This window comes from Ricinus communis, chromosome 6, assembly GCF_019578655.1.
Source record: "Ricinus communis isolate WT05 ecotype wild-type chromosome 6, ASM1957865v1, whole genome shotgun sequence".
NCBI lineage: Eukaryota > Viridiplantae > Streptophyta > Magnoliopsida > Malpighiales > Euphorbiaceae > Ricinus > Ricinus communis.
The window spans coordinates 24743887-24815975 of record NC_063261.1 but is presented as its reverse complement, the minus strand read 5'-3'; the positions used below and the strand labels follow the sequence as shown (position 1 = coordinate 24815975).

Genomic DNA, 72089 nt, shown 5'->3' with positions numbered 1-72089 from the left:
TTGCAAAGGGATGCTATACTTATATTCAATAATCTAGTTGATAATCTCCTGACCATTCTACAACATGTGCAGGCGGTGTGATGAAGCAATGAAGCAACTGATTCAGCATTTCTCCTCCTTCAAAAAGCATAAATACATAATTAAAACATAAATAAAAATCAAACGAGAAACAAACTGAGTATATACTGCCACATCATCAATATAATAATGAAACTTGATTTAGAATTTGAGTTTTAATCTCATTATTGAAATAAAGATAATTGGTACATGAAAGCACATTATACACATTGGGTTCACAAATGAGTATATAAATTACCACATCAATAGCATAAGTCGCATCCTCATTGAATTAAGTCACATTGAAATTAAATATTCTCTGAAAGAGATTTAGTTTTTGACTAGAAACAAACTTGAAGTAGAAAAAAATTTGAATAGCAGAAGCAACAATAATGGAAAGAAAAGAGAGCCTACCGGCTGTACAGAACATGCGATGCCGCGGGTGGTGTACATGGCGAGGAGAGGTGGGCGGCGGCAGTGGTGGTGGTTCACCGGAGTGAATAACCTAACCAGAGATGAAGTCTCTGTCTCTCTTGTTTAGTGTTTGCTGGGCAAGAGTGAAGCATCTCTAGAAATGTCTTATCTAATGGTTAATATTGAAAGCCTAATAAGAATAGACGATGGTGATGAATTCATTTCATTAATAAAAAGGTTAAAATACAGTAACCCCTGAGATTCAGTGAAATATAAGAATCACGCCTTACAATGAAAGATACATGGAAATCTATATATATATATGAAAAGCGGTTTTGCATTTGCTTTTCTCCCTCTTCTTTTTTGAGAATTTTTCTATAAATTTCTGTATATTTTAGTAAATTAATTTATTACTAAAAATATCTAAATAAAAAATTATATATTTTTATAATTATTATCTTAATAACTTATTATAATTTATTTTATTATTAAAAATTTCAATAATAATAAAAGAATATGTAAACTCTCTATTTGTAATATTTTCTCTTCTTGAAAAAGAATAATTAACAGCACTTTGACCGAAACAGAAAAAACACTATACGACTTGCACATTTACTAATTATATCTAAAAAAATAAAATTCAAAGACATTTACTTAACTCTTTAAATTAGCACAAACTATTCAAATCGAGCCTAAGCTCGATTTGCCTTGACCCTTTTACATGCCCATTACCAGACCCAACCCATTTTCAGTACCAACCAGTTGCAAACTCAATCTATTGCTTCAATTTATAGCTCTAACCCTTAACCATAATCCAATAACCAAAGTACTTAACTCTAACTCATTGTATAACAAAATCATATAGCTTTACTTCGAAGTCAATAATAGAGTAAAGAAAGTATGAAATTACACATATCTTAAGTAATTGAAGCTTGAATTTTCACAGAATCCTTCAAGTTTGTAAGAACCTTAATTTCTTTCAATTTTCAATTCAAATTGAAGTTGAACCCTAATTTGCATCAACTTTCAATTTTGGAAGAATAGGTACAATTGCTTTTAGATTTATTACCATTCTATTTAATTAAGGAATCATAATATTTTTATCTAAAAATGCAATTATTAGTTTTAATTAATTAAAATTATATGTGTCAATGACTAATATAACACATGGTATTAGTTCAAGGATAATATGGCACGTAATCAACATGTTAGAATTTTTGAACAGTCTTATGGATTTAATTACATAATATTACTAATGTTTTAAAACACAAGTCTTTAAATGTCTGAAAAAATACATACTTGAGTATCTCATCGAGTCAAACCACATGAATGTTTTATGTACTTTTCCTTAGATTTTTATTAGACGTAACCAAAAAAAAAATTAAAATATGATATATATATATATATAGGGGAATCAAAAGTGCTTTTCGTAATGGATTAACTAATTGCAATGACATAGAAAAATCAATTATCATTTTGCCACCTAGCTGCATAGGAAGCTGTAGATATATGATTGAATATTATCACGATGCTATGGCAATTTATGAATTTTATGGGCACTTAGATTTATTTATAACTCTTACATGTAACCCAATATGGTATGAAATTCAAAGAATGTTAAATAGACTTGATATTATTTGTCATATTCTTAAAGTAAAAATTAATCAATTAATTAAAGATATTAAAAAGCATGAATGCTTTGGTAAAGTCCTTGATTTCTTTTAGTTGAGTTCCAAAAAAGAGGCTTGCCCTATATCTACTACTTAGAATGGTTACATAAAGATAATAAACTGATTACAACTTCTAATATTGATTTATTAATTTCCATGAGTTACCATTAAAAGAATTAGATTATGATGCATGTCAAATAGTTTCAAAAATATATGATACATGATCAATGTGGTTCTATTAATCTTTATCGCTTTGCATGAAAATAATAAATGCAAAAAAAATTCATAAAAGCTATCAAGATGAAACTATAATGTATGTTAATTGTTTATTGTCTATAAACAAAGAAATAATGGAAACTTTACTATATAAAATAATAAAATTTTTGATAATTTCTTTATCGTTCCTCATAATAAATATTTAATTTTTAAATATGAAGCTCATATAAACGTTGAATATTGTTGTAGATCTACAATGATTAAATATTTATTTAAGTATTTTAATAAAAGAACAGATAGAAATCATGCAATTATTCAAAATGTAGATGTAAATAATTGATAGTATTTATGACCAATCGCAAAAAAAGGATTAAAATGTCTCTTAATTTTTTGGACAATAATCGAAGTCGGTCAATTGAATCCCTAAGTTCACATGTGACTGAGGTTGTCTCTACATTAATCTCAAATCAACAACTTGAAACAAAATCATTGAAGAAACGCCAGTGAAAGAGATATGTGCTAGGTAAGGAAAAACAAAATTATGTCATATCTTTAATGATTTTAAAATATTTTCATATTTATTAAATATTTTTCTATTTACTTTTACTGCAAATCTGAGTCAACATCGTCTTGCTTTACAAATGATTAACAACTGCAAATACATACTACAGTAAACATATCAACTTAAAAGACAAAAAGTATTAGGCATTCAACTCCTCATTTTACAATTATAACAAATTAATTTTACTCTTTCTAGAATTATAACAAATACCATTAATTTCAGGTGCTAATAACAAAAAGCGTGAGCACATGCTACATCTATTTTTAGTTTCATATTTATTATTTTATAATATTTTTTAGACAATTTATTTTGCAATAACTATGAACTTGTTGTTTGATTTTTCTTTATGTCATATTTTTAATTTACTTATAATTTATTTAAATATTATGTTAGTATATTATATTTGGTACAAAATTAATAATAAAAAGATCTCACAGCATCGCGCGCGGGTGATTTTGCTAGAACATATATATATATATAGACACACACACACATCCACCTTAGAAACGAAATAAAAGTAGCTTAGTATACAAAGGAACATGTATTTCAGCCTAAAAAATAACATAACTTCAGTGTTCTCATTTTATAATAACCTCCAATGGCACGAAGAGGTAAGTCAAGCATTAAAATTATTTTATTTAAAAAAATATTGTAAATAAAAATAATAAAACTTAAAGAGAAAGGAGTTAATAAATTAATCATTTATTTCCCATATCTTCATTTACAATATACTTCTTAGAAGAAAAATATATATATATATATATAAATTCTTAACGAACTTTTAAATTAGAAAGGGGCGGTTGATATTTGAATAAAATTAAAAATTAAATACTAAAAAGGTTACTAATGTGAAAATGTAAATGTAAATGTGATTGTATTGTATTATTTGTATTTATAAGAGGATTGTCATCTATATATGATAGGCTTTAAAATTATGTGTAACAATGAATTAAGAGAATACTACTCGTTTCTATCTTCTTTTACCAATTTCTTCACCAATTATAGAATCAATTGTTGCAGAACATTCATCTTTATTCCTATATAGCTATAACCAACTAAAATGGGCATCAATACCATGATGAAATTAAGCTAGCTTTCATGGTTTGAGATATTATGAAGAAATAATAACTTCACAACATTTGTAAGTCAATTTGATGCTCTTGTCCAAGAATCAACCCTTAAATTGAAAGATATATTATGATTCCTGTTATGTTTAATATAATACATATTTTGATCCTACTATTGGAAATTGTTGTTAATAACTAATAAAATTATCATTATACCATGATATAAGTATATGTTATAAAAGAATAAAATTTTTCAAACTAAAAAATCATAACAATCATCAAAGAACTCGCAAGTAAAAGCAATCAATAAAATTCTAAAAAATACTTTTAAGCAATACAATACTAAACGATTTCATTTTCATAAGCTTGTATTGCTGTACATATAAATTAAGTTCACAACTCACATGGAAAAACAATGACAATATTCTTACTCCTATAAGACAACATTCCAAACTAAATTTCAATTGCATTCACTCATATATCATCAAGAAAATGTAATCTATCATTGAACCAATAACCAAATCGGTTATTCAAATATCGAAATCTCAGAAATTTCAAATTAATGTAACTTTTGAAAGCCTCATCAACATTTTTGTTGTTTAACAAATTGATTGTAGGTTTCAAACCTTGAGCGACTAGCATAGAGAAGTGAAAGAACTGAAAGAAACAACTTAAAAAATAAAGAAACTCTTTGCAACATTAATTACAACATCACAACTAGAGCGATTTTTGAGGTTGCATTGGCGTGATATTGTTAAAGAAAGACTCACAAAATAACAAAGGTAAAAAAATAGTTAACATTTAAAAGATCGTCAAGAGTGATGACTTGGACATTAATGGTGGTGGTTTAGGCAAAGGTGAATAAGAAAGTAGAAGTTAGGAGATCTGATAAAGAAAAGAATCAAGAATTAAAGAATTGAAAATAAAATACAAGAGAGAAAAATTAGAGGAAGAAGAAAAATTGAAGGTTCTTGAAAAAAAAAAAATTCTAATCAAGGTGGGAGTACAATAGGAAGAAGGTTAGTTTAGGTACTTATGATTTTATCTCTTTAATCAGTACAAGGTTAATTTAGATATTTTAAAAAAAAATTAATTATAGTAATTTTTTTACCAATATAATATACTCTTAGTTTTTTACGAATGGATTAAATTATTAATAGAAGTAAATATAAAGAATGTCATAATGTATTCTCAATCTAAGAGTGTCAAATGTATTTCATTAAACCTCAAGAGGGATACAACAATCCTTTCAAAACAGGATCAACAAGCATACGGATCAAGGTGTCATTTACTGATTCAACCAGTTAGACCGCCGGTCAAACCGGTCTAATCAAAATTCATTATATTTTATTATTACATTTTAAAATAGTAATTATAATAGATTGATAATAAATTATTAAATTTTAACAGTATCTAACAAAAATCAAAACACTAAAATTTAAATAACAAATTTAAGTAAATTCATATCAATAGAGTCATAATATTTATTTTAGTCATCAAGCCTATAATTAAAATAATAAAAATTATATATATATATATAAGTTATAAGGAAATAAACTATAAACACTAAATTTAAAAAAAAAAAAAAACTATTATCTTTCTTTTAAATGCAAGTTGTAATGGACAAACATAATACCATTCAATACTTGATATTATAAGAAAAAACACTACACAACTTGCACATTCACCAATTGCATCTAAAAATTGAAACCCAAAAGACATTGACTTAACTCTTGAAATTAGCACAAACTACTCAGTCTCTCTTTCCCTCTCTATCATACTGAGGTAGACAGACAACTACACTTACTTAAGAACAGCTAATACTCCTTTAAAAAACAAACAAAGAAAAGAAGTTGGCATTATATACAAGGGTGAGGGGTTTGGTGCAAAGCTCAGTATTCATTAGTCCTATAATTCTTAATCTGGATATCATCGCCAACTTTATGTTTACACATGATATTTGCCACAGACATTTTACATCATCCTTTTTGCTAAGTCTTAAAATATATAATTAATTCCTTAGCCAGCAAACTATATCAGCTGAATACCCTTCCATTTTGCTAACACTTAAATGTATTGATATTAACGTCTATATGAAATCAATATGTCTTTAATTATGAAGCACAAAAGTTTTGTATGGATCACACGTCCATAAGTTACTAAAAAAAATAATTTATTTTTCTTTTTTAAAAAAAAAAATTCATAGAAATGTAATGTAATTGTTTATATTCAATAAAAAAGAATTATAATATAGTATATATATAAAATAATGTAAAACTTTTGATCTTTGGTTCCCTTAATTTTAAAGGGTTGTGGGTGATGATATCAGTAGATGCATGATTGCAGATAGTGATTGGGTTGGATTGAGTAGGGTAGTAACTAACAAGGAGGTGGACCGAGCCAAGAAAAGAACAAATAAATAAATAATAGGAACCTTTTATTTTAAAAAAAGCAAACAAATTAGTTATTTTAATTTAAGAGCCTAAGATTCATATGGGAACTGCAGTTACTTACCGGCTTTCCTTTCCTTGTGTTTTTTATTCTATTCTATTCTTGTCATCAACACATATGAAAGTGACAGAGAGAGAGAGAGAGAGAGAGATAAAGGCATTCTTGTAAATGAAACAATGAAACCTAAGCCACAGGCTTTTGTTGGTTGTGTGTTAGTGGTGGTGACGAACACAACCCAAACCCTTTCCTTTTCTTTCAAACACATTCTCTCCAACTAGAGCAAGAACCAAATTATGTTTTAAAAAGGATGCCCATCATGAACTTTTCATGAATTAAGAGCCCTTTTTGGAGAACGCAGAAATAAAAGAAATTGATCAAGTCCCATATATAATAATACTTGATTATCAAGGTAATTGACAAGAAAGAATATAAAGAATGTTATAATTCTTTGAATTGTACAAAAAAAGAATATGTTAAAAATCAAGAAAAACAATTAGATATCAGTGTTTGAGAGATCATCAATATATATATGTGAATGGAAAATTAATCTTGGAAAACTATTTCAGGAAAAAGAAGCTTTATACCCTTTAGTAATGACAATCCACCAAAGCCGGGCTAGAGAAGACTAGAGGTGGCTTAGGTTTCTGTTCTTGTTGGTGTTGGTGTTGGTGTTGCTTGGAAGCAAAGGGCAGCTTTTCATCGTCTGGTGCAGGAAGATTAAGATCCAAATCCAAAGAAAGTAGGTTTCTTGCGGTCTTGGGCTCCTCAGATTCTATTCTAGCCATTGGTGTTAATGACAAGGTTGTGCTACTAGCATTAGTCATCGCAGTAGTAGTCCCCATAGGCCCCCGGTGCCGCCTCATATGCCCACCTAAAGCTTGCCCCGAATTGAACTCAGCTCCACAAATTGAACATTCATGAATCTTGGCCTTGTTTTGGTTGCTGTTATAAATACCTCTATTAGTATTACTGTTATTAGTAATGATATTGTTGTTGTTGTTGTTACTCAATTGAAGAGAAAGAGAAGAGATATCTCTATAATGTCCGTCTTCTTCATCAGATGATATAGCAAGCTGCTTCTTACTGTAATTCTCATCATTAATATGGTTCATTCCTTTAGGCTTCTTGTGACTAGCTCTGTGACCCCCAAGTGCTTGAAATGATGGGAATGTCCGATTACAAGTCTTGCACTCATAAACATAGTATCCAGCCTTGCAACCTGGGGAGCCTGTTTCCAAGTATCTTCTGCTATTGAATTTGCTGTTGTTGTTATTGTTGTTATGGGTGGTTGCTGTGACGATGGGACTGTAAAATCCAGCTGCATGATTGTCATCTTGTTTCTGTGAATCTTTAAAATGACCCTGAGCAAGAAGGATAAGGCAATTGGCCATGTCTTCTTCTTCTTCGGTTGTACTTTCTTGATCTTCCAGGGAAGTAGTTGGTGACCTGTTTGCCGGGTTCTTTCCAGCGATATTGTTGTTATTATTATTATTAGCACAATCATCTCCTTCTCCAATATCTCCATCTCCATCTCCGCTTGATGAATTAGCAGTTAAAGCAAAAGGGATTGGCGACTGTACCCTTTGGCGCTTGGTTCTCTTGCCTTTCAGAACTGGGTTAGTATTGGCGGCGACGGCGGTGGCGGTGTTGGTATTGTTATCGATGGTGTGAGTGTTGCTGACTTCCTCTGGAGGAGCTTCCATTATCCCTAGACACCACCTGAAAATGTAATAAAAGAAAGAAAGAGAAAGAGAAGAGATCGGTAGGGTGTAGGAGGAAGCAAGAAAAGGGAGAGAGTAGGAATGTATATATATTATAAATAGTGATGATAAAGAAGAGAAGGGTATTTTATTTAATTAAAAAGGATGGGTGACAGTTATTGGAGTCAAAAAGGGAGATAATCAAATGGGAAGAGTAAAATTAATTAGTGTGTGAATCAGTCTATCTAACACAAGTATAATTATAGATACAATAGTTGGAAATGGAATTGAGAGACACAGAAGAGAATTAGGAGAGGTTATATATAAAAGATACCAAATGGGAAAACAAAACACACCAAAAACAAACAGAATGTAACTGAAAATATGATAAATTTAGAGAGAAAACAAGTGTGATTACAATTGGAGTTTGTTAATTTCAAGTCCGTTTCACACTCTCTTTCTCACACTCTGCCAACGCATACACTTAACCATATTAAAAAAATAAAACAAAATAATAATAACAATATTAATAATACTTAACAACCACCCAACACCCACAACCACCACCCAATGCTCCACCACCACCACCACCACCACTTACTGCTATTATCACCACCCTTCATTCTCTACCATTGCTTACCAAATAGCATATACTCATCTCTCCTTACCCCCCAGTAATTCGCTTCTCCACTCATGTTGGACACTGCATGTTTTTCATTTTGTATAATTAATGCTTCCTTACCACCTGATATATGTTTTTTCTTTAGTTTTAATTATATGTCAATTTTCTTTTTATAATCTCTAATTCATATCAATTTGGTCCCATTACTTTACTATTTTTTGCTGTTCATTGCTTCCAGTTATATATCAGTTTATGATCAATCAATGTTGTTTACCTTATTCTGAAATTTGATTATTAATATGATGATCGAATTCCAAACCTCTTAACATAAAAATTCTAATGTAATATTAAATAATTATTTTATTCAAGAATCAAAATTGTTAAATATATAAATTTTAAAAATAGTTCTATTTTTCTAATATGGTATAATAATTTAGAAAACAATGTCTTCATATAAATTATGTTAAAGAAAAGGCATCACTTCTTTTCTTTTATTTTTTGGTGCAGAAAGCAACTTATAAGTGATAATATCTCATGGCATTGAACTATCTAAAACAGTAAGAGCAAAAAATTAAATCTTACTTGGATGTGGGCTTAAGTAAGTAGAGAATAACCAAAAGGGTTAACCGGATTGACCAAAAAAAAAAAAACTCTTTCTATGTCATTGCTTAAAAATAGTTAATGGTAGCATTGTTAAATAATTTATAGGCTAGACACGTATTTATTTTTTTTAAGTTATACCGATTAGTCAATTTAATATTTTAATTCAACAGACACTTTAATTATATTTAGTTTTTGATAATATTTATACAATTTCGTACAATGCTCGTGGACGTATTGAATGATGACACATATCAAAAAGTATTAAAACATCATGAAAAAATAAGATTATATTAAAAATTAAATTATAATGTACATGCGTTTAATCTAATTTATATGATTGATTGAGTTTATACAGCGCTCCCTGTAAACATAATAAATTAATTTAAAACAAATTTAAAATATGATGGAATGGAAGTAGAAAAGAGAGAGGAGAGGGGAGTGTGGTATTAGAAAGAGGGATGAATGAGAAAAAAGCAAAGCAAAGAAAAGGCATAACTTAGGCTCAACTCAAGGATACTAAAATTATATATTAGCAAAATGATTGGAGTGCAAGCCTGGAAGCCCACGGAATCTGCGCATCTCCTCTTCCTTTCTTACTTTCTTTCTTTCTTGTGCTTCTCTATAATTGCCACGCTTGCCTCACCTCCCATTTCATGCCTTTCTTGTGCCCTTCTCTCTCTCCCCCTTACTAAAACTAATTGCCTAAGTTAACACTTGCTCTCACTCTTTTTCTCTTTTTTAGTGGGAAGGGTGTCTCTTTTACATTCTTGCTCAAATATAGACTAACTAGCAATTAAATGATTCTAGCATTCTATATGCTTTTTATCTTAAGTGACTAATTAGATTCCGTGATTTTCTTATCACTAATTTTTCATCGTCAGTCGTCTTGTTTCATTCATTTTTTATTTTGGGTTTAATTTTAGAAAAAATTTTACCTAGTCTAGTGTGTGTTTTCATTTATACTAAAATAATTAAATATATGTATCGGTCATTTAATGCCAAAATATAAAATATTCATTCATACATATTAAATTTTTATATTTATTGTGATGTATATACTCTGTAGATAAAAATTAGTCTTAACTTTATCGAGTGTAAATAATATTAAACTTATTTATATAAGAGATAAAAGGTATATTTAAAATATCAACGAAAATAGTTTATTCATAAAAACATTAAAATGTGGTCTCAAACATATATATATATATATATATATATATATATATATATATATATATATATATATATATATATATATACTCTTATAAATATGTCCAAATAAATCGAAATTTTACTACTATTTTTCATGAAATTTGATACCTTGAAGGGATTATGTGTTTTTGCCACAAATACTTGTACCTGGGTCATGTGCATAAATGAGTTGTTTTCTTTTCCCACCATTTCTTAAAATACTCTTACAGAGGTATCACTGCTACGTACAGATGGCAGAACTTGAATTAGTTACTTGTAATACTCAAGAATTAAAAGGTCAATGCTTGAGATAAAATGTAGCTTCCACACACTAATATATATTTTAATTCACAGCAATATTTTATAAATATTAAAAAGTGGATAAGTATCTCTGTGAAAGGTATAATCTGCATTAATTATGTGCATATAATTTGTTTCTAATCATTAATTTCATGTGCCATTGACCCATATTACCATTTCTCTAATCCCATTAATTAGTTTTGTCTCATGTATATATTCTCTTTATAAATCTATGCCACTTCCTTTCTTTTTGGCAACAATGAAGAGCCAACCCCTTTTCGGATATATTATTCTTCTGCATCATATTTTTTTTATTAAATTGATTAGTTTTAAGGTACATAATTACTTGTTTTATTAATCCAATTGAGAGATTAATTTCAGTACAATGTAAGCAATTATAGCTTTACTTATAATACTAATTATCAATGCAATACTGGGATTTAGATTATACTTTATGGGTTGGTTTGACATTTTGTACTTTTTTTATCTGTTTTTTTCTTTTAATTTTTAATTTTTTTATCCCTTTTTTATAATTCAATTTTTTAAAGAAACAAAGTAAACCATATTGCGAAAGGAGTAGCAAAATCAGAATATCCTACAGTAATGCCAAACTGATCTTAAACAAACAAAAAAGTTACAATTTGATTAGAAGATCTAAATATTTCTATCATATTATTACCAATTGCTCTTAATTTTATTTTATTTTTTAAATAAATCGAGCTATAACTATACTATATAGTGTTAATTTCCAAATCATAAATTTATGTACTACGAAGATATTGAGGATTTTCTTTTATTTATTTTTTCATATACAATTGATGATTGGCCATGATATGAAGCATGCATATTGATATATTCATAGAGTTTTAATTAATTAATTAATTAATGATTAAGTCAATGGATACATAATGGGTAGATTAAGGAGAACAAGTTCTTGGCGTGAACAACTGCATCATCTCATCATGGGTTGTGTGGAGCACGTAAATATAATAGAAGTGTCCAAAACTCAAAAAAAAAAAAAAAAAAAAAATATATATATATATATATATATATATATATATATATATATATATATATATATATATATATATATATATAAAGGAAAAAGAATAGAAAGAAACATATGTTTTCTAATAAATTAACCATAAATTGAATTTTAATTTTATATATACACACCAGTCTGTTATTATTTTGATAATTTTATACTGTGGAAGATTAAAAGATAAAATGGTAAATTAGATTTATGAAAAGTTTGAGAAAAATAATATATTAACAAGTGGTATGTCTTTTTTTTTTTCAACAATAATAAAGAGTGATATAAATTAATTATTATTAACATGTTAGAAAATTTAAATTTAGAAATATATATCAATAATTCTTACTTGTTCCAATCTCTTTCTCTTTCTATGTTGGGTGTCTTAAATTAAATTATTCACTTAAGAGATAACTTGGAGGAGATTGCTAGCAAGTATCTTAGTGAATACGACACTATAATAAGTTCTTTGCACTCGTATTATACTATAGTATTTCTACTTCACAAGGCATCCATGAGATATATAGTAGCTTCTGACCCACTTAAATGGAACATGTATGTTGCAACTAAGCAAACTAACTAAAATAAAATAAACCCAAATCATAAAAAAATAAATTCAAATAATAAAAGTCTATTTATATAATAGTAAAACCTCTCTATGGTGATACTCTATATAAAAATAATTTTTATATAATGATAAAAATTATTATCATAATTTGAATTAGTTATAAATAATAATAAGTTATCTATTCTAAAAAGTTATAAAAAATTTTAATCCCATCTTAAAAAAAATGGTCCTCTATATAATAATATTCATATATATAACTTAAAAAGTATATATTATACTTAATTTATTTTACTGTAGTATTATTTTATTTTATTAATTTTATTTATATAATATGACAAGATATATGTATGTTATCTTTGATTTATATCATTTATTTATAAAATTAAATTATAAGCCCAAAGAAAATTTTAGTACTCAAACTTCCATTAAATTCTTCCTTATCAATTTAATTCTTCTCATCAAATCATTTAAAACAATAAAACTTTGTATCACTTAAGTAGCTATTAAAATTTCTTTCAAAAGGAAAAAGTAAAGTAGTTATTAAAAAAATAACACTCTTTGTTCTCTATTCAAACAAAGTTATAATGTGTCTATTATTAGTAGATTGCGAAATGAAGAAAAATAATTACTCAAATATGACCATTATATATATATATATATATATATATATATATTACAGTTTGATCCATGATCTCTTATTTTATATAGTAAATTGATCTCTACTTATTCCTAATAAAAATGACATCTTAATATGTTGATTTTGGCTTATTGAATGACTAATGGGAGTGATATTTTTATAAAACAATATATTTTAAGAAAATACTAACTATTAAAATGCAATGACAAAATCACATAATAAATAACCTTTAAGATTATTTATAATTATTTCTATAATTTATGCTGAAAGAAAAAAAAAACTCTAAGCATCTTAATATTTATTATTTATAAGTTTTTATTTATTTATGGAAGACACAATAGTCGTGAGCTATTCATCATAGAAATAAAAATTCATTTAATATAGAGATGATGACTTGAACTCAAGACATCCATCTTCCAAAAGCAAAAGTAAAAGCTCTTAATATTTGAACTAAATTTTAAATATTTATTATTTATAAGTTAGTGAAAACCGTACAAATTTAGTTTTGAAATAAATGCGTATCTTTTTAATTTTAGTCTTCTCTTTTTCTCATTTGTCATTAAAAAGACCGAGACACAACATCATATATAAGAAATGAAATTTGGCTTTGGCGTTTTCCGGCATGTGCTCTTCCACATCTTTTGTTTCTAATTTGCCCAACATTACTTTTGTATTGCACCAAGAAAATGGCAAATTACTTTTGGACTCTAATGACTAAGAAAATGGAGAAATATATTAAGAATTTGATGATTTAATTTAGCCCAAATCCAAAGGTTTCTCCTCAAATTGATGTTTAGTGTTGTCTTGAAATTAAACATGATATATTCAAACTCTTTTAATTTATTTATATTTTCATGGATACCTGATGCATAAGAATAAACATAATATGAAATTAGTTAACTAAATTAAAATAAGATTTTAAAAATGGAAGAGTAAAATTACATTTGGCCCATGCAGGTCTCGAACCTGCGACCTTCGCGTTATTAGCACGACGCTCTAACCAACTGAGCTAATAGGCCGATTGGTTTTTGCATACTCTTATAACATAATCAATTATAGATAAAGCAATTGGTCCATCTTAATTTGAACAAGAATATATATTTGTTTATTTTGTTTTATTAAAATAATATTAATGCATTTGATTTTTAAAGTATATGAAGTTAAATTGGGATTCTAACATATAACTATACATATAATTTACATGACGTGCATATACAAAATTTCAAAATATCTTAGATTCAGAATATATTTTTTATTTTATTATTTATTATTCAAGGTAAATGAAGTAACATAGAAGAAAATAATAATAATAATAATAAACAAGAAATTAAAAATAATTTTTATAAATAGTGTAAACTTTATCAAAGGTCCAAAATATAACTTTTAAAAAAGAAAAGATGTATATCATTATAATCAAAGCAATTAATAAAAACTTTCATAATATGCATAAAAACAATACTATATTTCCCCTTTAATATTATTATCACTGAGCATAGTACATGTAAATTATCTCTATTAATTTTAGAGTATTTAATGATATGAAAGATTTCACCAATTTTATAACAACATTTCACATCCAACACACACATATATAAACCAGAAAAGTAATGCCCAAAAATGATCTTGATGGTTAACCATTACAAGATGTCATTCTATAAATAATTACCAATCAACATTTGAAAATTATTGTAAGAAAAGAAAATAAATGGTTAAAAATATAGCTTAACTGTAAAACCATCTAAAAAAACTCTCCTACATAAATCAATTACATTAGCAACTTGAGTTAATTATCAAATCCATTGATGAATCTTGACCCTTCTATAGTAGGCCAACACATAGCATTGCGACAATGAAGATACTGCTTTGAACCCTACAAAACATCAAACAACACAGATAAAGAGATCATTGAAATGCTTCTAATACAGAGAATTTCTTTCAGAAACATGCAAACTATAGAAAATTAGAGAGAAAAAATAATCTAAATAGATACAATCGATCCTCTTATAACTAATATACTTAATAGATCAAAAAATTATTAATATTAAAATTATTAATTTATTAAGTTCAATTATTCAAAGAAAAATGAAATCGGTTCCTAAAAAATTTATTAATTAATAGAAACTATTAATTTATTAAATATTAAATTACGAGATACATGCATGATTAAGTAGTGCTTAAGAAATTTAAAGGGTATTTGGAATGTTAAGATTCAATTGATTGCTTTGCAAAAAAGGAATTGTCACCATGCTATTTGTCCAGATGATGCATGAGAAGTGGATGGAGGCCGTGGGGCAGCAGGGGAAGCTGGGGCACCAGGGGAAGCAGGGCCACCAGGTGAAGGGGGAGGAGCTAAAATGTTGAATTTTCCTGTAATAAAATATTTAAAAATAATATTAGATTCCCAACTGTAAATTAATGTTAAATTCTCATTTAGAACTTGGAGAAAGTAAAAAGAAAAAAAAAAAAAAGGCTACAACAATGAACAAATAAAGGCACCATAGTTCAAAGTTTCTTTTATTTCAGGTTTTCCAAACAAACTTTAATACACAACTTAACTAATTCATCTTGTAAAGTAAGACCAAAATTATTATCCATATTAAGCTTTACATATTTAAGAATTACATCCTGAATGGCTAATGATAAGATTCAAGAGAAAGAATCCAGTATGATAAATTAGTCTTCAACTGGGTTGATCATAAGTGGAATCTTTTCAGCAGTAATTCATCAAACCTTAAATTTAAACCAAGAAAAAGAAGAAGAAACCAAATAAATAGATATTAAAAGGGGTAAAGGGTTTCATTAGTGAAGGCATTTACCACACACAAGAAGGTTATCTGGTGGTGGTCTCTCTTTGGCAGGATTGGGGTCAGCATCATAAACCCTCAAATAAAGCTCTTGTCCTAAATACCAATTGTCCAAATTCTGAGATCTCAAGTTCCACATTCCAGGGTTGTCAAGATATGCATAAACAGCAGTCCATCCTTTAGGATACACCTGAAAATGATAATCATATGTATAGGTACTCAATTGGAAGAGGGAAAACAAAATCCCAACTCAATTAGTGCGAGCTAACCAGAACTTTCATATTGTTTCATGCATGCAATAAATGAGAGAAAATAAAAGGAAATGCAATGAATGATTCTCAAGAAATTCATATAGAAAATACCTGAACTGTAGATCGAACTACAGGATCATAAAGATTATAAGTAGCGCGAGATTTAGGAGTCCAATCTCTATCTCCAAATCTACCACCATACATCAAAATTTCGCAATGGTTAGAATCAATGTATTAAACACGATCATTCACTTTAATATTCATTTATATATATTTTATCAGTCGAATATTTATCATACATATAAATGAATAAATATTATAAAATAATTTTATTTTTTCTTCACCGGCCATGACTAGGAGCTATCCAATATAAATACAACACATCATACTACAAATCGACAACATGCAAATAATTTGTATCTCAATCGAATATTTATCATACATATAAATGAATAAATATTATAAAATAAATTTATCTTTTCTGAAGAAACCGGTCATAACTAGGAGCTATCTAATACAAATACAATACATCATAAAATATATTATAAATCGACAACATACAAATATTTTGTACATGTGGAACAAACTAGTGCAAATGCAATGACAATTTATGTAAAGATCTTAACATCCTCATAAAAGATAAAAGATTAGTACACTTACCCAACAACGTAGAAACCAAACCCATCCAAGTGCCAAGCATCCATAACATCCAAGTTATTCTTGAACACAAGTTCTATCCACCCTTTATGGTTCCCACTCGCAACAAAGACACCATGTTTAGGGCCACCATTAGTGGAATTTGTAGAAAATTGGTCAAGTTGAAAAACGTCAGACCAATTTCCTTCGTAATCAGCTAGCTTTAATGGAGTATCCTGTGTGATGTAAGAGATATCATTGACTGTGTGAAATGATTCACTGCCAATCTCAGCTTTTGTTCCTTGTAGGATAAAAGTTTGTGATAATGTCACATTGGTTACATTAAAAGTTCCTTGTGGGTTAGGTCTAGCAGCTCCTGTAGTCAAGTTCCACCTTCACATACAAATAATACCAATCAGATAATAAATTCAATTGGAAAATTTTTAATTTAGAAAATTATGTATCATATGAATATTTTCATATGATATTAGTTCTCTATATATAAATATGGTCCTAAATTAATCATGCTAAGATCATTTTAGCAAAATTCTTTACAGTTATAGGTATTTAAAAATAAAGTGTCCATTTCGCAGAGGTTAAAACTCGATATACTTTTTCTTTTACAGATTTGTGAGATATCAAAAATAAAAAAGCTGAACAAATATGAAGTATGAAACTTGACCCATTTCACCCAACCGGAGTTGTTGCAGAAGAATTACCTGATGGACTTGGATTGATCAATGGAGAATTGGACATTAAATGGATCAGGTCCACTTGGGAGAGGTCCAGTAGCGTTTACAGTAGAATTATCATAGTGCAGTACTCCCACAGCTGCAAAATTGTTGATTTCGTTCTCATTAACCATCTTAGGAGTTGCCACAATATAATAGTCTGCTGCATTTTGGTCTGCTGTGACAAGAACTGAGTATGATTGCCCAACATGTACGTCCAGAGAATCCAATGTTATTTGGGTAGTGTATGATCCTTCAGTTTCAACTAGCAACATTTTATGATTTTGTATCCTGAAATTGAAACTCCATACATTCCCTACATTGGATATCCTAAACCTGTACGTCTTTCCTACACACAGAAATGAAAGAAAAAATCAATGGTCTGAGTATCTGTCTTGTAACCTACAAAAAAAGAGGAAGAAAGGACTTGGTTTTCAGTACCCTGTGTGACTGTGAATGATTCATAGGATTTGACTGATGGGTCTTTATATGAGCCTTTGCCATTCATTAGCATCTTATAAGGGGGATCATTATAGGTAGAGTTGTTCTTAATCATAGACCTGACATCCTGTCACCATTGTGCAACAGTTAGTAAATAAATTAAAGAAGTGCTATTGGGTTATCAGTTTCATGGTTAATGATTTCTGAGGTACTAGAACAAGGAAAAAAAATGGATGAAAAATCCTAGCTTTACCTTGTAACTTTTCTGATACCAATCGCCAATGAGGAGATCATACTCAGCCTCAGGTTTGGCAAAGGGAACATTAATGACTATGCGATTATTAACTCGAATTGGACCGAACCCTCCTCCAGCTTTTTGGAAATTAAGAGAAGGGAAGTAGAAGAAGCTGCCGATTTGGTCCTTGAGCTGGAACTGATAAGTCCAGTTTTTACCTGGCAAGATTGGACAATTTGTACCTGAAACTCCATCCTGCCATGAGTTTAGCCTTTGCTGTATCCCATTCCTGCACCATTACCAATTCAGTTATGTCATCTCATGGAAAATATGAGAAGATTGAATGCAAGAATGCACTAGACTATAAAAAGTTAAAAAACCCATTAGACCAACCAGGTAAACAAAAGAGGCTCATCCATATCATTAAACACATTGATATTAATATTGTCATTTGTGGTGCCATTGATAAGGGGTCCTGGGAACATCCCATTGATGGTAATAACCTGTCAAGAAAAGTTACCATAATTTCAATTTCTCAATTTATCCAAGAAAAACCCTCAATGCTGCTAACTAATAGGAGAAGCTAAGTTTCTTAAACTAGCTAAACAAAAGGCGTTACCGGTTGATCTGCTGACACTGGTTTAATAGTTGTGTCAAGTGCAACTCTCCACTCATAGAAAATATCAGCACCATTAACAGCAGTGGCAAAGAGTAAAAGGGTCACCGCCGCGAGCACCACCAATTGCTGTGGTGGGTACTTACCAGAAAATGACATTTCAACGAGGAGGCGTTGGTTAATGACCTAGTAGAAACAAGGAACTGTTCAAGAGTTAAATACAAGATATAGCAAGTCTCTAGAATGGTCAAGATGATGATGATAAGAACAATGATTGGTGACAATAACAAAAGGAAAATATGTTGTAATCAGCAATGAAGAAAAAGCCAACTAGAGAGAAACAAGATCAAGGCATTATAAATTGCCTTGTTCTAATCAGCACAAAATTATATAAAAGCTGGATCTTGCCATGTACAAATCAGGGAAAGTTACTAATAGAATATGATTTTCCAAAAGGAATTGGTACGCTCAGAGCCAAATAGGCTGCACCAAATACTTCCCTTTAGGCTGAAATTCCCAAACAATGCATTTGTAATTTTTTAAATCTTTGCTAGACAACCAATTGGCATCTCTCTCAAAACAAGTGAAAGCCTCTTTGTCAGGATATATATCAGAATACTCAAAACAAGTTTAAGGTATCATACCCTGCTTGAGAGACAGAGAGACAGCAGAAGGAGGAAGCTGATGGGACATATTGCTCTAGCTATGCACTTGCCTATGCCTATGAACATCACTAATTGACCTTATGTACTTCAATTTCTCTTGTCTATGACAAAACAAGTTGCAATCACACTAAACTTACAAACTGAAACAAGAAAATGGTTCTGATTTTGGTTCGAAATAGACATGTAAGAACACTTGTAATTGCACGCAAAGTCTTCTTATAAAGTTTGTTAATTTATGGCAAAGTAGCTATCCCTATCAATTCTGCATCATTTTTGCAACCTTTTCAATAACATTTCTCTTTAACCTTAATTGAAACGTGACCTACGTACAGTAATCTGAAACGGAAACCCTTTTGTGCTTTTCTAGAATTAATAATTTCTCTACAAATTCTGCTTCTTTTGGCTTCAAAATCATGAGCAATTTCAAGAAAACATTTTAACAAAATCTCATCCTTCTATTTCTTGTTGTCTTCTTGTAACTTGTCATCTAAGAAACTATTCTTTTCCACAACTGTAATTTTTCTTAAAAAAGAAAATAAAAAAAGGAAAAACCCAGGCAAATAGAATCAATAGTATGAATTAAAACAAGTAAACAAACAAGAAAACAAAGGAAAGACATACCTGAAGAGAAAAAAAAAAAGAAAAAAAAAAAAAGAAAAAAAGAAAGGACCCTTCTAACTTTGCCGACTCATTCACAGAATTGCTCTCTTCATATTAATTTCAAGAGACATATAACTCTTAACCTATTAAGTCTCCTATTAATAAATATGCTAACGTTGTTAATGAATTATTAGACCCTAAATTTATAAAGGGGTCACTCACATTTGGTTAAGTTACCTGTTATATAGTTACTGAAATTTCTAATTATTAAAAAAAAAACACGTAAAAAAGTTCTTAAGAATTTGAGAAGAAAAAAAATGTAATTTTAAGTAAATTAAAGTCAAATAGAATTCTTCCATAATATGTGTTTCATTTACTTGCATATACAGTGATTCCTTCCACTATAACTTCTTCTTTTAAATGCATATATATACACTGATTCCTTCCACATTTGGCCAGCCGATATAGAGGTGCCGCTTTCATGATAAAGAACAATTTAATATTTAAAAGATACAATTTAATAATTTTTTTAATATTTAATATTAATTTATAATATTTTAAGAAATAATAGTAAGTTAACTATTTTTAAATATTTTTAATCTTTTTGAAATTTTATTAGTGTAATAATATAAAAATTATTTTTAAAATATTTATTTATTAATTCTAGTATTATATAAATTTATCCTATCAATATAATTGACATTACTATTTTTTAAAATTAAAAACTATTATAATAATTAAATATTAATTTATTAATAAACATAATATTTAAAAATATTATTTTTATAGTTAAAATCATTATCTAATTAGAAAACTAGTTTATTAATTAATATAATATTATAACATAATTATTATGCTATTTTTTAGAATAATCATTATCGAATAAAAAAACTAATCATTATTTAATTAGAAAACTAATTTATTATTATTATATTATTTTTTAGTATTAGAATGAGTATTTAATTATGAATATAACTTATAAATCAATAAATTAATAGAAAAAATCATAAAATTACACGTAAGCTTGAGTCTCTTGTGTCAAAAATAAGTATATATGTCAAGACAAAAAATCCTATATGTCAAGTATTACACGTAAGCTTAAGTCTCATGATATATTTAGTTTTTTAAAAATTTTATGCACCGATGGTCTATTATTAATGTTGTTTTAGTGATAATTTTTTTCATTTTTTGTTACATTTTTAGAAGTTGATTTTAATTATTTTTATTGTAAATTTAAATTTTTTAAATTTTTTCTAAATTTTTTTATTTTTTATTATATTTTTAGATATTGTTATTGATTAATTTAATTAAAAAATATTTAATAAGTATGAATTCAAACTTTTTTTATTATATAATTATTTAATAAATTAAATTTAAACAGAGCTCAAATTACTTACAAATTTAATTATTTTCAAATAAATCGAGCTTGAGCTGGGTTACAAAAGCTGGATTCGAGCTGAAGCCTCTGTCAGCATTAAGCAAACTAAGTAGACTTATTGATATTTGATTTACACCCCTAGATGTAAGGACCCTTCCAAACTGATGCAATATCCCCTTGAGGAATGTGTGACAGCCTCAACAAACCAGTAATAGCGGCGGCAGTACGATCGAAGACACTGATGACGTCAACCTAGATCGCAACAAAATCAACAATGATGACAAAGGGGTCAACTGTTGCAACTATTGCATCACCATCGATATCTCTGCAACCTTTGCATCAAATCCTGAGTGAAAACAACAATATCACCAGCGGCAGGGTTGGTACCAAAATTTTTACCCTTATTTTAATTGATATTAATATTTCAATTTTTTTTATGGTAAAATTTTAATTTTTATTAATATGCAATGATATCTATTAAAAATTCGATTAAATTTTTATACCGTAGAGGCAAGAGCTTCATATCACCATTCTATTTAATGTCCATATTACCCTTGATTTTAGACGAATTGCCCACCTAATATCAAAACTTATTAAAATGGTATCAATTTTTTAATTTTTTTAATACCAAGCTTATTATTTTTATTTTTATTAATGTTATCGGATGAAAATTCATCTAAAGGAAAATTCTCATACAAATTAAGAACTTATCAACATTCGATAGCCCATAGACCATTAACATATTTGATATACGGGCGAACCTACGTTTGTATTGATCTTTAGAACCACGTCAAATATGGAAATAATTAGTAATTCTCGTATAAATATCCACCTTAACTAATATTAATACAACCCTCAAACATTGTCCCTTAAGCCTTAAGCCTTAAGCCTTAAGCCTTATACTTTTGGTGATTGAAAATATTTATTGAAATTTCAGTGATTTCTTTCTAATATGGCAACCAAAAGTTTGTCTAAACATAACACTAATTAATACATTTGTAAAAAAATCACTGGAATTCCAATAGGTAAATAGCTCTATTTGTACCAAAATTTTAACCTATATTTTCAATTAGTATATGAATATTTTAATTTTTTTTTGGTAAAACTTTAATTTTCGTTACAGGTGACGATATCCATTGAAAATCCATTTAAGTTTTTTTGATACGGAAAACGAATTTTCACGTCAGCATTGCACTCACCGTCCACATCACATTCCAAAGTCAAATGTGACGTGGACGGTGAGTGGAATGCTGATTTGAAGCTACCTTCCAAATTATTAAAAATTGAACAGATTTTTAATAGATACCGTCCTCTGTAACATAAATTAAAGCTGTGGTACGAAAAAATATATAAATATTAAAGTATTAGTACTAATAGACCAAAATTTTGATAGCAACCCGAAAGATTTCCTGCAGTCCGAACAAAAGCGTACAGTCCCTCTATGCAAATACATACCAAAATGAATTTGAATCAATTATGATTTTATTATGACAAAAAGGATAAGTTTAGAAAATTTATTGAGTTTTACAGATTGTAGTTTAATTAATTAACTTATGTCAAGAATTCAGTGAAACAGAATTCCAAATGAATTATTATTTATGTCAAGACATAAAATATGTATTTTACAAAGTAAATTTAAAATGCTCCAGAAACTTATGAAATTTATTCATACCATTCACCGAACAAAATCTACTAAGACTTATATTCATGAAATCTTCCTCTCTTTTCCTCATTATACGGATATTTACTTTGGAAGAGCAGAGCCATTAGAATGCAGATATTAATTTAGTGTTATTTTTAAATCTTAATAATAACAACTAATTAAACTATTAATATGCAATTAATTGCTAAAAAAATCATGTAATTTGCACTTATTATCTAGCACATAGTCTTTAACAATTTTAGTATTGTACTGATTTTAATTTTTCCTTTTAATGAGATTTTTAATTAAATTTACTGACGTGGTATGAACTACGGTGATAAAGAAGAGACTAAATCAACTCTCATTGAAACAGAAGATTAATTAAACTCTACTGGTAGAAAATAAAAATAAAAAATAATTTTACGTGGTTAAATAATAATATTTATAAATAGAATGAAACAATAAATTGACTCAACTTGTTTTTGCTATAGTCTGATTTTATATCACGTCGATAACAAATGTAAAGTATTAATTTTTTTTAGAAATTAAGCCTATATAAAATAGCTAGTATTTAATGTGTATTAGGATTCCTAGAGTAATTACAACTTACAAGCCTCCAGTCATAGTGCCCTCCATTTACCTCACGTCATCCAGCTATTAAGAACATCCAATAGGGTTAACAGATGGCAAAACCCTTCTCCCTGCAATCTCTCCATTTTCCAAATTTCTCAGTCTGGGTTTAGTTTTTACAAGATGGTCAGTGCTAGCGCTGAATTTGCTCATGCTGTTGTTGGCAGCATTGGTAACGTAATCTCTCTCATCCTTTACCTCTCGCCAATGCCAACATTCTGTCACATATACAACCAGAAGGATGTTGAAGAATTTCAGTGTTATCCTTACGTAGCAGCCGTCATGAATTGTCTGCTGCTGATCTTTCAGGGCCTGCCTATGGTTGCACCAAGCGCGAATAGCCCTTTTATCTTCATCATCAATGGCCTTGGCCTGGCGGTAGAGTTACTCTATTTACACATATTCCGCTACTACGAGAAAAAGCACAAGGGGTTTTCACGAGTGGTCTTGTTTCTTGCCGCTGAAGTAATTCTCCTGGCGATCATTGTCACCGCCGCCTTGCTAGGTTTCCATACACACTCTAACAGGAATCTCTTTGTGGGTATTTTCTGTGCGGTTTCCAACGTTGTGATGTACGGTTCGCCGCTTGCTATCATGAAGAAAGTTGTTCTTACGAGGAGTGTGGAATACATGCCACACGATCTTTCACTTGCTAGCTTCTTTAATGGCGTCTTCTGGACTGTTTATGCTGTCATCATATTTGATCCTCTTACGTTGGCTAGCAATGGCCTTGGCGCACTCTTGAGCCTAGCGCAGCTCCTGCTCTACGCTTACTACTCCAATCCTAAACGTACTGCTGCAGTGATGCCGGTCCAACTCGAACCTGTAATCTGAAAAGGAGAAGAGTTTTCCATGTCTCAGAGTAGTACAGTTTGGATTTTCTTTATCCCTTTATTTGGCAATTTTAGCCTATTCTTTTAATTTTTACAAAGATACCTGATTGTAAAATTAGTTGAAATTGGCTTTGCCAATAATTTACCAGAATTGAAATAATTGGAAAATTTGCCAAAATTGCACGTTAAGTTTGAACTTTTTTTCAATTTATTTTTAGAATTTCCAGTTTCTATAATAGTAGAAAAGTAAAATTTTAATTGTTTATTATTATTTCAATCCAGTACTTTTTTAGGGGTATAGGGTCTGACTTTCTGGATTTTATTATTGTCTTGAATTGATACATTATAGTGAGTTTGGATGATATCCTCCAGCAGCTTTCCAAAAGTTTATGCAAGGAAACTGGAGAAAACTGCCCCTGAAGCTTAATGTTGCCCTGATTTTAGCCTTTGTTTTACTACATTTCTCCACCAACATCACCTTTTCCATGTTAAAGGCTTTATTTTACCAGAAAGTGATTAGTTTAGTTTGCATAAACTAATTAATTAGCAGTGCAAAAACCTTGTAATGGAAATAGCAGGTTCTTCCCATTGGGATATCCCCTTGGCAGAAAATAACACCAGAAAAATATTCAAATTCTTGGGTCATCCAAATTGTTGGAAACATTCACAAGGGACCAGGGAACAATCAGTTGATGGTGAATACCTGTTACACATCAACCATTTATTTTTTTAAAAAAAAATTCACGATAACTAACCAATTCACTGAAAGAAAGAAAGAGCGCCATTGAAATTACAAGAATTAGGCAGGTTGCAAAAAATTCCATTCCAAGGAAGAAAAGGCATCCGAAATATGAAGCATTTTTGCTCGAGAAATCCCAACAGGAAGAGAGAAAAAGGAAACGTTGGTCAATCAAGCTAGAAGCTATCTTGTGGTACCATACCATACTATTTTTGCTTGAGAGACTAGATTCCAATTAGTTTCGGCTTTTGAGTTTCAAGTCCGAAAGTTCATGAAACCGAAAGAGCTACCTGCTAAGTGATACGTATTGCAAGAAATGAGAGATAAGTTTGGCCTCAAGAGGCAGCTCAAATTAAGTTTGATCCAAAAAAAGGCAAGAGAAAGGAAAAGAGAGTTGAATTCACAAGGTTTCTTCTTCAGAAGAACAGATCCAGGAGTGTCTGCATCTAGAACACCTTTTTTTAAATCATCATTTGATGGAAGGCTGCAATACGTTCATATGTGATGCTTCTTTCAAATCAGGCGTAAAGTTCAACCGAATGGAAAACTCCTGGTACTACAAGAAAAGACTCCATCTCCTAAATTTAGCACTTTCATTCTAATATACATCTGTTTTGTATACACAAGTATAAACCATTTGATCCAAAATGCTATATTACTTTTACAAGGAACTAGCATCCTGAACACTATTTAACTGTAAAAAGCAGGGAAACCAAAAAAAAAAGAAAGGGAACCATTCAACTCTCAAGTCTATAAAGTCTAGACCCAACACTACCTCAATATCAAAATGGAGGAGTGACACGAACTAAAGATTTTACAACCGCCTCCTACCATTACTCAAACTAGTACGACCAAGCTTTAGGAAGAGCACGTTATCATCTACAGTGTTGGAATCTGAACAGTGTACAAGAGGCAGGCCGTTTGATGGCGCACAATATATACCTTAGTGTTTTGACATTTTTATTAGGAGCAGCAACCACCTCCATGCAATGCCTTGTATTCTTGTTTCTGTTTTAAAACATGTTGCTTGACTGCCGCAGATCCATTTTCCAATAGACTAGGTACCTCTAATATCTGTTCAAGTATCAAGGCTGGTCAGAATAAGAATAAGAGATATCAAGTTAAGGTCAGCATATAGCATTTCGCATCGAGTTCAATGGATGATCAACGATGGAATTGCTGCAAAACATGCAAAGCATGTTTAATTTAATCTCAAGTTGTATTGTCACCAGCCTCGGGAAGTTCAAAATTTTCCTTGAAGTTTCCCCTTTGGTAATATGGTAAAATGGCATGCAGCGTATGGTTCACATAACGACAATAGACATATTCATAAAATGGAACAATATTGCTTATCTGAGATCAAAGAACATAGATGCAACCTCAAAGCAATTATAAAACAGTTATGATGTCAAGTGATTATACTTTACCATCTTACAACTGAATGTTATCTAAAAAGCTGGCCAATTTAGTTAGAAATGGAAACAGGATAAGGTATTCTAGAATTGAGTATTACTAGTATAAGAAATAGCAACATACCCATATTTCCTCTCATATGAGAAGGACTAATATAGTATCACTAATCTCAATTTCAACATATGATGAACAAATGAGGTTGTTTAGAACTATAGAAACAATGCCAGACCTAATCTGAATTTCCTATTTAGCTCATATCAATGCAAGGGAAACTCTTGAAAAGTTGTTAAATATCAAGCAGTCGCACAAAAAGGCTTCCTATTTAAGTGGCTCCGAAGCAGAGAACACATATTCTTTCTGAAACCTGCCACCTCTAAAAAATTACAAGCACCAAAAGAAAACTCCAAATAGTCCAAAATTAGAAGTCATGGTGGACAACCACTAACCCTCAATTCCCTTTTCCAGGAGATAGTAACTACAGCATTACACATGGCTTGTGCACTACTTTAACATATTGCAGAATCAAGATGCTAGAAGAAACTGCTTCTTTGTTGAGAATATACCTTTAACGAAAGCTCCTTAAAACATTGCAGCACATTTTCTCTGGTTTTAGCACTGCATTCAAGAAATGAACATTTGTGTTCCTCTGCAAGAGCCATCCCCTCCTCTTTACTTACAGCTCTTTCACTATCCTGAAAATATTACATCATAAAAAAAATAAAAAAAATAAAAAGAAACCGTTAAAGAATACAATTTGATGAAAAGACGACAGATATGGACCTTAGAAGTTTCCCAACCCTGTACCACATAAACTCTGATGTTTCATTTTCAAATACAAGTTACAGGTTCAGTATTTTATGTGCATGCATGGATGGGTACCAAGAGGAGAAAGTAAGTAGGGACAATAACTTGCCCTATCAACTTTATTTCCAACGAGGACTTTGATACATTCTTTATTAGTAGAGTAGAGCTCAACTTCCTTTGCCCATGTATCTGACAAGTTTGTGAAGGTTTCTCGGCGAGTCACATCATAAACTGAAAACAAAACAGAGCACAAACTGAACAAGGTTACCTGCCATGCATATTCCAGGGAAAAGATATAACTCCATAGTTGAAGAATTTTTACTACAAACCATAGTTACTAAAAAAGCTTTAAAAGTTTAAATAAAAAAAGAATTAAAAAATAACTAACATGTGTTAAACATATTTTCTTTCTAGTCCTTCCTTTCCTTACATATTATGCATCAGAAGAAAGCAAAGGAAACGCATATTGCATTTGCTAGTATCACTTTTTTGGATTTGGCAACAATTGCAATCTTATTGGGAAACTAACAGTCTAATTCTCTTGATGAAACTGCAAATCAAAACCCTGCTTTCTCAGTCAGTTCACCAGTGACAGGATCTGAACTGATACAAGTTGCTGGTTCACCATTCCTTATGTTCCTTCCACTAGTAATATGACTCCTCAAAATTCAAAAACCATGCATTAGACAACTATAGTGATTAGGTCAACCCTTTGGACAAAGCTTCCCTAAAACTCCACAACTATTCATCTGATAATCTTTCCATCAATTCCTTCACACTATTCCCTTCTTGCTATATACAACAACTAAACCAAGTATTCATCACCTGTTAATTTTGACATCTTACAATTATGTTATAATTACAATTCTAGCACCGCTCTGAATGAATTAACTTATTACACAACATTACAAGTCTAGCAGAACCATTTACTCGAGGAACATGTTTGGTCTTTGGAATTCTTATAACACAATGAAATTTCTTTGCATGAATTAGAAGTTGGACTTGGCAAACCCATGGAGATCATTTCAGTTTCATTAAGAGCAAAATAGACACACTCAGCAATATCATCTAGAATAAAGATATCATTTTGGAACTATTAGATTGTTGAAGCCCTACAACTCTTGTATAATGAGTGCTGATGATAGTAAGTAGCTGCAAAATGGGAGATAAAAATGAGAAGAATGAGCACTTAGAATGCCCTGACGAAAATTTCGTCAAATATAGGGTGATTATTGTGTTTTACTTCAGAACAGTTCAATTGCTGAAGTTTTTATTCAGATGGAAATGTTATCTGTGTTTTGACATAATTTTCCAAATTAAAATCATAGTAGAGGGACTTATATAAACTTTTTCTGTACCTATATTGCATAAGAAGTTCTATTTTACCCTGCTTTTCACTGATTGGTTGTTCTAAAGCTCAAGCACGTGAAGAAAGACTGCAATTCAACAAAATATTACAATTCGAATCCATAAAATATAATACACAAATTATCATAGTCCAGTGACATACCAAGGATAATTCCATGTGCCCCCCTGTAGTAAGAGCTTATTAGTGTTCCAAATCTTTCCTGCCCAGCTGCAATAGAACATATACCAATTATATTAGACTGGCTACAAAGGAAAAAAAAATGCCTAGACACTCGAATCTTTATTCATTTGATTTATAATATTAGTATTCTGCATCATCCACCTATTGCACAACAATTTTACATTATGCATTTTTATGTTAATGTAAGAGGATTAACATAGAAGTAAAATAAAATAAATGCAAACATGAAAATTAAAAGAGAGAATTGTCTAAATTATGTTCATGAAACAGTGTATTAAGATTTTCAGGTATTCCTCCTATTTTCTTAGAATAATCAGGAATGCATTATCAGTCTTGACCAACAGGTTATTCCATATTCAAAATCCCAAATGCAGAGCAGCAATTAATGAAGAAATAGAAATGTAACATACAACATTCAATCTATGATACAGTTTAGTAGAGCTACCATTCACTTGACGGTCTTTTGGTATTTAGAGTACCATATGTAGGGACTGCAATTGCAACATTAAGTAGTATTTGTGCAACTCAGCACTTCACCTGTTAGCAGAAGTTTTGGTCTGTTGCCATTCAGTGACAAAAATTTTAAAAGGACTAGGATTCTGCAAATGCAAAATAATCCCTCTTTTGGTTGGAAGTTTGAAGCGCAGATCACAAGAATGAAACGTGCCAACATGTTTATGCGGAATTTGATAACCACTGTAAGAAGTGGCTGAAGAATTGCTAGACTCCTGAGACAAATCAACAAGTAATTCCTTCTAATATGATACTTCATAAGCTACCTTACTCAGTGATAAAGTTCTTCCAAAATTTTTAATACTCAATAAGTCATCACTCATAGATGCTACTGATGGTGCATTCATTGCTCTCATATGTATAGTTAATCTTATACATCAGCAGCATTCAATGGAATGATAGTCAAGAATAAAGTCATCACACAATAAGAGAATCTTGAATTTTCTTATCAGTTGCTAGTTTTGCTAAAGCTCTCACATAAAATGAATATTATATTCTCAACTAAAGGCAAATCTAAAATAAGAATGCCAGAAGCTCAAGCAATAAACATAATTTCTACCATCCTAATAACAGTGCATCAATAAAAACAGTCATGGCTCATGATACCATCCTTTATTTGGTTGGTTATCAATTAAGAGTTAAACTAGTGTGTGATTTTCACTGGCCTGAACACCTGTATTGCAGTGTTGGTTTCAAGTGCTGGAGTATAAAACTAGTTCCGTGTGCACTCTAGGCCTCCTAAAACCTAACAATGAGATGATTTGAAAAGGGCTTTCTAATAATGCACCTATAAAACTCCAAATCCTTCAATTAACTATGTTATTTATTAGAAGAAAACCGAAAAAAGAACAGAGAAATAAACTAAAAGGGGATGTTCCCTAATTGAAGTATGCAACAAAACCTCTAGGATCAAATAGGAAGGATACTGCAAAGCCATTTGGTGAGGAGCACTGTCTTCCTATTTTAAACCTTTTAAATAGAAAGGTTAGAAGATATCTTATATATTTATTTTATTTTCCTATTCATAAGATTATGTTTCCTAGTTAGCCTAAGGCCTTAAGCCTATAAATAGGGCTACAAGCACCTTATGTAAATTATTTTTTTGAGTACTAATAAACTTTGAGAATTTTCTCTATATTTCTATTATTTTTTCTTTAGATGGATTTTTAGGATTTTGAGTGCAGGTCTTTTTGTATCCTTGTCATGGCCTCCAAGGTGCTACTTCTGTTGTTCTTCTACATCAAGCAAGATTCTGCATCTTTCACTTTTCTGTGATCCTGCTAAAGCTTCATACTTTTAGTTCTTCTACATCTACATATTTCATAGTTTTTCATGTCTACATGCAAGGCTCTGCAACTGCTACACATCATTCTATAATTGCGTGATCTACAACTTCTACAAATTTTACAAATGTTTTCACGTACCAAGATCTTCATTAGCAAGATATCTATTTTATGCTACAAGAACTGGTGTGGTGCAATGGCAAAATCTCTAACAAATAGTTGAAAGTAGAGTAGTTATTAGAGAAAAAGGATTATCCTTCAGTTACCTGTGTCCCAAATTGTGAGCTTCAACCTTTTCCCACCAGCACTGAGCATCTTGATCTTGAAATCCACACCTACACATTGTTAAAACAACACTGAAGCTTAATATGCAATGGATAAATGATTGCAATGATGGAGCCCATTAAACCAAATAGACTGATCTTGAATGCTATGAATAATTTTAATCATATTCTATTGCTTCAAAACGTCTATGATTTTCACAGAGTAACAAATGTATTTCTCAGGCCTAAAACTTGTCCAAATTACAACATGAAGACAAGAAAAACATTTCTTAGTGAATGCACAATCAAGCACTAGATCACTTGCTTGATTGGTTTTTCACATTTAATCACAAATTTAATGAACAAATGAACCAAAATCTATCACAACAAAAGAAAATCCACAATCTTTCTGAACTTAAAGATCAGATTCAACAAACAGAATAGATTATAGCTATTGCAAGCATTTTGTTTAGGAAAAGCCCAAGTTTCCTTCAAGGCATACAAGTTTTCACGGCCCAATTTACTTTTCTTACAAGATATATGGACATGTATGGCTAGAGATGAATTGCAACCGAGAATTAGTAGCCAGTATTAGTTAGGAAAAAAATAGCAAAACTTAACATGGCTTTTCACCATTATTTTCATCATCAATTGCAACCAAGAACAATTCCAATCACCATTGCTGGCATAAACGAAGCACTAATCCATAAGAAGATTCGTTGTAAATTCATCTATCAAACAGAACTAATCAACTTAATAAACGAATCAGAATATAACAATACTCAATGGAAAATACATTTTTCTAAAGTTTCACATAAATCCTTAAAAACACTGATCAATGATCTCATAGCTTAATAAAAAGTGCAATTTGATATAGAAAGAGCTTGTTTCTTTCACCCTGCAATCATAATTCAGCCTTAACCAATAAAGGGCAACTAGTAATATGCACTTAACTGTTCTCACTACTCATTACAGCTCATGATGTGATCCAATTTCGTCAGATAATCAGAATATCAACATCATCATAGATAAAATTGAATCAAACAATTGAGAATGTAATTGGGGCTTAAAAGAAAAAGAATACGGTGGCTTCTTTTTTCTTTTACCCATCTTTTGTCTTTTACAGAGGAACAAATAGTTATCAACTCTATTAAAAAAAAAGTAAAAAGAAAATCTCCTAGAAACAAAACCAACTTTCCTCCTTTTTCATATATCAAAAGCTTTCTGAAAGCTGCAAGGGCTTATTCTACCATCCAAAGAAACAAAGCCATAATCACACTATCATTACTGCTCCTGTACACATATACTCATAAATACACTTCCTCTTCCTCTCACGTAAATTTATTTATATCTATGCACAGGTACACTATTGCTATAGATGTAAATTACAGAATCATGTTACAGCTTATTCCTAATCCAATTCTAGCCACAAAATAAACCAAAAGAAACAAAAGAATCCCAATTAATGAACCAAAACAAAGAAAATTATATAAGAAAATCAGAATCCCACACATGCAAGAACTATATTAGCTAAAAAGTGCACATACAAATTTGCCAATGAAAGAGAAAGAAAAGAAAAAATATAAGTTTCCAATAAACTAATTAAAGAAAGAGCAAAATGAGAGAAATGAGAAGTTACCAATAGTAGGGGAGAGGTCATGAACAGAGTTAGAAATGAAACTTAGAAGGATACTACTCTTACCAACACCAGAATCCCCAATCAATAAAATTTTGAAAGAGTAATCGTAACTATTGTTCCCTACTTTAGAAGAAGAAGAACCCTTCATCATTCTTGTTTTATAACATAAACAAGAAAAGAAAGAAACTATGATCAACCTAACAAGAAAGAGTGTGTTTCTGTCAGCAGATGGTTCTTTTAGCAAGAAACAAGAAAGCAAACACTAACTACATAAAATGAAATGGAGAAGGCAAATGGGAAATTTCCTTCAGGTAGGAGACAGCAGTGTGGGGTTGGCGGGTAGTATTTTCTAGGTGATGGCAATGGTTTTTGTATAAAAAGGATTATGAATTTATATAAGAAAATGAAACCTGATAAAATCTTTTATTACAATATTTATTTAGAGAGAGAGAGAGAGAGTCAAAGGTTGGGACAAATGTTTTGTTTGTTTGAACGGCTTTTTTGGTTAGATTTCTTGAAAGCTCCACGCGCCAGATGCTGGCCTCTTATTACTTCAGCTTACACTTGCAACACATCGCAGTCACCGAATCACATGAAATATACGTTGGCTAATTAAGTAATTCGTCTTTTTGTAAATTGCACCAATGGACCGTCCTCATTTTTTTCCATACCCTAAAATGCATAATTTGATTTATTATCTGTATTTTCATGTTTGCCGTGCGAATTATTGCATTTTAAGTACTCCATGAATTACTCAATAGAAAAAGTACTCCGCGAATTTTTATTTTTATACGAATTAGATCTTTAATTAAATAGATATATGTAGTTACTATTAAAAATATTTTTGCATCTGTAGGTATAGATGCTAACTAGGAAATGTATTTAAGACGACATTAATATTAATATTTGGTTGAAATTCATAAAAGAATTTATTTCATGAAAGAGAAAATAAAATGAAAATAATAAAGTTGAAAGGGATATTTTTGTGTTATAGAATGTATTGACTTATTAATGTGAAATTCTTTTGAAAATTCTACTTATTTTGTTAGAATTTAGTTTAGTTATAATCAATTCTATATAAATTTAATTATATAGAATACTAAATTAATTTCTACTCCATTTAAAGTATATAAATTTTTAATTTCATTAAATGAGAATTACAACATTTTAATGGTAATATCATTAAAAATATAAACCTTTAGGTGCTAAACCTAAATTGAATAGTCAAATTCCTCAAAAAATTTAAACCATAAAAGCTCTTTTGCTTTTCACATACCATTATTCGATTTTGTATTGATTTGTTGTTTGAAGCTCAAAATTTGAAACTAACTTTTCACCTTCAAGTGCATGTTGGTTATTTCTAATTTTGATTTCACATGAGCAGCTTGTTGCTATTAATTTTAAAAGGCCACAGTTATTAGTGGGATCAAATTTAATGATTGAAGAAAAAAGAATCAACATACGGCAAATTATAGATGTGTTATTGAAACTCTCGTCGTGCCACTTGAATGACTTGTAGCTTCCACTTGCACACTTCAAATATCTTTTACTATAATTTCTTTCAGACCATGAAATCCACATCCTTGCTGCCACTACACTAACTCAACTTGATGATCAATATTAGGAACACCGTCGAATGACTGTCTTGATCATTATATTATTTTCTTCATTTGCGTTAGCCATTTCGAAAGGAAAGGTAGCTTTATAGTTCTAGGTTTTGAGATTTTCAAAGTTAAAGAGTATATAAGAAACAACCACGAACATTACCCTTTTAAATTTAAACCTAAACCTTAACCATATCCAACTCATTAGTCAGGTGAATGCTAATAAAGAAAATAGCTTTTATATAAAATAATATGTAAAAATTATTTAACTGCAATATATTTTAATTTTGTAAAGTCTTTCAATTAAGGAGTCAATGAATATAGAAATAGAAATTCAGGGACTTCTTAAATGCAATAGATTACAAGAGACTAACTAAAATAAATATATAAAAAAATACAATAACCAAGTTATAGGTTTAGCCTTTTTCATATAAGATTTACACCAGGCCAAATCATTGTCCAAATTATAACTCTAGATAAGGGGCAAAGGATTTACAATCAAGAGTAGACTCATTTACAAGTTTTATTCCTGAATTTAGTTATTATAACTAAATTATAACTCTAGCAATTATCTTCACTGTAGGTAATTGCTAGCAGCTATAATAAATTAGTTATTATTCTTTCCACCAAAATAAGAATTTGTTTTATTCCTATAATTTAATATAATACATGTTGGAACTATATTTTAAAGAAAACTTATTTTTTTAAAATTTAATTTCTTACTCAATTCGAAGGTGTTTTAGAATTTAGTCCAATTTTATATTTTCTAAAATATACTTTAATCTTTTTATCTAATCATTCCATGTTGACTTAATTGTGCAATTACAACAAATTGTAAGGGTTTTAACATCACTTATAGATCCTTCATTTTAAATATTAGACCTTGCAATTCATTCATTTGATCAATTCTTTTATTGTACAATTGAATTCGAGATACTTCATTCAAATATATCTATCAATATTTTTACTTTTTTTAAAAGCATATTTGGGTATCAAAATGCGTACTAGATATTTTTTAAAGATGGAATTGATCTTAATAAGTTACTGTGTGATTTAGAGAATGAATCTCAGATGTGTTTTCTATAACGTATTTTATCATTCTTTTATAATAAAATTTCATTATCCTCTCTCCTGGCTTGCAGACTTAATAGCATTTGAATTATTATATTTGATATAAACGAGTTAGAAAATTTAATTCTATTATGTAAAAGGTTACAATTTAGTAGGTAGTAATATAATATCAAATTGACAAGCGAAATTCAAACCACCATATCCTTTCAATGTATACATTTCTTTATTAATTATTTTATTAAATGTTGGTTTTGATCTAGAATATTTCATTATATAAATTTTATTTTAAAATTATTATAAAATTAACGAATTAAAGCAATAAATTTTTTTATTTTAAGATCGGAATATATACTCTTTTTTAAGTAATATTTACCCTCGTTACCTTTATACTGAAGAGTTATATTAAATTACCATAGAATACAATAATAAAGCACATTGATAAAAATAACACTTATTTATTACTCCTAAAAGCAAATATGATAAAAAATGAATTTTATGATTAATATTGAAACAATTGAAGACTCCCTTTATTTAAATTTAATAAAACTTTTTCATTTGCAGTAAATATTCTTTCCATAATATAAACTTATAAAATTATATATAGTCCTCACATCAACAGTAGTCTGCCTAAAACTTTTCACTATTTTAAATAATTTTTAGAAAAAACATTATTAGTCCCTAGAACTCTTCATATTTTTGTTTCAACTCCTATATTGTTAATCAATTTTTTTTAATGATTAATACTTAAAACCTCATAAATTCTTCCATATAAATTGTTAATTCTTTTTCATTTATATCATTTTTCTATATTTTATTTTAGCTTCATATACTTTGAAAAGAAACCCATCATTGGTCGAGAACAATTTGATGAGTTAGGAAAATACCATTTGACATTATCTTTTAAAATTTTTAAAAATTTATGAAATTGAAATATATTTATGTAATAAAATACTACTATGTATAAAAAGATAACTAATAGACTTTTAGTTTAGAAATATTAATTATATTTATTACTTTATTTAGCAATCTAATTTTTAATTCTTTTTATGTTTTTTCTAGATTTCACATACTTCTGATTATGGTCTGGAAGTGCACGCGTGAGCATTCCTCAAAAGAATATAATTACATACAAACTTTTGGAAGGACTTACTATTAATTATATTTTCCACTCCAAAGTAAATATTATTTTAGAGAAATCTTTTTATGTCAAATCATTATATTATTATAATGTATTATTAATTATAATATTATATTTAATTAATAATTAATGCTGCAATAAATTCTTAATTATATAAGCCCATCAAAGCAATATGAGTCTTTTATAAATATTTTATAATAATATGCCTTATAAAATGTTACCAAGAGAGTCAATTTTTTCTATACATTGATTATAGATGTTGAGTTGAATGAACGTGTTTGCTGCACGCGCTTGAAAGGCGAAGAAAGCAAGAGGGAGTGGCCTCCGTTTTAGTGTTAGTACCACTCAATCTATCTCTATTATCAACACCTGTGCAACATGCATACTTCACCAAGCAATTTTAACACCCTTTTTTTATTATATAAGATTACGTTTAGAAATATATATTATTAAATCACAATTAATATAAAAAATATTATTTTAATAATAAAATTATATACTAAATATATAATCATCACTAAATATTATTCTTTTTCAAGGTAAATACAAAAAAAAACTAATGTTCAATTGATCTTTTTCCATCTTTTTATTCATCCTACTCAATATTATTTTTTATAGTTCAAAATTATAAATAAACAATGTATATTCATCTAAAAATAATTCTTTGAAGAAAATTTAATATTAAACAATTAAATATATTTCGAATATTTAATATTTTTTAATATTTAATTAAATATGTATGTCACTCATAAACAATAATTATTCTTATTTAATTAATGCTTTGAAACTTCAAATAGTCAAACTTCCACGTATTGAGAGTACGCGTACGACCCTTATCATGATATTGTCGCAAAATCTTCTCCTTCTCATTCATTTGCTGACATTTGTCTACTTCGGTAGCCGTAGCAACCTTGAAAGCGAAAAGATTCAAAAGTGACCCTAATGTTTACCACCTTTGTCATATTGCACCTTTTAAATTCTTTTTATGTAAAAATAACCCCTGTATTCTCCAGAACAGTGTATTTAAATCTCTTTTAAAATATGATAAAAAAATCAAAATGAGAAAAAATTTCAAAAAAGATACAAAATTTTTGTGACAATGATTTTGTTTTTATAGGTATTCATAATTACAGAATTAAAAATAAAAAAATTTATATGATTGAAAAAATTTTGAATAAACACTTATATTGTGTTTGGTTTATATCCATAAAATTTATGTAATTCATTTGCAAATTTAGAGTTTATGTGCCTTAAATAAAGTGAATATTAATTTATAATTCTACATATTTAAATTTATATGGAATTAGTTATAACTAAATTAAACTCTAACAAAATAGGTAGAATTTTCAAATGAATTCCACGTTAGTTGGTCAATATATTTTATAACACTAAAATATTTCTTTCAATTTTAATATTTTTATTTTATTTTTTATTATTATTTTTTTTAAAAGAAAATATAGATTTCAACCAAATACAGCAGTAAGAAATTTTAAATACATTTAAGAAACCTATAATTTTGCACACTTGGAGTTGATATGAAATCACATTTATCTTTGACACTATAAATTAACTCAATATTTTGATTAATCGGATTTGAATTTGTGTGTGAATGATTTTAGAACGTTCACCAATATTCCATTATATTTTTATTTAATTATTGTTGGTGGGTTTTCTATCAACTTATCACCAACCAAAAAATTAAATTCATAGTCATGGATCATACCACCGACACCCATTAGTTTGGAGCTTCATGCTTGTTTTAGACCAAAAACAATGATAATAATAACTAATTTTTAGAAATTAGGTGTAGATTTAGTTCCTTTTGTTAAGCTTATATTAAAATATATGAGGCAAATTCAAACCATCTCATTTGGTGCCAAAAAGAATTGAAAACACAGAAAAAAAGAAAATCAATCACGAGAAATCATGATTGAATTGCAAGATTTTTTTAGAAGAAATCAGTAAACTATTATGTTATTTAACGTATTTTTATTTTAGGTGTATCTTTTTTATCAGAGATTGAATCCATCATCAGAAGAAGAATTAGACCAAAAATTCGAATACATTTTGAGAAAATTGTAGTTTATTTTTTTTATTGTGAATATTGGTCATTAACAAATAACGGTCAAATTACATAACACCTTTAGTAAGTATTGATATGGTAATTAAAAGAACAACAGTTATTGCATGTCACGTCAGAATCTCTTAACGGTATTATATAAATTGTTATTTGTTAACAATCATATTCATATAGTACTAAAGTAAAAAAATAAATCACATACTTTAAGGTGGAAATACATTAAATCATAAAATAATTTAATAAAAAAATTTTAAAATTTTTTAAGTAGATATAATTTGGCTACGATCTGTGCTATTTTTTCTTCTTTTATTTTAGAAAAATGAAAAAAAATATTTAAATCTAAAATCTAGTTAAAATTGCAAAATATATTTACCATTAAATTACTTTGTCGGTGCAGTCTTTTCCAAGTCTTAAAGAATGTAATGAGAAAAACTATTATTTTGTCTTTCTTCAGCAATCAATATTCACCTTTAAAAGATGAGAAAATAAAAATATATAACTTCATAGGTCAAATTTAAAATTATAATTTAAATTTATTTAGAAATTCACTTTAAAAGACTGAAGTTCCTAAATTTAATTTTCCTCACTGCTTTGATGAAAATTTATCAAATTCTTTTACAAAAGTTATTTCTTGTTAGCATATGATACATGAGTCTTTTATGAACCTAATATGAAATTACAATTTAGAAAAGAGAAAAGGAGAAAAGAACTTTCCCGAACATTGACAACATCATAAAAAGGATGGGAAAAAAAAAGAGTGGGATGGTTTAAAGAGGAAAGTATTAAGAATATCTATGATATTTTATTTTTTATTAAGTTTATAATATTACTAAAAAATTGAAAAGATAAAAAATAATTAAAAAATAATTATATCGTAAAATATAAAAAAAATAAAAAATAATATTTTTATTGATTTTAAAAATCTATAGATGGGTTAGTAAAAGTAATAGAATAGGCCCAAAGCTGCCCTATTTAGACCATGGGTCCTGAGTTGGGGAAACGGCTGGCAAATTGGGGTTCAGTTTCTAGCCTGCGAAAGTTGAATAATTCTTTTAAACGACAAATTGAACAAATTCATAGCAAAATTCTTTTTAAAAGAACAAGGAGAAATTTGTTTTGGAATATAATAATCCTGAAGATGTCCGAAGTTGAAAAGCTGAAACAGCAAACCCCACCCCCGACAACATCTGTAAAAGCAGTACGAATTGCAGTGTTTAGTTGCCATCTCCAAACTCCGAAGTTTGAGCCTTATTAATCTGATAAGACAAACAGATTTAATTACTTCCACCTTAGATTTTGCTCTAATTTTGGCATTCAGTTTTTACAGTCTATATATATTTAAAATATATAAAATATTATTTTTAAATGACAAAAAATTATTTCATAAATTTTAGTATAACTAGATAGTTAAAATTGGAATTTGAAATTTCAATTAAATTAAAAGTTATCATTTTATCTAATATATTTTTAAATGAATTTAATTTTTCAATTTATGACAATAACAGCTTTACTTTTCTTCATTTTATTCTTTTTTAGAAATAAAAATAATATAATATATACACCCATTTAAATACTTTCACTTTATACAATTAAACTTCAAGTAATTCAAGTATATAGGCTATTTAAAATTTATCTGTATAAAAAATTTGTCCCTAGTTATTTAATAAAATAAATTTAATTTAAATATAAGCTAACTCGTTAATTTATAGTGATTCAGTGATTTAATATTTAATTTAAATTTTTATACTTAAATTCATCTTTTTTTATATTTAATTTATTTTGAAAATAAGATTGTAAAATATTTAGTAAATATTAAAAGTATTTTTAATAAATTTAATGAATAATTTAATTGTAATATCTATATTTATAAAGCTCAATTAGGTTAGATTAAATTTATTTGAATTATTATTTAACATTTACAAGCAAATATCAAATTTATTTCATATTTATGTTTTTTAATTTAATGACTCAAATTTAAACTTAAATTTGTCCTTTCATTCTAAAAAGAAAATTTATTCTTACTTATGGATTAAGAAATATAAATTTTAGTTAATGTTTTTAATTTTTTTATTATTTTCTCTAAAGTACTTTTGTTGAATTTTTTATAAACTATAATTTAAGTGTATTAAAAAATAATTATGTTAACTAATAATAAATTTTCTAATAATTATTTATTAAATCAGTAATTCGAAGAAAATAAATTATAATTAGGTTAAATTAAAAAAATATAAAAATAAAAAATATTCAATTTTATAGTGATAAAACAGAAAGAGTTTGAATTTTGAGGTCTATCCATTGCAGACAAAATAAATTCAATTAATAATGTAGAAACAGTAAAATGTTGAAGAGAACGCCCCCATTAGGAGGAGACACCATTCTTGAGAACGCAAAGAAATTCACACTTTGATATTGCCAACTTTTGATCCCTCTATATTTGCAGAGAAACTTTTTTTTTTTTAAATGAGTTTGGTTTAACTCTATAAAAAAATTGTTTTATTTAAAAAAATATTAAAAAAGTATAAAATAAATTGAAAAAGATATTTTAGTATTATAGAATGTATTAACTTATTAATGTGGATTTTATTTGAAAATTTTATTTACTTTGATAGAATTTAACTTAATTATAACTAATTTCATACAAATTTGATTATGTAAAGTACTAATTTAACTTTCACTTTATTTAAAATATATAAGATTTTAGATTCACAAATTAATTTCATAAATTTTATAGATCTCAACCAAAAACTATATTAAAAAAAGGAACACTTTTTATTTTTATAAAAAAATTATAAAATTTATAAAATATATTTATTTTATAAGAAAAATTATTTTCTATTTATGTGATATTTTAAGTATAAAGGGTTGAGTTGGAATAAATAAAGTGAAAACTCATTGTTTTCATTTAAAAATAAATACTTCTTATATATATAAAAATATAAAAAAACATGTTAGACTTATAAATATTTTTCAAAGTTTAGTTATAATTTTAAGAATATAAAAGAAACTATATTCTAATTTTATTTTAGAAAAATAGTACAACATAAAATTTTATTTTCTATTTTTATTTAAAAACAATTAGAAATTGATATAATATTCTACTTGGTTGGGAGGTCTAAAAGAATTCGAATAATTGGAGTGAATTTGCTTTTTTAACGCATTCAAAATTATTTAAGAATTATAATAATTTCTTGAAAAATAAATACTTGATTTGATTTGTTCATAAATTTTTCTATTTATTATAAATTAACATTATCTGTAATAACAAATAAATGTATATTTATAAAATAAATTTACTTATTGATAATAAAGATAAATTTTAATAATTTTTTATTATCTTTTATTTACAGTAAAGTAAAACATTTGTATTTGGTTTTTTAAAAAAATAATTATACAAATAATTTAAATTTTATTTAGATTTGAATCATTTTATAATTGTTCAAATTCATTTAAAATATTTAAAACTCAAACCGATCTCAATTATTTATAATCTCATAAAAAAAATCTGAATAATAATATATTTAAACAGGCTTAACACGATTTCACTCCTAATAATTTCAAATCATCCTATAATAAAATCATAATATATTCTTCCTTTTTAAGAAAGAAATTCTTAAAGTAGTTTATTAAAATAATATTATTATGATCACTACTTTCGTTTGCGAATCGAGTTATTATAAAAATTAAACATAAATTATATTTAATCTAATTTGATTAAATTTTAATTTTTAAATTTAAGTTCGAGTCTGATTTAGTTCAAATACTTAAATTTAACATTTTAATTAAATATGACACACAACCAAAAATATTATAGTTTTTTTACATATAGTTTTAAATAACATATAAATATCAAGTCAATTAAGCAAATATGTCACAATGAAAAGATGATAAATAATGTAATAAATCAATATTCAATCTAAAATAATAGTGTTATAAATCCTTTAATGAAAAAGATGTGTTTAATTTAAAAAGATTATAAAAATAACCTAAAGAGATTTTTTAAAATAAAAAAAAAATTCGAAAAGAAGAAAAGGCCTTGAAAAGGGGTTATTTTTGTGTTAATAGCTGAGCTGATAAATTGAGGCAGGGTGAAAAGGGGTAACTGCTTAATCAGTTTTTAAAGGGAAAAAGGAAAGGCAATAGCTTAATGAAGTGCGGATCCTTGGATTTTGGTGATACAAGTTAAGGGCCCCACTATCCATTTTTGCCTTACTTGCCTTAGTGGACAAGTATCTGTATCCCCATCCTAACGTAATCCTCACTCACTCCTTTAACCTCAGTACCACTAACAGTACTGGATTTGGATTCCTTTGCCCCTAAATCTTCCACCCAAAAACAAAAAGAAAAGAAATTGAAATAAAATGAAACTTTTTTTTCTGTTAATGTCTAATAATAGAATTCTATTTATGAAATCTTATTATCTATAAAAATATATATATCATAATAAAAAAAAATTTGTATTGATAATATTATATTTTATTAATTAAAATTAATAAATATATATCAATTATCGATCAATTTTGCATATAAATATAACATATATTTGAATCAGATAATATTTTATATATATATATATATATATATTATTATTTAAAAACCTTTCATATTAAATACCAAAACTCAAACCTAATCAAACTCAAAAAGAAATTCAAATTTTTACTCTTTGAGCAAAATGGAAAATGGTCGGACTTTTGATCAAATGTTGAGGAATATGGTTAGGTGGCATATTTATTTAAATTTCTTTAATCAATGGGATGGATTAGAAAGGTATCTAATCTCTTATCTACTAAACATTTCCATATTCTTCAAGATAAGACAAATAAAGATAACTCCTTCAATCAATACTTTGTCTCCATCCTTTTCTATAATTGCACTGTTAAAAAAGTATTTTTTAATGATATATAGATGATATTGTTGTCCTGATTTTGATAATTACTTTTTTTTAAAAATTAAAATATTTCAGTTACAATCTATAATTTTCTTAATATGTTGTTTACTTGTTGAATATCCAAAATATATTTACATTTCATACACTTAGTCTTAATTTTATAAAAACAAATAAGAAATTAATAAATTAAATTTAACAAATAACTAACATTAAAAAATTAAAATTTTCTCAATTTTTAAATTATCCACAATCAAGTGTTTTTAGATAAATATTTTATTTAATCAAACTAAATAATACAGCTGGTAATTAGTGACTAGTAGCTAATAGTTAATAGTCGGTAGCTAGTAGTTGATAATTTAAAATGTTTGATAAAATTTTATTAATTGTTGTATTTGTATGTTAAATGACAATTAAATATGTAATTTATTATTAAATATATTTCATCTTATAATACTATTTTAATAGTACAATTTAATATAAATTACTTATAATAATCAATAATATTTTAACTAATTTTAACTGAACTCAATTATATTTATTATTTAAAATATTCATTAAAACTATTTTTAAAATAAAGATTAAAATTTAAATTTCATTAATTGAAAATTTTCGATCTTAAATGCTATAATTATGAATATTATAATTATTTATCTGTCTAATTTTAAAATAATAATTATTTATATCAAATTAACTTAAAATAAACTATTGTTAATAATTTCTAATAAAGATAATATTGTCCAAATAAATAAAATGATCAAATCATCTATTAGCTAATAAGAAAAAATTCTAAAATAAAGCAGATAAAATCAACATCGGATTCGAATTAAATCAACTATCAATGCTAATTTTTAAGTCTTACCAAGCATATTTAATTTAGTTGTTGAGTGAGTACAAGCTGCACAAAATCTCTAAACTAAATAACTAGAGTTAGTTTTCTAATTTGATTATAATTTTTTTTAGGTAAAATTTAAAAAACTACTTTGTGGTTTGACGTTTTTACATTTGAGAGACGAAGATATTTTTTGTATCAAATGAGTACCACATGTTTTATTTTTTTAGCATTTCTTAGGTACACATTTATGTTTTTATTATTTTTTATATAGTTTTGCATGTGTTTAATATGTACTGTTACTAAATTATAATTTTATAAGCAATATATTATCTAACAATGCATCAAAAAATTCATAAATATATTAAAAATTTATTTCTTAAATTTATTTAAAATTAAAAAATATATATTTTATTAATTTTTAAGATTAAAAAATATCTAATTTGATGATAAATTAATTAAAAATACCTATTTTATTAGATTTTTATATTTTTACTAATATTTACAATCTAAAAAATGAGAAAAACATTGAATGTACCCAAAAAATGCTAAAAAAAAATGAAGCACATGTTGTTCTTTTAATACAAAAAATATATTTGTACCTAAAGTGTAAAAGCGTCAAACCACATAATTATTTTTTAAATTTTACTATTTTCTTTTTATTATTTATTATATGATTATTATTTGGATATACTTCTCTAAAATTCTTTAAAAAAAAAATAATCTAACATTTAAATGTGTATTGATAATTTGATATTGTATTTTCGATATGTTATATAAAATATGGGGTAATTACGATTTGCTTCTTTTGTTTTTTCATATTATACTAGTTACTTCCTAACATTTAAAAAATATTTTTTTTCATTTTTCTATTTTATAATTTATATACTAAAAATTTATTCCGTCATAATTTCCATTAAACAACTGTTAATTAGGTTTGATTTTATACTATTTGCCCCTTGATTTTTGTGTATATATAAATAGCCCCTTATGGTTTATTTATTATATTAAAACCTCCTTATCTAATATTTATGTAAAAATCAATTTAGTTTTTGTATAAAAATAATTAACCAGTATTTTTTAATTACCTTAAGCATAATTAAATTCTAATAAAGTACTTATATTAATCAAAATATTAAAATTTATATAATTTATTTTTAAGTTTTTTAAATAAAATAGATATAATTCTTATTATTAATTTTGTTACAGTAGAGTTGTAACTTTGATAAGAAGTTTGAGGATAATTTTATCAATTAGTTCATTAATTACATTGACTTTCAAAACGTAGGGGGATTTTAGTGCAATAAATAAAATAGAGGGGGCAAATAGTATAACATCAGACTTAATTAATGATTCCGTAACGAAAATGCTGACAGAAGGTGTTTTTAGTATAAAATTGTAAAATAAAAAAATAAAAAAATATATTTTTAAATGCTAGGAGTAAGTAGTATAATATAGAAAAATATAGGACAAATAGCAATTACCCAAAATATGATTTAGGTAGTTGCGCTTTGAAAGTAGTTTAAATATATATATTTATCTTTATACCTATTTTTTACACATAATTATTATGTTGATGTGTATGTTTCATATTTATTATATACTTAATCTTTTAATTAATAAGTTATTTTTTAATTACACAAACATTATAATCTTGAAAGAGTAACAAATAAGATTTTAACTAGTATAATAGTTTTTTAAATATATAAATAAAGATTTCTCTTTATGTGTATTTAAAATCTGAAATATAATATTTTTGATATATAATTTTATATTTATTATATAATCAATATGTTAGCTAAAAATTAATTTTTAATTAAATAAAATTTTAATTTTATAAAATAGCATTTAACTATATTTCTAATATTATATTAAAATAATAAGTTAACTTTCTAATTATAGATAATAGTATTTTGATTGTGTTTTTAGTATTAACTGTACAAATAATTAATAAATCAATTGATAAATATTTTTAAAATAATCTTATAAAATCTTAAAATATAAAAAATATAAAAATACATAAAATATTTTAATTTATTCTTTTTAAAATATTGAAAATTCTATTAAATTCTTTTTATAAATTTCTTTTATATTGTTACTTATAATTAAAATATAACAGGAAATTAGGGCTGAGCACGGGACTGAGAGATCTTGAATCGTACTATCGAACTGAAAATATCCGTTAATTATTTGACTTTCTTCGAACCGGATGATACCGAAATTTTCTTTTGGTATGATTATGGATATCATTAGTTCTCCATATAAAAAGTCGTACCAAATCATCCTATATTATCCCGAATCGAATAACAGAAACTAGAACCGATTTAAAGTTTTATTTATTTAGATATATAATTATTTTTATAATAGATAATTTTAAATTTTAAGTTCAAACTTAGACTCAAGTATAAAAAGCATTAACAAATACAAATCTAACAATTTTATTCTAATAAAATTTAAGCTTATTGGTCTAAATATAAAATAGAAACACTAAATTTTATATTTTGTTACAATATTAACTATTCACTAAATTTATCTCAATTATTTTTGCAAGTTATAAGTTCACATCATTATAATTTATTTAATTAAAAAATATAGAATCTATTCTTTTTTAAATCTTAATAATGAAAAGTACTATGGTACCAAACATATTAATTTTATTAACTTATGATGATATAGTACTAATATGATATTAATTATATTTTTTGAATAGTTTTTATTAATAATGTGTCTTTTAATAAAAAGATACTATATTGCATTAGAAGGACCAAATGAAATGTATTTATCAGCTGGACAATGAAATTTTATAAATATTCAATTTGGTGGGTTAGAACTATTAAATATATATTTATTTAATATGCAATTGTTTATTAGCTTGGTGGATTGAAAATAAACTTCTATATTATGTAGTTGTTGAATACAAATATAATGTAATTGTAATGATTTTATTTTTTGTTGTATAATTTTAAAGTAATTTTAGTTCAAGATTTAAGCTAAATTTTTTTATAATTATCTAAAAGTAGAAGATTTTTGAACGTCTATTATCTCGTACTGTATCGTACCAAACCATCCTATTAGACTCGAATCTCCATATCAAACCGTTTTAAAAAATTGGTATGGCTTGAGAAATGAATTTTTATGCTACGGTAGAATTCTAAAATCTAATTTTAAAATTTTTGACATTTATTACGGTTCTGAACATTTTTAAATTTCTAGATTCCTTATAACCGTATTCACCCCTACAACACTTGGTCAATTAATTAATATAAAATTAGGAAGCTATACATAAATTTTGTCATATTTGTGAAGGAGTTTGACAGAATACAATTATATTTCTTTTTAGAACAAAAATCTTTATTATGTGAAATTTAACATGAAATTTAACAAAAATATAATAAATAGTAGTATATAGTGGTAAAAGGATTGAACTCTTAGTTATTAAAAAAAATATACATATAACCACTTAAACATGAGATACACGTCTAGAATGGTTTAGGATTAGTATAGGCTAGGGTAAATTTGGTCCTTAGATTATATTTCAAACTTCAATTTTTTTGGTTGAATTCACCCTTATAATTTCTATTAGAAATAAATATGTGATGATAATGTTTGGAAGTATAAAATTTTATATAAGAAATATAAAGAGCTTCATGATTAATGTCGTTAAAATTGGTCGACTTAATATAATTGAATAAGAAAGATAATAAATAGTAGTATATAATAACAAAATTTATATAGAGACATGACATTAAAACATTATAAAATATTTATATTAAAAATACTGAACTATTAATTGTTAGAGAAAATATAGTCCGCGGCTACATCAATTGTAACGTTTAATATTTTTTTAATCCTTTATTGCCTTTTAACTTTGCTCTAAAATTGAAAAATCTTTTTATTTTAATATAATATCTCTTAAAAATTTTGTATTTAGAAATTCATGGATGAACTACATTTTTTATATTTGTACTATGCAACAACTATAGATAAATAAACGAATGACAAAATAATTATAATATTTGATTAAATAATTATGAGATAAATAAATGAAAACAATACTCGATGTAAACCTTATAAGTTAAGGTAAAAAAAAAAAAGAAATAAAAAGAGTAGATGTGTAACAAATAGAGGAGCAAAATAGTAATAACAATATATTAGTTTTATATAAATAAATAGTAGTTGTCTATAGATAAATTTATATAGAAATAGGATATTAACAAATTGAAAAATAAAATAATTAAATTCTTTTTTTCTTACCCATGTCATCATACTAAACTAGCAATAGAATTCTACATGCATGGTTGAGGTACATGAAAATTTAGATTTTATTTTTCTAACATGCTAAACTAATAATCAATTTGATTATTTAATTATACTAAGCTAATACGATTTTATTAATGTATTAGTTGTAAATTATCCTATTAACTTAATATACTAAACTATAGAGTTTTTAATTAATTTTTGAGTAGTTTATGTGTATTTTGATTTATTAAACTAGCAACTAATATGTTATCATTATCTCAAAAGACAATCAATTAAGCTAATGAATACATGGATATGCATATTAGATGTATTCAATCAATAGCAACTCCTGTTATACAGTAATTTTGTGATTTGTGTAATTAGATAATAAATATTTTTTTAAAAAAATTTTAATTGTAAGTTTACTTATTGAATAATTAATTCTATATGTATTAATTTTATATTAAATTATTTTATAAAAATCACAAATATCATATAAATATATTCTATCTGTCAAAAAATAGATATGCTAAGCAGAATATTAAATATATATGATTAAGTAGGTTAGAGTTATATACGACAATATTTGCATCATAATATTAGTGTATTTACATAAAATAAAAATAAAAAATATATTTTCAACATAATAAAATTAAATTGGCTAAAAATAGGATTAATAGAAAAGATAAAACAATTTTTTTAGTTGAATTAACACGCAGTTATAATTTTTTTTTTTATGGTAGTTAAATGAGTATAAGTTAAATTACTAGGCTCCTCTATAGTAATGTTAAATTTACAAGTTTGTCTCTTTATTTTTAAAAATTTATAATGGTTTTTTCGAGATTTGAATTCTTTAATTGATTAATTCCATATATTTTTTAACTAATATGAAAAATCTAAAACAATCACAAACTTAATGTATTAACATCTTCTTGCAATCTTTGTAAATAGTCAAAATCTCTTTAAATATTTAATAATAAAATAAAATAAAATAAAAATCATGACAAAACTAAAAAAGAAAGTTAAAACAAATTAATATTTTTGTGATATCATTATCTAAAACTTATTGACAATTGAATTATTTCAGTATAACTTTGTGTTTTAATAATAATAATAATTAATTTTATGAAAATCAAATACGATAAAAATAGAAAGAAAATATTGAAAGAAAAAATGATGAATTAAGATTTAATGTTTATTAGTAGATATTGATATGACACTAAAATGAAGCTTTAACAAAGAAATATTGATGAAAGAAAAACTTATTAAGAGAGAGTTTGTTGCATTGTTCTTATTAGAATAATAATTTTTTACATACTATATCTTTCTTTAAAAAATTTAATAATATTATCAATACTATAATTTCTATTTTTAATATTTTCTAACAAAAAATATATAAATTATCAGTGCACATTCAATTGTTTAGTAAATTGTAACTATGGAATTCTAAAAGAATTATTTTTCTAAGAATATCAATTATTAAAAATATTAAAGTTTACTTAAAATTTGTAATTTAAAGATTATATAAATTATTTTTTAATATTCAAAGTCTTTGGTTTTAAATTAATATACTTTTACAATTTTTGTGAAACTTAATTTTTGTAATAAAATTTAAAATTTATTAATTGCTAGCTTAAAAATAATTAGTATAAATTTTATGAGATATAAATAGATTAATCTTAAATGAGTTTACTGTAATTTAAGGATTTTATTACTATCTTAATATTAAAAGTATTTATAATGATAAATTTTAAAAATATATATAATATTTTATTTTTAAAGTGATAACGAGTTAAATATTTAATATTCACATGGAATGTACGCAAATAAAAAAATATACTTTCTTCGTTGTTGCAAAAGCTTAAAAAATCTTTTTATTCCTTTTATTTTTAACACCCTAAACTAAAAACTTAAAAGATCACATCTTCTCTTTTCCTCTATAGCTAAGAAATTTATTAAATACAAGAAAAATAAAAAGAAAATATGAGATATTTTAATACAAACTATCAATATTCTTTCTTTATTGTTTATTATTTTTATTTTTTACTGGTTGCTGCTATAAAAATAAATTTAATATGATAATTTTTATCTATTAATAATAGGTTATAACATAATCTTTTTAAAAAATGATAAATATATTTCAATTAAAAAAATATTATTTAATAATTAAATTACTAATTGATTATATGAACTGTAACAACTATAAAATAATTTTATTAAATATAATTATTAATTAGCCGTCAACAATAAACTATCAATTACTAACTATAGGAGCGACAACTTAGACAAACAAATTCTTAATTTGCACTTTAGAATTTAAAATTTAAATTTCACATGCTAAAAAGAATCATAAATAACTTTTAGAAATGAAAAAAGAAAATAATTAAATTCCAAATCCTACAAAGCTCTATAATAAACCCATATGCTTAAATATTACATCCTTAAGATTTAAAATCCTAATCTTCTCTACTTGTAAATACAAACAAAAGAATATTAATAAACTTACCATAATCATACTTTTTCTTTACCACATGTACACTTTCCATTTTATAATACATTTATATACATTTTCTAATATTTAAAAATTCCCATCTAATTTCCATTATCCAATAGTAACAACACAATTAATGATAACATACAAAAGAGGTAAAAGAATCCAAATAAGCAAATAATAAATCGACAAAATATATAACACTAAGGAAAATTTGAATCCAAACATAAGAAATTGCTTGCAATCGAAGGTACCCTTCTCTGTTTCTTCACTCTCAATCTATCAAAACCAATCTTATCTTTCTCATTTCTGTCTCTCTTTGCCCCGAAAAGATAAGCCCTAACCCATTTCTTCATTTCTCTTTCTCTTCATTATGGGTCGTGAAACTTGTACCCCACCACATGCACCAGCACCGCCGTCTGCGGCGGCTGTGGGAGCGATACAGCCGGCGGGGGCGGTGAAAACAACAGCTTTGGCACCTGGGTTTCGATTCCACCCAACAGATGAAGAACTTGTTAGTTATTACTTGAAACGAAAGGTTTCTAATAAACCTGTTCGTTTTAATGCTATTTCAGAGGTCGATATTTACAAGAACGAGCCTTGGGAACTTGCAGGTTCTCTTTTTTTTTTTTTTTTCATTAAGTTCTTCAATTTTTTTTATGTCATATTTCGAATTTAATTGAATTTTGGTGTGTTTGATATGTCTGGAAAATTATTATTGTTGTTCTTTTTTTTAAAAAAAAAAAATCGAGGAAATTGTTTTCTTCCTTTTGAAGAAACATTTTTATTGTTTTTGGAATTGGAAACCTGAAAATTCTAGTCGATTGTTTGGGTTTTTATTGTCTCGATTATATAGTTTTTCATGGCTGTATTTTAGCCATTTTATCGTTTTTTGTTGTTTTTTCTTTTTGGTTATTCTGGTTATGAGAAGTGTTGTACTTTGCTCAATTTTGATTTTCCTTATATGGGTTCTTATAGAGATTGTAACTTTATGTGATTTGTAGATAAGGCAAGGTTGAAAAGCCGAGACCAAGAATGGTACTTTTTTAGTGCATTGGATAGGAAGTACGGAAATGGAGCAAGAATGAATAGAGCCACAATTAAAGGTTACTGGAAAGCTACTGGTAAAGATAGGGAGGTTCGCCGCAGTTCCCAACTCATAGCAATGAAGAAAACACTTGTGTTTCACAGTGGGCGTGCACCTGGAGGGCAGCGTACCAATTGGGTTATGCATGAGTATCGTCTTGTTGAAGAAGAATTGGACAGACTTGGAGCCTTACATGTGAGGCTTTAGGCATAGTTGTTGTTACTGGTTATTAGCTTGCGTAGAAAGTTTGAATGAATGTTTGATTGCTGTGTGCTATTCTGCTTTGGTTTGATAATGATAAGAAACTGACAGCAAAAGATCGGTTTTTTTCTTTTTCTTTAGAGAACATGTTGGGTTTATTACATTGTAAGTTGTTTCACAGGAATGGCGTTATATCTAATTGGCATGTTGAGGTGGGTGTATTAGGAAACTTTGGTATTCTGCGGTCCTGGAATATGATTATCTTCTAAGTTCAATTGTTGTCCTCTATGAATATATGAGCAATGAAAGCCCATTGCTATTTGTTTCAGCATTGATAATCTCATGGATTGTTTGCTATTTTTGTTTTGGGTGAAGACCGATTCATACGTGCTGTGTAGAGTTTTTCACAAGAATAATATAGGACCACCAAATGGAAATCGCTATGCACCATTTCTTGAGGAGGAGTGGGACGATGGTGAGACAGCTCTTGTTCCAGGAGAGGATGCTGCGGATGAAGTGGTGGTTGGTCATGACAATACTGAAATGAATCGTGTTGAGCAGGTACATACACTAATTTGATTAAGTTTTTATCTGAATTGTTATCAGAGAGGTTAATTTGTGCTATGACTTATGATGAATGAAACTAATGCTTCATCTTGTCATTATTGTTTCTGGAATATATGGTAGACAAGGAAGGCAATCAGGCAGTAGTATATTGGGATAAGTGCAAAGTAGATTTTTGTTGAAACCTTATACAGGCTATATAGTTTTTCTTGGTAAGCAAGAAGGTTAATGATGGCTTTAGGAGCAATGGATGTTGAATATTATCTACTGCAACTTAACCCAAGCCTTAGTCCCACTCTAGTGGAGTCATACTAATCATTTTTATTGAAATAGAAAGAACTTATAGATGGAGGCATCAGAAGGGTTGCCACCCATGTATTCCAGCAACTGCAATTGCAAATTAATTTTAGAAGAATGTTTTCCATGAAATTATCAAAGTCAGCATTAGAAGACAAACTCTCCTTTCAAATATCAAGTGTTTGCAACTATATCTCTCTAATTTTTTTTCTCAACTCAATTCAACTAAGCCTATATCCCAAATTAATTGAGTTCCTATATGGATTCACTTTCTTCACTCCAAATGATTTGGGCTGCATCTTCAGAAAGATATAAAGCCGTTAGATCATCTTGTACCACTTTTCTCCATGTTAATTTAGGTCTACCTGCTCCTAGCTTCAGTCTACCAACCTTAATATGGTCGACCTTCTCACTGATTTTATCTATAGAAGGTTATTTACTCTCAAAAGCTCGTAACTTTTTTCTTAGTTTTACAAAATCGTCAAAGGAATTGCATTCTGTTCCTTCATATCTCGCTGAAATTTTTCATAGATACATTTAGCTGTATTCTAGAAGAATATGTCAAATACAAAAGTGCACTCACATTATAGTAGTAAGTGATTCAGCGATCCTCTCTTACATTTTAGCAACAATTTGTCAAATATGTTACCTTTTCATCAATATGAATTCATCTAATGTTAAGATCCTCTTGCAAGCTAAAAAAAGGTCACATTGGAAGATTCTTTTAGATAAGACTTCCAAATTGTTTACCATGCAAAGGATTGCTTATGCACTCCTTTCCTATTTAATAGGTTGTTATAATATTATTTTTGCTAAAACCTTTCTTTTATAAGGTAAACCTTTGCTTATGCACTCCTATTCTTATCAACTGTTATCTTGGAAGACTCAGATAAGCTTCAATTTCTCTATCTGATGATTCCTTTGTATAATGGGCTCCAAGATACTTGATCTTCATTCATGCTGAAACATTTTATTACCTAGTCTTTTTCTTTTTATTAGTGAACAATACAAAAAGCAGAGAAATTGTGTTTATGAAGGAATTGTTACAATGAATCGTTCTTCTTGAGTTCATTTTGTTATCCTTACACTGAATTTGGTAATTCCTTTTAGGCAGAAGTTCTCATGAATGGTGGGAAATTGATAGTCTCTATACTTAATGTGTTAACAAATCTATGAAACCACTGTAAAACTGTGCTCTTCATTTAAAAAAAAATGCTTTCATTTGACGGCTTATTGAAGAAAAAGAAAAGATGGAAAAGAAAAAGATAAGCTCACGTATTCTCTAGAAGTATATAGCCAGCATCGCTTTAAAATGGAAATGACAAGAAGGTAACAGAAGAATGAAGTCAAACAAAGAAGTGCAATGGCTTTATCTTTATAAAAAGAAAGATTATATCTGTAACCTGCGTGTTATACCTTTTAAATTGATTTTATTTCCTAAAAGGACCTGTTTTGTCTTGTACCACTTCTCTTCTCATTTTTTTCTTTTCTGGAGAAGAAAATTGTCAGAGATGGAGTAAAGAGCACTATTTTTCTTTTTCCTGTTTAACATTGAAATAAAATATTGTTACCTCGCAACTAGTATATAGAAAGAGATTCGTCGAAAATTAGGAACCCCAGCAAGATTGATATAAGTGTGCTTTGGGTGAAAGTTGTAGTGGATAACATTCCTCTGCTGCCTTGATGAAAGGGTATCAGGGGTAGTACTCTTGGCGACTAAGGAAGCATAGTTGATTAGCAAGATGACTAACGTAATACTATCATTGTGAAATTATGGGTGATAAAATTTAAATGTAAATATTTTGATTCAGTGGAAAAAAAAGGTAGGAATCTGTTTGTTTGTTTGGAAGGACCTGTTATAAGTTGAACAGATTTATTTTCTTGGTATTTTAAGAAGCTATTCGGTGTCATAAAAATAACACTCTGATTGGCTAGATTTTGATTCGAATGTTTGGAGAATGTTGGACGCTATGAATGTGTGATTCAAAGTTGGTATCTTTAGTGATACTGTAAAAACTGGATTGCTGCAAGCAACGACAAAGGTGAACAGACAGTTCTGAAGGATGTCTTCACGTTTGAAAAGGAAATGAGTCCAAGTAGCATTAGTCACTGTAGTTGGATTTTCAAGTTCAGTTATTATTTTTATGAGCAATCTAAACAAGCTATTTGGGCAGGTTGAAGCTAAAGTAGAGGGTTGCTTGAAAAGGGTGACTTTGTTTTGACGGAAAATGCGCATGTGATTTTGCATCAAATATATAATATAGTGAGTGGTTGCTAATAAATTGAAAGGAATGGAAATGATAGTTTAAAAGGGGATGCCTGGACGATCAATGAGGCACTAGTGTGTCATAAAAAGTCGATGGTACAATCTTTAGTTACGCTGCTTGAATAATTAGATTACAAATGTGCTATGCCATCATAATTGAACACTGTGCACTGAATATAAGTGAGGAATATGACATATTTTATTGAATTTAAATTCAAACCAGTAACCGTTTGTGGTCAGGTTGCTGAATGATCTTTGACCTAGCAACTATATTAAACCTCTTTGTTTTTTTTTTGAGAAGTTTTGAAGGCAAACTGATTTGTCCATACCAACCTAGAGAATCGTAAAATGCCTAGTTAATCTCTGAGTCATTTGGACTGAAATTTGTGATCAAAGAACAAATTTAAGAAATGCTTTTTCTGGAGCTTGGCAGACACTAATCTTGTAAATTTAAGTGTGAAACTAGTATTATAGTGATGGTAGTCTGATTATTGATGTAATTAGCTTGTAGCTATGTTGCACATATTTTTTGTAAAATGTCTTGTCAAACTATGAGCTTCAACATATAGGAATGAGTTGGTTTTGACACTTGCATATACATTATGTGCCGCGATTATGTGTCTGAGCTGTGAACTCTGGAGTAAAATTTTCACTACGTTTACAGTTTTTTAGGGTATGCATTACAAGGAAAAAAATGGGCCTGAAAATTTAATGATTCCATGCTTGGAAGTTATTGATCATGCATTTAATTGTCTCGGATGGCAATACTCCTTAATAATTTCATTTTATATTTGTGACTAAACGTTTACCAAATCTGCTATAAAGATGTTAGTTCTGTTCTGCAGGATAATCATTCCATTCGTCGAGATCCCCTTAATATCAATGAACTTCCCAAGGACTCTCAAACTGTTGATGAATTTAGAAGACATGATTTGCCCGTGTGCAAGACTGAAAGGATGGATGATTGTCCTCCTTGTGTGCTTAATACAGAAGCATCCTTTCCCCTGCTCCAGTATAAAAGAAGAAAGCATAATGATGAAATGGTGTCTAATCGGTCAAATGCTTCAGAGAATTCAACTAGGACAACTCAAGATCCTTGCTCATCCACGACATCAACAGGAGCAACAACTACAACTACCGACACTACAATGACAACAGCTACAGCAACGACGACAGCGGTATCTGCATTGTTGGAATTTTCGCTAATGGAATCGATTGAACCTAAAGAGTCTCCTCGTGTTCCTACTCTGAAATTTGATTCTTTTGGTCTTGATTCAACAGTGCCTCCTAGCTGTATGAAGTTTATCAACGATTTGCAGAGTGAGATCCACAAGATTTCTGTTGAGAGAGAGACTTTGAAGCTTGAAATGATGAGTGCTCAAGCCATGATTAACATTCTTCAATCTCGAATTGATTTTCTCAACAAGGAAAATGAGGATTTGAAAAGGAGCATCCGGTGTAACCAGTAAGCACCAATGCATGTTCAAAAAAAAGCACCAATGCATGTGTAATCTTGTTGCTGCTATTCTGACCTATGAATCATAGGTCCCTGATGCAGTTTTTCCCCCTCAAGTCCTTACGATTTGAGGGGAATGTAAAATTAGGATATTATTGTTTTATGTGTTTGTTTTAATAAACTATGTTGTAGGATTATCATAATGTTGGATTTTGCTTTCTGTAATGACGAATTTAGACTGCAGCATTGTGAGCTGAGACCTTATTTAGTACTATCAGTTGTAATGTATCTTCTCATTAAGAATTCAGCATTGATCGTTACATCAGTTGCATTGTTAAAGGGTCTATTACATCATTATTGCTTACTAGTGATATTAAGTTTTCTGATATCTCATGGTCAAGTGACTTTCAATGGAGTCGTCCATCTCTACAGCTCCGTATCATAAGCTTTCCTGCCCCTCTAGCTCATCAGTCAGAAATCGAGCAGGATCGGCGTACCTACCTTCAATTGCTGCAAATATTTCTGAACTAATGCTTTAAGTAGTGAACCCCTGGAAGATTCTGTGATGTATAACTTTTAGTTCTGTATTCAGTAAAATTCACCATACATCATATATTGGAGGGTATTTGCTTAAGTAATGGTTACCCAACTACAGACATAAATTGGTGATGTAATAATTTCAAAGATTATCTGCTTTATATATGTATAAAGCAGGAAATCCACTGGATGTGAAGTTGGAAAGAATGACTAAATGCCTCAAATGATAAGTGGAAGTAGATTTCAATAGAAACTATGATCATTCTCTTTTGCTGATCAAAATACATGTACCTCCAGTTTTATCCACTTTTCGGTATATATATGGATTTCTCAAGCAAGATGGTACCGTAGAAAGTTAACAAGTTGAGTCGAATTCAATTATTATATTATGTTTAATTTTGTATGATATTATATTTTATATTTTTGGAATTTAAATAATTAATATTGTCCAAGCTTTGAGTTATTCCACTTAACTTGCAATTTTAATTTATGATTAATCATAAATTTTTTATAATTAATTTTAATTTGAGTGTTCTAAATAATTTATTAAGACAAATTTAAATTTGAATAATTAATAATTTAAATAGAGTCAATTTGGATTAAATTAATTTTATATGTTTTAAACGATAAATCTTTTAGTAATTTAAAGAGTCAATAACTCTAAAATTGATTCAACTTTTATTTATTTATTATGATTGTAGTTTAGACTACGTCAACCAAATTTGAAATATAATTTTATTAAAGATTAAAATTGAAACTAATATCAACAAATTTAGAGGATAATTTTACTAATGGTTAAAATTGAAACTAATGTTAAAGTATAGTGCTGAAAATGAAAATTTAAAACCTAGGTACTATATTTGATAAAAAGTATAAAGTTGATGATTATTATTTTTCACAATTAAGCCTTTTAAAAAAGAAATGTTGATCCAGTGGTCAGCATGGATAGCTAATTCTCACAATTTTAGTTTATCACTTCTACTCAGTTACTTGATAATAAAACATTCCAAATTCCAAAGTGATTTCTGATTTCCTAAACCTATTGAAATATGATAAACTTGCACACTGCAAATACTATATATATATACACACACAGTCTCTCCTCTTATTTAACATATACTCAGAAAAGAGAGACCCCAAAATCTGCAGTTCTCTTCAACATCTTCGATTATCATAACCCATGATCATGGAGAGAATGCAGCAGCAGCAACAGCCACATCAATTCTTGTTCTTTTGTCCCTTTGGTTCTCAACTCCCTACTGTAAATTCCAATAAACGGAAGGACGCAGATAAAGAAATACAATGTGAAGACGAAGAGAGTGAAGTCTCTTCTGTTCTTACGCTTTCTTGTGATTATCCAAGTAACAACAAGAAGGCAAGAAGCAGTGAAAGCAGTTCCGTCGCTGACAAGCCAAATCTTGTTTCTACAGAGCTAACCCTATTTGATACATCTTGGACTACTACAATCAAGGACCCTGTTTCTGATAATCTTGCAAGAATGAGAGAAGAGTTCGAGAGGGAGAAGCACAGAGAAAAGGTTTCAACCGAACTGACATTATATGGAGATCCATGCAAGAAAATCAGGAAATATCCGGGTATAATCAAGAAGATACTTAAAGAAAGCGATCTGGGTAGTTTATGCAGGCTCTTGATTTCAACAGCCTTGATAAAGAATCATATTCTACCTTTCTTGAGTAATGACGTTGCTGAGGAGGTTAACAGTAACCATGGCGCGACTGTTATACTTTGGGATATTGACACTGCAACTGAGCATAAGTTGACATTAAAGAAATGGATAAGTTGTGGAAGCTTCGTGTTCAATGATGGCTGGACCCAAAATTTTGTGAAAAGAAGGAACTTAAAGAAAGGAGATGAGATTGGAATTGTTTGGGATATAGCTTCTTCAAGATTCAACTTTACTGTCATTCGTAGGGCTCTATGATCATAGTTTTTTCTATCGTAATTTCAGTTTAGTGTTTATTTTTCCTTTTAATTAGTAATTAGCGTTTTCTCTTAATGGTGATTTTTAGTGTCAGTGGAAAAGGTCCAAACAATTTATTCAATAGATTGATATGTTATTTAGATGAATACTTGAGGGTTTTCTTAGTTAGTTTGTGGTGCGAGTAGTTTGTACAGTTTTTTACTTGAAATCTAAGCCTATATTTGTTGTTGAAAAAAATAAAATAAGCCTATGTTTGGAATAAGGTATAATAAGGAGGAAAATAAAATAATGATGAAAAATAAATAAATAAAAGTATTGTATCTTTACATTGTTTGGCAAATGTGAGAAAATAACAAAGGAAATTATGACTTATTTACCTTCATTTATTTTACTCTTAATCTTTTCTACTAATAACTAGATGACTAGCCGTTTTGTGGGCGATTATCTTACTAATAATGAAAATTATAAATTTATTATGACTAAAATTAATTAATTTTATGTTTTACTTGCAATTTGTGAAAATTAATTTGTGCATATCTTAAAGGGACTTGATAATATAAAAGTTACTTTACATATTCAATAATAAAATATTATTATTGCACAATTTCAAGACATCGAGAAAAAAATAATATGCTATAGATATAAATATTTAAATTTTTGATGTATTAATTTAAATATAATTAATAATTAAGATCATTTTAAATAGTTAAATATTGTTTAATACTTTAATAAATAAATAGTTTAATAATGCATAAATAGAAAGAAACTATATAAAATAATCAAACTCAATCTAAAATATTAATAATAAATTACACTATTTCATTTGATTTGATAATAAAATAAAATATAAATTTTATTTCACTTGAATAGGAATAAAAATTTAGAATATATATTTGTATATATGTGTGTGTAGATTCTGGTCATAGATGAAAAGTGAATTAGAAAATATAATTAGTTAATTAATAGGAGAGAATGTAGAATGATAAAAAGTTTATAATTAGTTATTGAATAGGAGAAAATTAATGGTGGAAATTTTTTTATGTTACATTTGTATAAGCATTGACAAAAATATTAAGAAAATTCATTCATCTTGAAAAAGAAAAAAAATTCTCAAATGCAGAGCTATATATAATTAATAATGTAAATATTCTTTTCATTATTGTTGAAGCATTCAATAATAAAATGAATTGAAATAGATTATTACAATAATGATTATTAACAGGTTGTTTAATGAAGAGTTATTTAATTTATTATTTTAAATCTCTTTAGTAATAAATTAAATTTATTAAAATATAATAAATTTTATAGAAATATTGATAAGAAGAGAGAAAAAATAATAGATTTTTAAAATAATAGTCATATTAAAATTAGCAAAATGTGAAAAAATTTATAGAAAATCGATAATAGAGAGAGAAAACAATAGATTGTTAAAATTATAGTTATTAAATGATTGTTAATGAAGATTGATCTAATTTATTTATTTAATCTTCTCTAGTAATAGATTAAATTCATTAAAATATAAAATATTTTATAGAAAAATTGACAAGAGAGAGAAAGCAAGTTGAAAGCCTTGTTTTCACATAGATGTAGAGTTTACAAATCATTTTGTTTTCATTTCCAGTATTATTGCTAACATATACATTTTATTAAAATATTTTTTTTAAAAAAAACTGAAGTTTTTTAATTAATTAACTTATTTATTAATTTTAAAACATATTTTTATTTTCTTAATTGACGCTTATAATGGGTATTAGTTATCTTATTAAATAAGTTTAATTATCAATTACCTTTCATATTTTTCATAAATTTATTCAAGTCATTCAATATTTGATTTCAATACTTACAATTATTTTTTAAATATGTTATATGGGACTTTGCTGACGTGGCATCGGCGACCATGAAATGGAAAAAATTTTAGTCGGCCAAAACAATGCTGACTCACCATGTCAATGACAAAGAAACAACAATTTTTTCTTCTTTTTCTTCTTCTTTAATACAAATTCTAGAGTTCATTAATTATTGAGGAAAAATAACAATAAATAAATGTAAAAAAAACAATAGAGATGAACAACTGAAAAAGAAATTCAATAATTATTGTAAAAAATAATTCTTCTTAATTAATTTCTACTAAAACACTTCCCCATATCCTCTCCCTAATTCACTATTAGAATCTGATAGTTTAGCAACCGATGAATAATGACGAAAAAGAAAGGAACTAGCAACAAACTAGGAGAAAGAAAATGGATAAGAATAATGGCTACAGATTTGCGGGGATTTTAGAAACTGACTTTATCCGTCGCTAATATGGGCGCCATTAAAAGACAGGATCATTAGCAAGGGACTGGCAATCGATAGCGACAGATTTGTGTCAGCGACAGATGTTCTTTCTATTACTAATAGCGCTGGAGTTGGCGCCAACAAATGACAGCAAATATAGCGAGAGATTCTCTATAAATAGTGACAGATGATATTAGCGAAGGATATGTATCCGTCGCCAAAAAAAAGACAAGTTTTCGTTGTTGGGTTGAAATTAGTGATAGATTCATTTCCGTCCATGTTAATTATTTAAAACGCAACATTTTATTAAATTTCAATTAGCGACCGACTAGATACGTCACTAGTCCGTCATTAATATAAGATAAAAAATCTAGGGAAGCTTTTTCTGCCCCTCTCTTTTTTCAAATTCTCTTTCTCTAATCAAATCCCTAAATCCCCTAAAATTCCCAAATTCTTAAATTTCCTATTTTTTTTTGTAAATTATTTTTTAAGAAATATCTATTATGTATTTTTTTCTTCTAATTTTAGATTTGGAAGAAGAAGAAGAAGAAAAAAAAAGAGATAAATCTTTTTTCAAATTTGTAAATAATTTCTTTTAATATCTGAAATGTATTTTTTTTTTTTTGCCTTAATTTTAGATTTAGAAGAATAAAAAAGAAGAAAAAGGGAATTTATTTTTGAGCATATTAAGGTAAGTTTTTTTCCTTGTAATCTGTAATCTTTATTTGATATTAATGTTTTGTGTAAAATTATAGTTGTTTTTCATTTTTATCTTTATTTAATTTTATTACATTTACTTTTAAGTATTTTTTATAATTATAGTTTTAATTCTTAAATTTTATTTTTTTAATTTATTTATTATTATAATTTTCTTAATTATTCCCATAATACAATATTTTATTTTATTTATTCTTTGTCATAATTGTTAGGCTTTTGTATATTGTGGCAATCTTTGTTATATTATTGTTTAATTTGTTTTATCACTTTTTAATTTATATTTGTATTAACTGTGTTAAAAAAATTGATTGTTCAAATGTTTATTAGTTAACTAGATTGAGATATTAATTTGAAAAAATATAAATATATTGTGAAAAGAGAAAAACCCCCAAAGGATATTCCAATTCTCTTTAACATCTTCGATTATCATAACCCATGATCATGGAGAGAATGCAGCAGCAACAGCCACAGCAATTCTTGTTCTTTTGTCCCTTTGGTAATTCTCAACTCCCTACTGTAAATTCCAAGAAACGGAAGGACCCAGATGAAGAAATACAATGTGAAGACGAAGGGAGTGAAGTCTCTTCTGTTGTTACACTTTCTTGTGATTATCCAACTAACAACAAGAAGGCAAGAAGCAGTGAAAGCAGTTCCGTTGCTGACAAGCCAAATCTTGTTTCTACAGAGCTAACCCTATATGATACATCTTGGACTACTACAATCAAGGACCCTGTTTCTGATAGTCTTGCAAGAATGAGAGAAGAGTTCGAGAGGGAGAAGCACAAAGAAAAGGTTTCAACCGAACTGACATTATATGGAGATCCATGCAAAAAAATCAGGAAAATAGCCACATGCAAAATCAGGAAATGTCCGGGCATAATCAAGAAGATACTTAAAGAAAGCGATCTGGGTAGTTTATGCAGGCTCTTGGTTTCAACAGACTTGGTAAAGAATCATATTCTCCCTTTCATGAGTAATGACGTTGCTGAGAATGTTAACAGTAACCATGGCGCGACTGTTATATTTTGGGATGTTGACACTGCAACTGAGCATAAGTTGACATTAAAGAAATGGATCAGTTGTGAAAGCTACATGTTCAAAGATGGCTGGACCCAAGAATTTGTGAAAAGAAGGAACTTAAAGAAAGGAGATGAGATTGGAATTTTTTGGGATATAACTTCTTCAAGATTCAACTTTGCTGTCATTCGTCGGGCTCCATGATCATAGTTTTTTCTATCGTATTTTGAGTTTAGTGTTTCTTTTTTGTCCTTTTAAATAGTAATTTAGTGCTTTCTTTAAATGGTAACTTTTAGTGTCAGTGCAAAAAGGTCAAACAATTTACTCAATGGATTGTTATTCTATTTTTATTTCTTTTAATAAATTTAGTCTGCCTTTGAGATCAATAAATATTTTCAGTCGATGATTGTAGTATTTTTTCTCCCTTGTGCTCTTTTCTTTCTTGAATTTCTTGATTTTGCTCTTTGTTGCTTTGTCAAAGAAAAAGAAAGAGAGAGGTTAAAGACTGAAATGTTTATTTATATGAATACTTGAAGGTCAAAGATGCTGAATTCTGTGAATATCAGTTTGTGGGGCGAGTGTGGGTCTGTACTATCGGGGTTTACTGGTAATATAGACAAATATTTATATGCTGTAGTTGAAGATTGCAGAACCACAGTATGGAGTTATAAGAATGGAGAAAAAGATGGGAGTATTAGATTCTTTCCAACCTGATGAGCAACTCAAGTAGAAAAAGGACATTTCGTGTGTTCAGAATCTGAATCAGCCACTGTTTTGGCATCTGGAAGTCTTTTCACTGTCCCATACAAGGGTTCAGAGCTATATATTGATATCCGCGAAGCACAGAGGGATCAAAGGATACAATCTTTAATTGAGAAAATTGAATTTCTTCTGTTTGTGCCTGAACTGCTAAGTCCAGGGAATAAGTTTGCTTCCTTTTCTTTGTGCCCAGCTCAGACTGTCTGGTCAGTTAAAGAACCACTGGAAAGCTACTTTTCTGGGCTTAAAACAAAAGTCAGAACCTTTAAAGCAGACTGGTCCTCAACAACCCATCCATATTTTTGTAATGGCTGATCTTCCTGAAGGTAATTGGACTGGAAGGTACTTGAGGGATTTGGCTGACGACACAGAACATTTTAAGTTGCACTTTTCCTGAGAGAAGATAACGACTTGGTGATTCAAACAGCAAGAAACTCGCAACTGCAGAGCATGGCTTGAGGCTTGGATCTTTGCCAAGAAGTCTTAATGGAGTGAGCAAGATGAAGATGCACTGTTCTTATCAGAAATTGCCTGACATACTTTGTGCTTGGTTTTGTTGGGACTGCTGGATGAACTATTGCAGAGAGTATAAAACTGATGAGAAAAGCTGATGTGTCTTTTTACATGACATTGATTTGGCTGTGGTTAAGTTCAGAGTAGTTCCGGGTTCTTTTCTAATCCCAGTATGCAAGCTTGGTTAATCTGAGCCATTTCTACAGGATCTCGTTCTATCCTAACATTCTTGGTGATTCATTTGGTTCACAGGAAGTAAAGGGTTTAATTTTTCTTGTGAACGTTAAACGAATACTTGCAGCCAATATTCTTTTTCTCTGTGGCACATTTCCAACTAAAACTATATGTTATAGTTTATTTTCTATTTTTTAATTGTTATTTTAGTAAGTAAATTAAAATAGTTATTGGAGAAAAAAAAGAGTTTGTGAAGCGAGTAAATTTTTAATTCTTTTGGCTAAATGCATAAATAATCCCTTAAATTTATTATATTCTTGCAATTGGCATCTCAAACTTCATTTTTGAATTATTTAGGCCTCTTAACTTTTACGTATTATTATTTTTAACTCATTCATTAACCGACATTTTACATGTAATTTTATATATCATATTATTTAACAACTTTTCTCATTCTTTAACAAATCTTTTTATTTTTAATATATATCTCTTACCAATGATAAAATATTATTTTAATAATTTTAATACAGTTTTGAGATTGTATAATGAAAAAATATAATCTTATTTTGTTGGTATACCTTTTCTTATTTTTTAAGGTGATTTTTACATGAATACGAGAAAAGAGTGGTTGGTTTAAAAAAAAAAAGCATGGTAAATTTTATATTTTTTACAGTCAAATTCTTTTACAATTTTTTTAATGATTTTTTTTTTCAAAAAATATTCTTTATACGATATGTTTTTAAAACTGTACTATGAGTGATATTTTATTAATATCTTTTTAGTATATTTTTATTATTGTTAATTTTATTTTAATTATATCTTTATATATTTTAAATTGTATTTGATATATTTTAGTATATAGTGGTATATTTTTTTTTAAAACACACATCCTCATGTTATCAAAACACGCTAATTGCTATAAACGTATATAAAATAATTCAATTCATGAATATCAAATATAGAAATATAAAAAAATTTATATATCTGCTTCATTTGACTGATTTTACAGTAATACAAGTTAAATTAATGTCTTTTTAGTATCTTATAAATATACTTTTAATATCTTTTTACAAATAAAATTTTTAAAAAATTTTTTATAATAATACAAGTTAAAATAATAATTCTTCAATATTTTTTACATATAGTTCTAGTATATTTTTTTGATGAAATTCTAAAAACGTAAAAAGATATAAATAAAAATTAAATTTACAATAATACAAATTAAAAATAATACTTTTTCGATATCTTTTAGCTATACTCTTATTATTTTTTTGGATGAAATTTAAAAATAGATATTTTTAAATATATTTTTATATTTTTTTAAATAAAATTTTAAAAATAAAAAATAACTATAAAAACTAACTTCACAATAATACAAATTAAAATAATATTTTTTTGGTATCCTTTACATGCACTGTTAATATCTTTTTTTTTTATATAAAATTTTGAAAAAAAAACATATAAATAAAATATTTTTAAAGAAAAACTGTTAAAAATAATTTCTTTTTACCATAAATTTCTTCTTTTACAAAAGTAGTGCCCGTGAATTTTTCATTAAAGGATCACTGGTGAGTGAATGAGTTGTATTTTGGATTCTTTCTTTCTATTTAATCTCTAAATCTAACTCTTTGCTTTTTATATTATTTTTTATTCTCATTATTTTTATTATTATAGTTAACAACGTTGGTAAAAGTATTATTATTTCAATACTCTCATTAGCCGAAGAATTAAAACTAACAACCTATATAGTTGAGAACTCCAACTGAACCATAATTGGATTTAGAAATCTAATTACAAAAATACAATAAACTAGATAAATATTCACTATATGGATGGCTTAATGATGATATTATTAAATTATTAAATAAATAACAATAATATTTATATTAAAAATATGGTAAAAATATTAACATATTAGATGATTATATAATTAAATTTTAATTTTTAAATAAAAATAAATATTTTATAATAAGTCTTTATGACATTTTTATTGAACAAAATACATATTTATTAAACTTATATCACATATGATATACTTTATTAATGATTCATAAAAATTAATTTATGTAATATTATAAGTGACTTAACAATATAATAAATAATCATATTCCAATTATAATTATCATTATATATAATTTGAAAACAGGAAATGCAACTCAATATATATATATATATATATATATATATATATATATATATTAATAGCACAACCTCAAGCTGTCAAATTAAATTCGATATATATATATATATATATATATATATATATGTTAACACATTTAGTTACAAAGTATCAACTTAAAAAAAATATTTAGTATGTTTATAAATTTGTGGGTTTGTTAAAAATTGAAGATTAAAATAAAATAGAATAACTAAATGATTTATTTATAATTTAAAAATAAAAATGAACAATTAAATCTCAATACAAACACTTTTATCAGTTAATGATTCTATTAATTAAAATAAAATTATATATGAAGGTAATCCATTAGTAATTTCATTTACTATAAAAAAAATAATTAACAATATTAGTTATGTATGGTTTGATAATGTAACACCCGGATTTTTTTTTTTTATATATTTAATAGTGAGTTTTTATTTAAGTTAATTTTAGCTTTATTTTTATTCAAGTAAACTATTTGAGAAATGATTATATTTTGGTTATTCAAATTTTCCCAAATGTATATTTATATAAATAAAATTATATATTAGAAAATTATGATAGAAATTGTAAGGGGTGTTTTTATAAAAGAATTTTGAGAAAATTGGTATTATAATTGATTAGTAGTATTAAATTTTGAGTTGAAAATTGATTATTTAATTTAATTGTGTATAGGATTTAATTGGAGGATTATTTTGGAATAAGGATTAAAAGTATAATTTTATTTTTGTGAGGGTTTACTGAAAATTTGTGAGTTTGGTATTTTCATAAATAAATATGTCGGTCAGGGGTATTTTTGTAATTGTGTATTTTCAATAATTCGGATTTGGCCCAAATTAAATAGTTAGGGGCTTAATTGAAAGTCTAAAAAGAAGTTTGGGGGTCAAATTGGAATTCTGCAGGATGAAATTGTAAGTAATTAAGAAAGTTGAGGGACCAAGTTGTAATAAGGAAAAGTTCAGGGGTCAAATGTCGATATTGAAAGAAAGAAAAGAAGGATCGGGGAAGGAAGAGAGGAAGAGAGAGAGAGAGTAGAAGAAGGAGGAGAGCTGCGGTGGCGTGCGTCGTCGGGCGACTTTCTTGCCGGGCGTCGGTGGCAGAGGCCTACGGGCGAGGAGGAAAATGGCCGAAGCTTCCTTGTCGCCGGCGACGGGATCTTGGCCGATCGACTCGCGCCTCGGCTTTGTTTTGGCGGTGGCGGTGTTGTGATGGTGGCCGGGAATCGGAGATTCACGGTGGAGAGAGAAAATGGTGGCGGTAGGTGTTTTTGGATTTTTCGAGCTCCGGTGAGCTATGGAAGATCGGAGGACATATCCCGACTCTCCTCACCAAGCTTTGCATTGGCACCGGTTTACGTGGGCGATCGGGCTTCGTTTGCGAATCGACGGTCGAGATCGTCCGCAAATCTCTCCCGGATGATCGGGTGTCGGATCGGAAAATCGGGCGGGGATCGTCTTGAGCGTCGTTGTGAGTTCGATGGTGTGTTCGGATCGTCGATCGGACTCCGGCAGCCGGAGGCGAGTCGACCGAGCGATCGAGCGTCTCGGTAATTATCTTTGGTCCGTTAATTTTGGAATCCTTTGATTTTAAATTTGTGTCTATTGGATTATATTGAGTATTTGATGATTTTGTGAGTCAAAATAATTTGTCTATCGGTTAGCTGCCATAGTGGTATTTTGTCTTTGTGTGGCGGAGTCGGGAAATAGTGAAGTTTGGGGACCCGACTCCCGTTGTTTAAATTGTTGGATATTTGAAGTGTTCTTCTGGCAGGTCCTGGACCCGTTTTTACGGGGGGTAATGTTCGTGTTGTTGGGGAGGTTCTGCCGGATTTTCGGTAGAATTCTCCCGAGTTGAGATTCTTAGACAGTCAGTCCTAGGAGTCTAGACCTAGGATTAATGATCGATTGTTTCAGCGTTTTGATAAATTGTTTTCCGTGATTAGATGATCTGTTTGTTCGGCTCGCTCCAACCGAGGAGCTAGGAGGTCGCCCAATCCTGTGAGTTAAAGTCATTTAATCTTTGCGCTATTGCTAGTCTGATTTTAATATGCTATTTAGAATTTGTGCTTAATATGATTATTAGTATCGCAAAATAAATGATTTCACTTCATTATTAATATTTGAAATAATATAAATATTATTATTAGTATGTTATAATAAGATAAACGTTATTATTTTTCCCCTCACAAATTGCACGTTGTTTTACCTTAAATCTTTAATCTTTATTTCGATATGTGTTGGTTGAGTTCATCAGATAATGATTTTTATTATATGTGATGTTTGCGAATTGGGAAATGTGGCTTGTAGGACATGCCGCCTGATGGGTTACATCAAGACCGTGTGCACACCGGTAATGATTATGGACATAAGGTTATTATGGATTTGTTTGCCCTGATCGAGCATTGCTCTCAGTCGAGTTCGATTGATTAGGAGTTAAGGTCCCCGATCGAGCGATGCTCTGGCTTATTTGGAATTCAAGTGTTCAGGCTGGAGGTAAGGACCCTGATCGAGCTTGCTCTCTGGGCGCCAGTCTTATTGGATTAAGAGAGCCAAAATGGCTGTTAGAATTTGGGGTTAGGGTTCTACTGAGCCACTCGTCCCGTAAAAATAAATATATATTTTTATTTATTTATTTATTATGGTATTTGATTATAATGTGATTTGTATTTACGTGCATGGTTGATATATTGATTCGAATGATCAATATTTTCTGTGAAGAAAGTAATAGGGTATGATTATAGTATGATTGGTATTTATGTGCATGGTTTGATATACTGATTTGAATAATCTATATTTTCTGAAAAGAATGCAATAGTCCCCAGATTATTTGATTTTAACTCACTCTCGAGACCGATCTCATTTTCTTATTTTTCGGATTCGTGATCATAGTCCTCTCGCGACTCTTATTCAAGAACTCCTTCATCATCGGGTGATGTATTTGATTTGGTATGTAAATTGGTAAATCTTAGATTCTCCGCGTGATAGTAATAGTAGATGTATCAGTTGTAAATTTTCCCGGGTCTCGCCCTAGTTTTTCCGGTAGACCGAAGTAATTTTGTAAAGTGTAACTATTAAGATAAATTGTGGCTTTAATAATATTAATTTGAGATGAGATTTGTTTAAATCGGTGAGTGTCGGGGCTTACTACGGGTTTCGGTGGCCTTAAGCCTACCCATTCCTAGTCGGTCCACGGGCCCAGGTGGGGTCGTGACAAAGTTGGTATCGAGCTTAGGTTTAGATTTCGTTCGACCTAAGTTAAGATTTTCTTGGCATCGCTGCGGAGTTAGGATCATGTCTGTCTTGTTTTTTTCATTGACTCAGGTGTCTGACCTTCAGAGAGTCAGTCTTTCTTTTCTTGTAAGCTTGTCTTTGGTGCTTTGTCACGAGAATGAGCTTGTAGCGATGGGAAGATCCGGCCAGCGATAGACTCGTGCTGTTTCTTCAGGTGATTAGTGCAGTCCGCCTTTAGAAGCTTTGATTGTTGTTTCGATGCTGGGCACCGCAGTCAGTTTTAGTGTAGAGCGTGGTTGCAGTCATGTCATGGACTGCCTCGTCATCGCATCAGGCATCGTCTTTTTGAGTAGCGCCGAAGGTAGTGCCTGGGAAGTCGAGCGGATGTCGGCTGTTATGGTTGAGTTGGTGATTGTAAGAAGCTTAAGAAAGGTGGCATGCGTGTTTTCGGATGCTCGGAAATCCAGAGAAACTTAAGCGAACATTATTTATTTTTCTAAGTAGGACAAGTGTTTTTGAAATACAATATTGCGCCCAGTCCCGTAAGAATGCATTATGGCATTTCACTGTTAGGCATGCATAAATTCATTTTAGGACATGCATCATACATCGTGCATTGCAACCCTTGGTGATAGGGGGCATCATCACCCTGGCGCACGATATTGTAGAATTTTATATAAAGAAAAATGGCTAGAGATTTTATGATTTTACAAAAGTATTTTTCCAAGATGATAAAGCTTTATCAGTGATGATTATAAAGTAAATAAATAAGTAAAATTTTCAAAGTAAATAGTGTTAGCTTGAGAATTCTCTGGATGACGAGTTGAGTTGCTGAGAGAGTAAGTTTGTGGAGCTGTAAGTCCCACGTTGGATTATAAGTAGGCTTTTGGATTTTAGTCAAGGGGGAATCTTGTGTCAGGATGGCATGAGTTGTGTCGGTTATGGAAACTAGATGGATGGTATGTCATAAGTGATGTGGTTTGGTAAGAAAATAAGGTTGTGAGAACCCTTAGTTTTGTCGACAGGTTGGTGAGGTGGCATGTAAGTTGGACTTGCCGCCAAGTATTAGTAATGTTCTCTGAGGTTAAATCCAGTTGTTTGTAAGTCTGAGCTGAGGAAGTGTATTTTCGATCCTTTGCTCGTGTTGGATCCTCAATGTGTGAATGTAAGTAAAGATTTGGTTTCCGAGGAGTAGTAAGTGAGGATCGCGGATTTTCAGGTTCGCCAGTTTTATTTAAGGGTTTTGTCGATGAGTCTTGTGGTTTATTTTTGCTGAGGAAAAGTTTCCGAGAAGCCGAGTTGGAGATGAGAGGTTTCTAATTAGTTTCAGTCTTAGAGTGTAGCCCCTTTTCTTTTAAAATTCGAGGTAGAATTTTTTTTAAGGGGGGGAGAATGTAACACCCAGAATTTTTTTTTTATATATTTAATAGTGAGTTTTTATTTAAGTTAATTTTAGCTTTATTTTTATTCAAGTAAACTATTTGAGAAATGATTATATTTTGGTTATTCAAATTTTCCCAAATGCATATTTATATAAATAAAATTATATATTAGAAAATTATGATAGAAATTGTAAGGGGTGTTTTTATAAAAGAATTTTGAGAAAATTGGTATTATAATTGATTAGTAGTATTAAATTTTGAGTTGAAAATTGATTATTTAATTTAATTGTGTATAGGATTTAATTGGAGGATTATTTTGGAATAAGGATTAAAAGTATAATTTTATTTTTGTGAGGGTTTAATGGAAATTTGTGAGTTTGGTATTTTCGTAAATAAATATGTCGGTCAGGAGTATTTTT

The 72089-nt window shown here is 28.2% G+C and overlaps 8 protein-coding genes, 1 non-coding gene and 1 pseudogene across 13 annotated transcripts in view; 5 read left to right on the top strand and 5 right to left on the bottom strand.

The window, feature by feature from the left end:
* Window positions 1–769, bottom strand: part of LOC8270429 (putative pentatricopeptide repeat-containing protein At4g17915) — a 5045-nt gene extending 4276 nt beyond the window's left edge. For all 4 annotated transcript variants that reach the window (XR_007216361.1, XR_001536218.3, XR_001536219.3 and 1 more), the window contains exons 1-2: window positions 472–769; window positions 1–117 (exon numbers count right to left, since the gene is read on the bottom strand). The exon at window positions 1–117 is cut by the window's left edge. Coding sequence is in view for 1 of the 4 variants with exons in the window: in XM_015727617.3 (XP_015583103.1) it covers window positions 1–56 (56 nt within the window). In the remaining 3 variants the exon portion in view is untranslated. The remainder of the gene's footprint in view (window positions 118–471) is intronic.
* Window positions 770–6798: 6029 nt separating this feature from the next.
* LOC8278008 (zinc finger protein ZAT5) lies at window positions 6799–8246 on the bottom strand. Its single transcript, XM_015727610.2, has one exon. It carries the CDS (start codon window positions 8138–8140, stop codon window positions 7025–7027), a length of 1116 nt encoding a protein of 371 aa, XP_015583096.2. The 5' UTR covers window positions 8141–8246; the 3' UTR covers window positions 6799–7024.
* Window positions 8247–14036: 5790 nt separating this feature from the next.
* Window positions 14037–14110, bottom strand: TRNAI-AAU. Its single transcript has one exon. It is a non-coding gene; the product is annotated as a tRNA-Ile (tRNA).
* A 591-nt stretch (window positions 14111–14701) lies between these two features.
* LOC8278012 (monocopper oxidase-like protein SKU5) lies at window positions 14702–19630 on the bottom strand. 2 transcript variants are annotated; one of them, XM_048375464.1, is made up of 11 exons: window positions 19450–19630; window positions 18809–18991; window positions 18583–18692; window positions 18208–18478; window positions 17955–18081; window positions 17502–17862; window positions 16807–17175; window positions 16258–16336; window positions 15908–16085; window positions 15335–15458; window positions 14702–14961 (listed from the first exon to the last, which is right to left on the bottom strand). In XM_048375464.1, exons 1-11 carry the CDS (start codon window positions 19534–19536, stop codon window positions 14910–14912), a joined length of 1941 nt encoding a protein of 646 aa, XP_048231421.1. In that variant the 5' UTR covers window positions 19537–19630; the 3' UTR covers window positions 14702–14909. The 2 variants fall into 2 exon arrangements, with proteins under 2 accessions (XP_048231421.1, XP_015583100.1); XM_015727614.2 differs by having other exon boundaries at window positions 18809–19008; window positions 19450–19600.
* Window positions 19631–23708: 4078 nt separating this feature from the next.
* On the top strand, window positions 23709–24742 carry LOC8278010 (bidirectional sugar transporter SWEET4). Its single transcript, XM_002532741.2, has one exon. The coding sequence runs from the start codon at window positions 23844–23846 to the stop codon at window positions 24552–24554; it is 711 nt and encodes a 236-aa protein (XP_002532787.1). The 5' UTR covers window positions 23709–23843; the 3' UTR covers window positions 24555–24742.
* Window positions 24743–25868: 1126 nt separating this feature from the next.
* LOC8278011 (ras-related protein RABC2a) lies at window positions 25869–33161 on the bottom strand. Its single transcript, XM_015727615.3, has 6 exons — window positions 32757–33161; window positions 31121–31189; window positions 29020–29085; window positions 27619–27740; window positions 27269–27397; window positions 25869–26366 (listed from the first exon to the last, which is right to left on the bottom strand). Exons 1-6 carry the CDS (start codon window positions 32905–32907, stop codon window positions 26256–26258), a joined length of 648 nt encoding a protein of 215 aa, XP_015583101.1. The 5' UTR covers window positions 32908–33161; the 3' UTR covers window positions 25869–26255.
* Window positions 33162–51281: 18120 nt separating this feature from the next.
* Window positions 51282–57284, top strand: LOC8268618 (NAC domain containing protein 50). Its single transcript, XM_048375902.1, has 4 exons — window positions 51282–51707; window positions 52098–52375; window positions 52757–52942; window positions 56354–57284. Exons 1-4 carry the CDS (start codon window positions 51467–51469, stop codon window positions 56975–56977), a joined length of 1329 nt encoding a protein of 442 aa, XP_048231859.1. The 5' UTR covers window positions 51282–51466; the 3' UTR covers window positions 56978–57284.
* A 1403-nt stretch (window positions 57285–58687) lies between these two features.
* LOC112536826 (B3 domain-containing protein At2g33720) lies at window positions 58688–59443 on the top strand. The gene has a single exon (XM_025159719.1). It carries the CDS (start codon window positions 58688–58690, stop codon window positions 59441–59443), a length of 756 nt encoding a protein of 251 aa, XP_025015487.1.
* Window positions 59444–62878: 3435 nt separating this feature from the next.
* LOC112536824 (B3 domain-containing protein At2g33720) lies at window positions 62879–63658 on the top strand. Its single transcript, XM_025159718.1, has one exon. It carries the CDS (start codon window positions 62879–62881, stop codon window positions 63656–63658), a length of 780 nt encoding a protein of 259 aa, XP_025015486.1.
* Window positions 63659–63997: 339 nt separating this feature from the next.
* On the top strand, window positions 63998–65018 carry LOC107262315 (annotated as a pseudogene).
* The last annotated feature ends 7071 nt before the right edge of the window (window positions 65019–72089 follow it).

Coding starts and splice junctions, on each gene's coding strand:
- LOC8268618 (XM_048375902.1), top strand. CDS start 51,467: ATGGGTCGTGAAACTTGTACCCCACCACATGCACCAGCACCGCCGTCT. Junction 52,376..52,756: donor ACAGACTTGGAGCCTTACAT/GTGAGGCTTTAG, acceptor TTTTGGGTGAAG/ACCGATTCATACGTGCTGTG. Junction 52,943..56,353: donor AAATGAATCGTGTTGAGCAG/GTACATACACTA, acceptor TCTGTTCTGCAG/GATAATCATTCCATTCGTCG.
- LOC8278012 (XM_048375464.1), bottom strand. CDS start 19,536: ATGTTCATAGGCATAGGCAAGTGCATAGCTAGAGCAATATGTCCCATC. Junction 18,082..18,207: donor GGTATCAGAAAAGTTACAAG/GTAAAGCTAGGA, acceptor CAATGGTGACAG/GATGTCAGGTCTATGATTAA. Junction 15,459..15,907: donor AGATAACCTTCTTGTGTGTG/GTAAATGCCTTC, acceptor ATTTTATTACAG/GAAAATTCAACATTTTAGCT.
- LOC8278008 (XM_015727610.2), bottom strand. CDS start 8,140: ATGGAAGCTCCTCCAGAGGAAGTCAGCAACACTCACACCATCGATAAC.
- LOC112536824 (XM_025159718.1), top strand. CDS start 62,879: ATGGAGAGAATGCAGCAGCAACAGCCACAGCAATTCTTGTTCTTTTGT.
- LOC8278011 (XM_015727615.3), bottom strand. CDS start 32,907: ATGATGAAGGGTTCTTCTTCTTCTAAAGTAGGGAACAATAGTTACGAT. Junction 29,086..31,120: donor GCTCACAATTTGGGACACAG/GTAACTGAAGGA, acceptor GTTCTATTGCAG/CTGGGCAGGAAAGATTTGGA. Junction 27,398..27,618: donor TTGGAAATAAAGTTGATAGG/GCAAGTTATTGT, acceptor TAATATTTTCAG/GATAGTGAAAGAGCTGTAAG.
- LOC8278010 (XM_002532741.2), top strand. CDS start 23,844: ATGGTCAGTGCTAGCGCTGAATTTGCTCATGCTGTTGTTGGCAGCATT.
- LOC112536826 (XM_025159719.1), top strand. CDS start 58,688: ATGGAGAGAATGCAGCAGCAGCAACAGCCACATCAATTCTTGTTCTTT.